General features: G+C 37.0%; 7 protein-coding genes across 7 annotated transcripts; 5 read left to right on the top strand and 2 right to left on the bottom strand.

The window, feature by feature from the left end:
* Positions 1-2,481: 2,481 nt before the first annotated feature.
* On the bottom strand, positions 2,482-2,794 carry KRTAP6-2 (keratin associated protein 6-2). Its single transcript, XM_001162366.4, has one exon. It carries the CDS (start codon positions 2,764-2,766, stop codon positions 2,578-2,580), a length of 189 nt encoding a protein of 62 aa, XP_001162366.1. The 5' UTR covers positions 2,767-2,794; the 3' UTR covers positions 2,482-2,577.
* A 2,204-nt stretch (positions 2,795-4,998) lies between these two features.
* On the top strand, positions 4,999-5,311 carry LOC112206633 (keratin-associated protein 22-1). Its single transcript, XM_024352349.2, has one exon. The coding sequence runs from the start codon at positions 5,033-5,035 to the stop codon at positions 5,177-5,179; it is 147 nt and encodes a 48-aa protein (XP_024208117.1). The 5' UTR covers positions 4,999-5,032; the 3' UTR covers positions 5,180-5,311.
* An 11,934-nt stretch (positions 5,312-17,245) lies between these two features.
* On the bottom strand, positions 17,246-17,830 carry LOC749829 (keratin-associated protein 6-1). Its single transcript, XM_001171781.5, has one exon. The coding sequence runs from the start codon at positions 17,802-17,804 to the stop codon at positions 17,589-17,591; it is 216 nt and encodes a 71-aa protein (XP_001171781.2). The 5' UTR covers positions 17,805-17,830; the 3' UTR covers positions 17,246-17,588.
* A 2,396-nt stretch (positions 17,831-20,226) lies between these two features.
* On the top strand, positions 20,227-20,598 carry KRTAP20-1 (keratin associated protein 20-1). The gene has a single exon (XM_024352471.2). It carries the CDS (start codon positions 20,354-20,356, stop codon positions 20,522-20,524), a length of 171 nt encoding a protein of 56 aa, XP_024208239.1. The 5' UTR covers positions 20,227-20,353; the 3' UTR covers positions 20,525-20,598.
* A 3,913-nt stretch (positions 20,599-24,511) lies between these two features.
* Positions 24,512-24,806, top strand: LOC112206634 (putative keratin-associated protein 20-4). The gene has a single exon (XM_024352350.2). The coding sequence runs from the start codon at positions 24,552-24,554 to the stop codon at positions 24,684-24,686; it is 135 nt and encodes a 44-aa protein (XP_024208118.1). The 5' UTR covers positions 24,512-24,551; the 3' UTR covers positions 24,687-24,806.
* A 14,241-nt stretch (positions 24,807-39,047) lies between these two features.
* On the top strand, positions 39,048-39,516 carry LOC107970210 (keratin-associated protein 20-2). Its single transcript, XM_016938723.3, has one exon. It carries the CDS (start codon positions 39,161-39,163, stop codon positions 39,356-39,358), a length of 198 nt encoding a protein of 65 aa, XP_016794212.2. The 5' UTR covers positions 39,048-39,160; the 3' UTR covers positions 39,359-39,516.
* A 7,246-nt stretch (positions 39,517-46,762) lies between these two features.
* Positions 46,763-47,035, top strand: LOC100614889 (keratin-associated protein 20-3). Its single transcript, XM_003319038.3, has one exon. It carries the CDS (start codon positions 46,788-46,790, stop codon positions 46,920-46,922), a length of 135 nt encoding a protein of 44 aa, XP_003319086.1. The 5' UTR covers positions 46,763-46,787; the 3' UTR covers positions 46,923-47,035.
* The last annotated feature ends 25,054 nt before the right edge of the window (positions 47,036-72,089 follow it).

Genomic DNA, 72,089 nt, shown 5'->3' on the forward strand with positions numbered 1-72,089 from the left:
TACTTCAATAAAGTGGTTTAAAGACTCTTAGTATAATACATCTAAAAACTATTGTAATATTTAAAAATAAATTATAGTATTTGCCATAAGTCTACATATAGTATAAAATGGATATTAATCCATTAAATAAAAATAATAATCTTGAGAGTATTTCTTCTTGACATATTGACAAGATTGGATGAGAAAAAATGCCAATAGATTAGAATTTTATATAAGAAAGATAAATACCTGGGGAGAAGATTGAAGGAATTTGAAGTAGAACATCACCAACGTGTAACCAGGATCCATCACAACAAACATGTACAGAAAGGCCTGTTACATGGTATTGGAAATGACTACCTTCACTTGCTCACACTATATGATCACCCTTGAAAGTGATGGGTATTGTGAAACAGGCAAAATAAAATTAGAAGTATTAACACTTTTTCTTTACAATTGTTTGTATGCAAAAGATTTAGCATATCTACACAAAAGTTCTGAGGGAACAAATCTTTATCCTAAGTAGTAGATCATTCTTTTTAAGGGTAAAACCATATGAAATAAGTAGCTATGAAAATCAAAGGATCAGTCTAGGCACTCACAATGAGCCTACTTTTCAAAAATAGTACTGTTGCAAAAGGAAGAAAACCTCTTCAACACATTTTTTTCAAATTCTAAAATGTATAATATTTGAGAGCCCTGAAATGCATAGAGCTACAGCAACTATATAAGCAATTATTAAAATCTAAAAAGAGGCAATAGGTATTTGTCATGATAAAGTTAATTTAAAGAAAAAAATGCTGAAGGGACAAAAGTTAATTAGAGACGAGATGGGGAAAAGGGATTGAGAAATTTTCCTAGAATTTGGAGAAAAGGCATAAAAAGATTGTGCCAAAAAGGAAGAGATGTGCATGAAAGATTATAAACGTCTAATGTGTGAGCTGAAATTTCATAAATAGAGTGGTAAGCATAAATTCAAAAAGCAGAGAAAAGTGGAATGAAAGATTTTCGTTGGGTAAAGAGGTAAAAAACAAAATTGTTCTTCAGATAATTTTAATTTAAGTCAATAACATTAAATGACAGTAATAACTAAGCTTAGCCCGGGAGATAACTTTGCATTTAGTGGTTAAACAATCCCTGCAATTATCTAGAGTCAAAGAAAATAAATACTTCAGATGAATCTACAAAGAGACAACAAACAGGTGGGTATGAAATATCTCTTTTGCCACACCTGCCAATGAGAAAGTTACTCCATTCTCTTTACTTCTATTCAGCTCTAAAATGGGGATAAGTTTTTTTCTCTTTTTTTTTTTTTTTTTTTTTTTTTTAGATGGAGTCTCACTCTGTCACCCAGGCTGGAGTGCAGTGGCGCGATCTCAGCTCACTGCAACCTCCCCCTCCCAGGTTCACGCCATTCTCCTGTAGCTAGGACTACAGGGGCCCGCCACCAAGCCCGGCTAATTTTTTTTTATATTTTTAGTAGAGATGGGGTTTCACTGTGTTAGCCAGGATGGTCTCGATCTCCTGACCTTGTGATCTGCCCGCCTCGGCCTCCCAAAGTGCTGGGATTACAGGCATGAGCCACCATGACCGGCCAATTTTTTTTTTCTTTTTCTTGAAAAAGATGTCACCCAGGCTGGAGTGCAGTGGCACAATCTCGGCTCACTGCAACCTCTGCCTCCCGGGTTTAAGCGATTCTCCCACCTCACCCTCCCAAGTAGCTGGGATTACAGGTGTGCACCACCATGGCCCCTGGCTGGTTTTTTGTATTTTTAATAGAGACGGGGTTTCACCATATTGGCCAGGCTGGTCTTGAACTCCTGACCTCAAATGATCCACCTGTCTCAGCTTTCCAAAGTGGTGGGATTACAGGAAAATGGGGAAAATTTTAACGCATCATACATTCATTCTGAGGCTCATTTGAGATGATGTACGTTAAAAACTTGGCACAGTGATTGCTCTATGCTAAACGGCTAATAAATGCTACTTAATTATGGTTATTTAGATTATAAATATAAATTATTTATGTAGAGTTGTGATATGAACTACATAGAACAAGTTTGACAGTAAATGATTTTCATATGCAAATAACCCATAAATGATGCACGGTTTTCTGCTCTGTTCATGCTCGCTTTTCTATTCTATTGAAGCAGTGATAACATGGGTTACGTTGAGACATTGTTAGGATAACATAAATAGGGAAAAAAGCTAAAAAGATAAATACTGGATACTAATGAAAAGAAAATCAGGATGGTAATTCCAGATTGAAAAAGTGTATTAGGAAATCAGAAAATAAGTTCCTGCGTGAAAATCAAAAAGCAAGATCTATAACAGCATCATCTTGATGAGAGACCACAGGAGTTCATAGGATGAATTTTACATTATTTTAATTTTCATGCATTAAATGCAGAAAAGGAAGTTGAAAATACTAGATCCAGAGCGTACTGGGGGTGGGGGGGGGGTCAGTCTTCAGATAAATCACATCAGAAACTTTTAATATAAGATAATCTTCATCCAGCCCCGAGCTCAGAGCATACGGGGTTCGGAATTGGGGAATCCCGATGTCACAGGATGGAGGATGAGTCTCCCACGGTGTCCTCAGTAGTAGTAGCCAGAGCCGCATCCATAGCCACAGCCACAGAAGAAGCGGGAGCCGTAGCCATAACCATAGCCACAGCAGGAGCCATAGCCACAGCCCAGGCTTCCATAGCCATAGCCTAGGCCTTCGTAGCCGCAGCACCCATAGCCATGGTCGCCATAGTAGTTTCCGTAGTAGCTGCCACACATCGTGATGGTTGTGGAGGTTGTCCTTGGGTAGGAAGGAGTGTAGGTGACTTCAGTATGGATACTTCCTGTAGAAGGCCTTTTATATGCCTCAGGATGGGAATGATCCAGCAGAGGTAGCATACCATTGGCTAATTTTTTGACTAATATAATTAGTTTGTTTTTTCTCAATTGTAAGATAATGCTGCAGAGGTATTAAGGAGGCTTGTTTTGTTTGGCCTTGCAATTTGGGCTCCCCTTATCTGATTGAGGGCTCTGATGAAAGGAGACCTCACACACTCACACTCATATAATCCTGCCTCAAACTAGACTTTCTATAGCCATCCTTTACATCAAGAAAGACTTTTGTTAGTTACACTCTTATTTGCTCTAGGCCCCAATTAATTTTACTCTTTTGCACAACATTCAACAAAGAATAACTTTGCCTTTTTTAGTATTTCTTCTCTCTTTATCCAAATAATACTTTTTTCAGGGATTTAGTGTCTTTTCTATACTGAAGCCATGATGTTGATAATAATTCAACTAATTAAAAATTCTAGAAAACCAGATCTGAGAAAAATTTGTTGTATTTTTCTACTTATACCAGTGAGCCTAATTTTCCTTTATGTTCAACCTCTACGGAAGAACAAGAAAATGTAAGTTATTCTCTTGATTTATAAAAGAATTAATAAATGACCAAGTCAATGAAATGGAACAATAGTTTTATATTCTCTTTTAACTTCTTATCTTAAAATAATCTCAGGCATAGAGACAGTTGTCAAAATAGTATAGAAAATTTCCATATATCCATCATTCAACATCCCCTAATAGTAATATCTTTCATAACCATAATCCACTTATCAAACCAAAGAAATTAACTGGGTACAGTATTCTTAACTAAACTGCAGACTTTATTTTACCATTTTTCTGTTATTATTAACTTATTTTATTTTAAGTTCTAGGACCATGGTTCATTGTAGCACTATTCACATGTTTATTTTAATGTTCTTTTTTTCTGTTCTTGGATCCAATTCACATGGCATTTGGTTTTTGTACTTCTTAGTCACCTCCAATTGCTCATGGTTCATTCGTCTTTTCTTGGCTTTTATGACCTTACAATTTTAGAGAGCCAGATATTTTGTGGAATATTCCCCAGTTGAATCTGTCTGAGGTTTCCTCGTATGTAGATTGAGGTTATACATTTGGGAAGAGATGTAACTCTTGTCTTGTGCCATCTCAGGGAGTCATGATGCCAATAAATCTTTGAGTAATTCTGGAATTGTTTTAAAATTCAGATTTTTAATAGAAGTCCTTTTCTTACTATACACCCAGAATCAATGAAGTCAAAAATCAAAGTCTTTGCCATGGTTTAGAATCATATATAAAATGATAGCTACATGTGAAGTATAAACCAAAGAGAATGATATTGCTCCACAAAGAGTGATGAAACACCTTATCACTCAACATTTTACAAGTGAATGCTGCCACCATGACTTCTCTTACACGCTTATCATCCTTCCTTATCACTTTGGAGCTACACTCTTATTCCCAAGTCTGCATATATGTATTTAGGCTGAAGGATATTATTGGGTGAAAGTAGGATTTTTAAAAAATGGAAGCCATCACGTCCATAACCTCAGGCTTTGGGAGGCCGAGGTGGGCGGATCATGAGGTCAGGAGATCAAGACCATCCTGGCCAACATGGTGAAACCCCATCTCTGCTAAAAATACAAAAATTAGCTGGGCGTGGTGGCACGCACAAGCTACTCAGAAGGCTGAGGCAGAGAATCCAGGAGAATCACTTGAAACCAGGAGGTGGAGGTTGCAGTGAGATTGTGCCACTGCACTCCAGTCAGGCAACAGAGCTAGTCTCTGTCTAACAACAACAACAACAACAACAACAACAACAACAACAACAACAAAAAGTGGAAGCCATGTGGGTTACTCTTGGTTGCTGGTAATGTAGTTTAAATTTGACATCTGAAATAAACAAGTCATCAAAATAGGAGATGGATCTCTTATTAAAGGTACATTATTTCATTATATTCAACATTCCTGAGAAACAGCAAAGTTGTCTTGGATGTATTGATTACAAGGAATATTTTAGATGGTTTCAATGCTAATTAGTGTGGAATGTGAATCTAACAGTGCCTGTGATTTGTCCCACATACCATTCATGTGGTATTTAAAGCCCTTATTATAAGCTTAAAACTTTAAACTTAAAACTCTGTAAACTTAAAACTCTAGAATCTGATCCTGCTGTACAACTGAGCCTACCTTTCTTGAAACCATGAGCTTTGATAACAACTACCATGGTGGCCAGGGCTATGCCAAAGGAGGCCTGGGCTGCAGCTATGGCTGTGGTCATAGTGGCTATGGCTATGCCTGTTACTGCCCATGGTGTTATGAAAGATCTTGGTTTTCTGGCTGCTTCTGAGAAATTAGAGATTGCTGATCTGTTTAGGCCATTCTCTTATGAGCTATGTTTTCTTCCCGTGTTATTTATAATAACGATGTTTTTTTCTGTTCAAAGAGTGACCACTAAAATTTAGCCCACATTGCCATGTCATAATTTATTTGATCAATTAGCTGGAAGTTCCAAAAATTTAATCAAACGAAAAAAGAACCTTTGATGTTGTGTTACTAGTATATGATTAAGTACAAATAATCTTAAGCATTTTCATTTGGGAAAAAGTCTAAATTTATTTTTCATCAAAGGTAATTTATTTTGCAAACCTACAGCATTTTCCTACCTATATTTATTTATCTAGACTACCTATATTATTTGTGATTGTGTGTGTGTGTTCAGGAGCACATATGTAAGGTTGCTGACCCACTGGAAACTTACAGTTGATGATGTGGATGTGTTAGGTCTGACCAATAGTACTTTGATAAAATGTGTTTTCATGGGCAAAGCCAAGTGGTACTATAATTTACTTTGATCTGTCAAAGCCTCATCTTCAGTGTATCCAATGTTTGGCTAAAATCATTGGCAAAAATAGTACCTCCCTTCTCATCACTTTATTCTGTTGCACATACATTACATTTCTTGATACTTAGTTGCATTTTTGGCTCTAGATAGCTGTAACTTTTTCTCTAAATCCTATATTATGGCTGTTTCTTTTAACTCTGAAAAAATATACTCTTGAACTCATCCTATGCCTGGTGGCTGCATAGACAGCACTTCCAAGTGTCATTCCCATGTGGCCACAGAGAGTCCATCAAATTTAAGTATGTTTCTGTGACCCTTTTATCAAGGTCAATATCTGCTACCTCAGGTGATACTTTCTTCTTGAAGACACAAGTCTGACCCAAAATACAAGCTGAAAAATATAGACTTCAGTTTGCCAGCCGTGCTCAAGTTAAGCAAAGCTGTTCTTTATTCACTCTACTTATTATTTATCAGTCGACATTGATAAAAATATAAAGCAAAAATATCTTCTAATCTGTTAGTGACTAATGTTAGAATTTGGAGTTTCTACAACTAATAAAATATTCATACAAAATTACTTTGTTAATGGCTATTATAGTATGAAGTTGGCTAAACTCTTAACTAGCTTCCAAATACATGATTTTTTAAAACATCTAGACGAAACAATAATAAAGAATTTTTAAAAATTGTTCATCAATTAAAGACAGACAACATATAGAGCCGTATCACTCTGACATCTCCAAGTATTGACAGGCAGTGAAACTGAAGGGAGACTGAAGAAAGCATCTTTGTCACAGCCTTGGCTTTTGTCCTGCCATAGTGGGCAGGAATCTTAGGAGTCAGATTCCCAGAATGTCCTATTTTAGCATGGTCAAAAAAGCCAGAGTAAGAACTCTGTAAAACCTGACTTTGGACTCAATAACCCATCATACTCAGAAAACTGCTCATCAAATATCAAGCCCTCATCAGACTTAGTATATACTTTAGAAAAATTAAAGTCTTTGGTAATTATCCTAAGGCCACACAGCAAATAAAGACACATTTATTCAAGAAAATCTACTAAATATAGGGTTAGCGAGAGTCTTCATTCACTTGTTCACAATCAGCTCTTTTCATACTTCCTCCTCCAGCTCACCATGACAGACCCACCACTCTGGGTAGTGAGACCAATTTATAGTGCTTCTTCTATCCCCATCTGAAGGGCTACAGTATCTCTCCTCTGTGTGCAGATGATTAGCATATCTCATGTCCAGTTCTGTGTGGCAGTGGCTAAAGTCCAAGTGAATCTGACCAAGAGGTATGTGTCTCCATTCCTCTACCTTTTTCCCACTTGTAGTGCCAGGGATCTACCAAAGGCATGACAGGCCAGTTATCTTAAGCTCCTATCACTCTCTCCACCACCCTGATCATTCATAAGAGAGATTTTTCATGACAGATATTGCAAGCTTAAAAAACTAGAAGCTACTGCCCAAACCCAGAGAGTGCTAGTAATGATGTTATGTCTCTATGAGAAAATAAGCAAGTAGTTGTTCCTATTCCCAGTTCTGGAGTAGTTGCTTCAATATTTTGCACAGACAAAAGGCAAGCCATAAGAACATAGAGATCTGAATCTTTTCTCAAGTGAACTAGCTGATTTAGAAGAGTGTGTAGAAGATTTAACTTAAGTTTAGACTTTGAAACAATGGCGATTTTGGTGATAAGTAATTAAGAGAAAACTGGTTTCACCATGTGATATGGTTTGGCTGTGTTCCCACCCAAATATTACCTTGAATTGTAGCTCTCATAATTTCCATGTGTTTTGGGAGGGACCCATAGGGAGATAATTGAATCATGCGGGTGTTTTCCCCTATACTGTTCTCGTGGTAGTGAATAAGTCTCACAAGATCTGATGATTTTATAAGAGGTTTTCCTTTTCACTTAGCTTTCATTCTCTCTTGCCTGCTGCCATGTAAGACATGCCTTTTGCCTCCTGCCATGATTGTGAGGTCTCCCCAGCCATGTGAAACTGTGAGTTCATTAAACCTCTTTTTCTTTATAAATTACCCAGTCTCGGGTATGTCTTTATCAGCAGTGTGAGAACGGACTAATATACCCTGAAAGCAACCAACTAAACCATAGGCCAGCAAGTGTATCAGAGAGAACCAGAAAAGATAGCCAGGAGAAGCCCTTCTGGGTTCAGAGCAGATTTCAGACTGGCCTCAAAAACTTTGACAAAGAATTCAAATTTATTCATTTTTTCCAGCTTTATTGAGGTGTCATTGACAAATAAAAATGTGTGTATTTAATATATACAATGTGATTTTATACACACACATATTAAAATAATTACCACAAACAACCTAATTAATATATCCATAACCTTACATGATTACCTTTTCCACCCCTGTGGTGAGTACCCTTAATATCTACTCTGTTAGTAAACTGATAAGACACAGAGTAGTATGGTAGTTGCCAGGACTGGAAGTTGGGGGAATGGAAAATGTTATTCAAAGAGTATGAACCTTCAGTTATAAGATGAATAAGTTCAAGATATCTAATATACAGCATAGCTACTATAAACAATAACTGTATTTTATACGAAAATTGTGTTATGAGTCTAAATTTAATTGAATCAGATTGTGAAGCAGTTTACATCCAAGAGCATTGTCAAAAATAATGACACAATCCCCTAAAAATTATTGTGTCTAACAGCTGAGTGTAATACCAACAAAGTCCAACTGCTTATCGGAGAGTGGAAGGAAAGAGAAAATCTAAGAGGGTTCAGACAAAACCTCAGAAATACAGTACACATGCTGTAGCTGTGCCTTTTAAGGAATAACATCAAAAGTTTCATGCTGAACTCAATAACATAGCCCAGCCTAGTCTCTAAGCAAATAAGGAAACAATAAGCTCTGGAGCAGAGGGGAGAGAATATCTACAGTTTATACAATATAAAATCTAAAATGTCCAGTTGAGAAAGAAAGGAGAGAAGATGCAAGAAACAGGAATATGTGACCCATATGCCAGTGAAAAATCAAGCAACAGAAACTGTCTCTGAGAGCATCCGGATGTTAGACATACCAGAAAAATATTTTAGCCATTTACATATGTTCAAAGTACAAAAGGAAACCATGCTTCAAGAAACAAATGAGAGGCAGAGGCAGAGCAAGATGGCAAGATAGAAAGCTCCACCAATTGCCTCCCTTCCCCCAACAAGGACAGCAAGTTAACAACTATCTACACCAAAAAAAAAAACACCTTCATAAGAACCAAAAATAAGGTAAACACTCATAGTACCTGGTTTTACTTCATACTGCTGAAGGAGGTACTGAACAGATAGAAGAGACAGTCCTGGATTGCTGATGCCAACCTCCCCACATCCCCAACAAGGGCAGCCTGGTGCAGAGAGCATCTCTGGGTGCTGGAGGACAGAGAACACAGCAATTGTGAGGCATTAAACTCAGTGTTGTTCTGTTAGAGCAGAAAGGAAAGCCAAGGCAAACTCAGCTGACACTCACGGACACAAGGGAGCATTTACACCAGGCCTGACCAGACAGGAATCACCGATCCCTGTGGTCCAAACTTGAGTGCCTGCAAACCTCTCCATCAAGGGCCAAAGTGTTCTCTCTCTCTAAGTAAGCTTGAAAGGCAATCAAGGCCATAAGGACTGCAACTTCTAGGAAAGTCCTAGGGCTGAACCAGGCCAACAGCCAGTGGACTGGAGGGGAGGGGAGAATGCAACATACTGAGACACCGTTTGGACAGCGAAGGGAATGTTGGCTTCATCTCTTCCATAACCTTAGGGGCTACACAGCTCACAGCTCCAAAAGAGTCCTCTTCCTTCTCTTTGAGGGGAGGACTTTGTCTTGTATCTTGGATGCCAGCTCAACCACAGCAGAATAGGGCAGCAGAGTTGTGAGGCCCCCTTTCCAGGGCCTAGCTTGCAGACAACATTTCTAGACACACCCTGGGTCAGAAGGGAAACTACCGCCTTGAAGGAAAGGACCCAGCATTTATCACCTGTTAACTAAAGAGCCCTAGAGTCCTGGATAACTAGCAGTGATACCCAGGTACTACATTGAGGGCCTTGGTGAGCCTCTGAGATTTGCTGGCTTCAGGTGAGACTCAGTACATTCCCAGCTGTGGTGGTTACAGGGCAAAACTCCTTCAGCTTCAGAAAAGCAGAAGACAAAGTAAAGGGGACTTTATCTCACACCTTAGGTACCAACACTGCCACAAGGGGATAGAGCACCAAGCAGGCTCTTGCGGGTCCCTGAATCTAAGACTTGACACTTGGATGGCATTGCTGGGCCTGCCCCGGGCCAGAGAGGAATCCATTGCCCTAAAGGGTGAGTCCTAGGCAAGGCAGCATTCACCACAGCTGACCTAAGGAAACTTGGGCCTAAGGGGAATACAGGAGGTACTCTGTCAATACTCCTCATGGCCAGGGGTGGCAGTGGCTACAAGATGAGGCTCCTCATCTTTGGAAAGGAAGGGAAGAGTGGGAAGGACTGTGTCTTGTGGTTTGAGTGCCAGCTCAGCCACAATACAATAGAATACCAGGAAAACTTCCAAAGTTGTTGACTCTAGTCCTTGACACTCAGATGGCATTTCTAGACCCACCTGAGGCCTGGGGAACTTCACTGTCCTGAAGGGAAGGACACAGGCCTGGCTGGCTTTGCCACCTGCTGATTGAAGAGCACCAGGGCCTGAGCAAACATAGGCAGTAGCCAGGGAGTGGTTACAGCAGGCCTTGGGTGAGACTCTTAGCACCGTACTAGCTTCAGGATTGACCCAGTGCAGTCATAGTGGTGTTGGCCATAGTGGTGCCTGTGTCACTCCACCCCCAGCTTTTAGTGACTCAGAACAGAAACAAAAACTCTGTATATTTGGGAGAAAAAAATAGAAGAAAACAAGAGTTTCTGCCTGGTAGTCCAGAGAATTCTCCCAGATCTTGTCTGGGAGACATCAAGAAAGTACTTCTATGAGTCTGCAAGAACCACAGCATTACTGGGCTTGAGGTGCCCCCAAAAGTAGAAACAGCTTAGATCACAGCACCCAGGTCCTTTCAAATATCTGGAAAGCCTTCTCAAGAAGGACAGCTACAAATAAGCCCAGGCAGTGAGGACTACAATAAATACCTAACTCTCTAATGCCCAGACACTGAAGAATACCTACTAGCGACAACACCATCCAGGAAAACATGACACCACCAAATGAACTAAATAAGCCACTGGCAACCAAGCCTGGAGAAACAGAGATATGTGACCTTTCAGAGAGAGAATTCAAAATAGATGGGTTGAGGAAACTCAAAGAAATTGAAGATAACACAAAGAATTAATTCAGAATTCTATCAGATAAACTTAACAGAGGTTAAAATAATTAAAAAGTGTCAAGCATAAATTCTGGAGCTGAAAAATGCAATTGGCATACTGAAGAATGATGCCTTGTTTAGAAAACCTCATCGTTTTAGCCCAAAAGCTTCTTAAGCTGATAAGCAACTTTGGCAAAGTCTCAGGATACAAAATCAACGTGCAAAATTCATTAGCATTTCTATATATCAACAACAGACAAGCAGATAGTCATATCATGAATGAACTCCCATTCACAATTGCTACAAAGAGAATAAAATATCTAGGAATGCAGCTAACAAGGGAAGTGAAGGACTTCTTCAAGGAGAACTACAAACCACTGCTCAAAGAAATCAGAGAGGACACAAACTAATGAAAAAACATTCGATGCTCATGGATAAGAAGAATCAATAATGTGAAAATGGCCATACTGCACAAAGTAATTTATAGATTCAATGCTATTTCCGTGAAACTACTGTTGACATTCTTCACACAATTAGAAAAAACTATTTTAAAATGTATATGAAACAATAAAAGAGCCCAAATAACCAAGATAATCCTAAACAAAAAGAACAAAGATGGAGGCATCATGCTACCCAACTTCAAAACTACAAAACTATAGTAATCAAAACAGCATAGTACTTGTACAAGAACAGACACAAAGATCAATGGGACAGAACGCAGAACTCAGAAATAAGACCACACACCTAAAACCAACTGACTTTCAGCAAACCTGGCAAAAGCAAGCAACGGGAAAATGATTCCCTATTTAAAAAACAGTGCTGGGAGAACTAGCTAACCATATGCAGAAAATTGAAACTGGACCCCTTCCTTGCACCTTATGCAAAAATTAACTCAAGATGGATTAAGGACTTAAAAGTAAAACTCAAAACTCATGTGGCTTTGGGTTGTTTGTTTGTTTGTTTGTTTTTTGAGACAGGTTTCATTCTGTCACCCAGGCTGGAATTCAGTGGCATGATCTCTTCTCACTGCAACCTCTGCCTCCCAGGTTCAAGAAATTCTCCTGCCCCAACCTCCCGAGTAGCTGAGGCTACAGACTTGCACCACCACACCTGGCTAATTTTTGTAATTTTACTAGAGACAGGGTCTCACTATCTTATAAAGGCTGGTCTCAAACTCGAGGCCTCAAGTGATTCTCCCACCTCCACTTCCCAAAGTGCTGGGATTACAGGTGTTAGCCACCACAGCTGGCCTTTCTTGCTGCTTTCAAGATCTTTTCCTTTGTCTTTACTGGTCATGGTTTAGCTATGATATTTGGGGTGTTAATTTTGTTTTGTTTTGTTTTCTTCTTTCACTTGAATTACTTATTGACATGTCCTAAATAGGGACAGTGAATATTAATCTAGAATTACCAATTATAATATAAAGACTATTAAAATATTAGATTTCAATGATAAACAAACACTGAAAGCTCTCAGGAAAACCATTACATAATTTACAATAGGAAAATAATTAGGCTATTAATCGGAATTTTCAAAAGTGACATTCAAAGAAAGACAAAAAGAAAAGCATTTTAAAGAACCTAATAAAAGAAAGCGTGATCCAAGATCTTTATATTTAACAAAGCTGCCCTCCATGTATCAATGGATTAGAACAACAGTTTCCTACATACAAAAAGTAGACATTTTTGCATCCACAAGCCCATATAGAGTAACACCCTAGAGGGTGAGCATCATCCAATCAAGGGATGAATGGGAAGTGTTAAGCAAAGTATTGAATACATATGTGTGTATGTGTGTGTCTGTGAGTGTGTGGGGATACAAACACATGTGTTTTGGTATGAATGTATGTGTGTGATGATATGAATTTGGTGGGCTACCAAATACAGGGATTAGATGGGAGGATTAATAATACATAATATATTTTGTGATGGAAAAGTAGTTATAATCCAACTAAATGACAAAGGGATAATAAAAGAAGAATGGAAGAGGAAAAGAGAACAAGCTAATTGTTGTTTTATAGACAAGAGAGGAAGTTAAATAATATTAATATAAGCTATTGTGTCAGATAATAAAATGCTAAATTTAAAAAGAGGGAACAGAGAACATTAAAATTAGTATATATACAAAGGTAACCAGATAGCCACTAATATAACTACCAACCATCAAAATACCATTTAAAAATTTTTTTTATTTTTGTGGGTATTCATTAAAGCATAAAGAATAGGACCAAACATACCAGTCATGGCAATACATGTGAATTTAATTAATTAAAATAAACATTTTAAATTTGGCTGTTGAACTAAGCCTAACTATATGTTTTATATAAACACCTGAAACAAAATGATTTCAAAATGCAAAATTAAAGCCATGCACAAAGGTGTCTGGGGAAAAAAGTCCCAATAGAAAACATAACAACTCCACTGTCAGATAGATAGAAATGAGGGAAAAGGCATTAAAAGTGATAAAGAAGAAAACTTACCAAGCAACAGACACGCAAATCACAAGATATCTATTATATATATATGTATATTTATGCACCAAATAATGCTAAGACCCCCTTTATGAAGACACAGATACCAGATACATGCCACTGAGAGACATAAGTAGAAACACACTGATAAGCAGCACTCTTGGAACAAGACAGATCAAGTGGAAAAAATAAACAAGCAGAGATAAGATCTAAACAATATATTCAAAAGGTAGCTCTCATTTATATAGACTGACCTTTATGCCTTGATAATAATGACCTTTATGCCCTGATAATAAATAATATACCTTTTTTCTCCAGTTCTCATGGGACATCCACACAAAGGTCATACATAATGTCCAGCAGAAAAGATTCGTTTTATAAAACAGAAATAATGGGAAAGGTACTCTGATGTCACACAACAATATTAATAACTACTAACAAGAACAAAGAACAGAAAAATCCTTTAACCTGGAAAGTAACAAGCCTTGTATTTAAAAAAATGTTCTTGGTTGAAAGAAGACATACAAATATAATTACCGGTTTTCAATAATTAATGATAGTTTAGATAATCTGTAACAGGGCCTATGAGAAATATTTTTAAAGTGGTTAGGAACAATTCACAGCACTGACATGTTATCAGTAAAAATAGAAGAAAGTAAATTAATATTATGAAATATTAATTATATTTCATTAATTATGTAATATGAATTATGTTTTAGCTCAAATATTTCCCAAGGGACAATTAAGTAAATGAAAAATACAGAAAGATTAAAATAATAAATACAGAAGGAGATATTAATGAGGTACAAAAAGAAAAAATACATGTAATGACATGAAATGCTATTATTTGAAAGATTAACAAAACTTGTAAACTACCTGCTAACTTGATCAAAGAAAAAAATCGAGAAACCATATGCACAATTAATAGTAAGAGGGAAATAAACATTGAAACAGAAGACATTTGAAATACCATATAAGACTGGGTTTCAGAGCTCTATGTACGTAAATTGATAATGTCCTGGAGAAGTGCAGATGACCAAAATGGACACCTTTCAACTTAGAAATCATAAACAGATTCATTTCCTTAAAGTTAATGAAAAGAATTAACAGACCCTCCTCAAAAAAGACATATATGCGGCCTACAATCATATGAAAAAATGTTCAACGTTACTGTTCATTAGAGAAATGCAAATCAAAACCACAATGAGATACCATCTCACACCAGTCAGAATGGCTATTATTAATATTAAGAAGTCAAAAAATAAAAGATGCTGGCGAGGTTGTGGAGAAAAAAGAATGCTTTTATACACTTGGTGGGAATGTAAATTAGTTCAGTCCTTGTGGAAGACTTTGGTGATTCCTAGAAGACCTAAATACAGAACTACTATTTGACCCAGCAATCCCATTACTGGGTATATACTCAAATGACTATAAATCATTCTATTATAAAGACACATGCATGGATATGTTCATTACAGCACTATGCACAATAGCAAAGACTTGGAATCAACATGAATGTCCATCAATGATAGACTAGATAAAGAAAATGTGGTACACATATACCATGGAATACTATGCAGCCATAAAAATGGAGGAGATCATGCCCTTTGCAGGGACACGAATAGAGGTGGAGGCCATTATCCTCAGCAAACTAACTCAGGAACAGAAAACCAAACACGGCATGTTCTCACTTATAAGTGGGAGCTAAACGATGAGAACACATGGACACATAGAGGGCACACAGTGGGGACTAGCAGAGGGTGGAAGGTGGAAGGAGAGAGAGAAGCAGGAAAAACAACTAATGGGTACTAGCTTATTACCTGGGTGATGAAATAATCTGTACAACAAACCCCTATGACACTGTGACACAAATTACCTAAGTAGCAAACCTGCATGTGTACCCCGAACCTAAAATAAAAGTGTTTTTGTTTGTTTCTGTTTTTTTGTTTGTTTGTTTTGGTTTTTTTTTTTTTTTTTGAGACTGAGCCTCACTCTCTCCCCAGGCTGGAGTGCAGTGACGCAATCTCGGCTCACTGCAAGCTCCAACTTCCATGTTCAAGCGATTCTCCTGCCTCAGCCTCCCGAGTAGCTGGGATTACAGGCACGCACCACCACATCCAGCTAATTTTTGTATTTTTTGTAGAGACAGGGTTTCACCATCTTGGCCAGGATTATCTCAATCTCCTGACCTCATGATCTGAGCGCCTAGGCCTCCCAAAGTGCTGGGATTACAGGCATGAGCCACAGCACCCGGCCAAAGTTTTTTAAAAAAGGACTTTAAGGGACAGTTTTTAAATAAAGAAGAAAAATAAAAATTAACAACAGAAAAGCCCAAACCCAGATGATTTCTCAGGAGACTTCTACCAAATATTTAAAGACAAAGCAATCCCAATATTGTACACATTGTCGAAGAGCACTGAAAATGAAGGACAACTTCCTAATTCCTATTATGAAGGGTGTATAGTCATCCCCACTTATCCCAAAGGATAAGTTCCAAGATGCCCAGTGAATACTTGAAACCAAGATAGTAACAAAGCCTATATATAGTATGTTTTTTCTGTATACATACATACCTGTGATAAAGTTTAATTTACAAAATAGTCACAGTAAGAGATTAACAACAATATCTAATAATAGAAGGAATGTATAACAATTACTGTAAAAACAAGTTATGTAAATACGGTCTTTCTCTCTCCCCACCCATCTCTCTCTCTCTCTCTGAAAATAGTTTAATATTTTCTCACAGTGGCTGATCTTGGGTAACTGAAACTACAGAAACTGAAATTATGGTTAAGGGAAAACTACTGTATGCACTGAATTTGCAGTGAGAAGAATCAACATACCCAGTGATTGCTGCCTCCACATGTCCATACTCTTGTGTAAGCCCCTCTCTGTGAGTGAGGGTGAGACCTGTTGCTTTTAGCCAATAGAATATGGTGAATGTTTATGATTATGTGTGCTTATGTGATTATGTTACATAAGACTGTAGTACCCATCTTGCTGGAGTCTCTTGCCCCCCCCTTGCTGGTTTTGAAAAACAAGCAATTATGTTTCAAAACCTCTTTGACAAGGAACTGTGAGCATCCTTTTGGAGCTGAGGGTTGCCTCCAAAAGATAGCTTGCAAGGCACTGCAACAAATGGCCAACAAGAAAATGAGCCCTTTAGTCCTACAACTGCAAGGAACTGAATTCTGCTAACAAAGGCATGACCTTGGAAATGGATCCTTCCCCAGCTAAGCCCTGGGTACAATCACAGCCCCATTTAAGATCTTGAATTGCAGCCTTGTGAGACTTTGAAGCTTCTCGGTTTATACCTGAAATAGTGTTTTTATTTAATTATTATGGCCCACCATGCAGGTCAAATAGCTTTATAACCTATTACTAGCTTAGAGTATACTAGATTATAAAACTATTCCTTTGGTTATGTCTCATTAAAAAATAGTTTCTTTAAAATGGAAGATTCAAAATGAAGGATATAGTAACAAGCATTCATTTATTTTAGGAGATATGCACAAGAAGCCTTGGGAAAATTAAATTTTTTCTTTGTTATGTGACAGACAGCAGGCAATGCATAACCCAACATATAAATGATAGGTACTTAATTTAGTATTGAGAATTACTCAGCACAACATAAATTCTTCCCCTAGAAGCAAAGGAGGAAACTGAAATTTATTAAAAAGCTTACTTTTCTAAAACAATTGAGCTTTGAATTGGCAAAGAAACCTCTCTAGAAATTGTAAGAAAAATATCTCCCAAAGAATTTAATTGTTAGCTTTCATGCAAACTGAAACAAAAACTATTGGTAAGAAATTTTAAATATTAAATGATTGACATAAACACCAGGTTTCTCTTCTGGATTAAATGTGTTTATTAGGTGAACAGAGAAAAAAGCTCCATCATAAAGTCATCAAGGCAGATGCTGTGACACCATCATTCTGATGAAAGGAGAACTGACAGGTGAATTTTACCTTATCCCGTTTCATGATAGAAATTCAAGATATTTGTAGGTTAGATGGTAGCTCAACAACAGACCATATTAGACTTCCATTGCAGGATATCATCACTCAAGGGAAAATCTCAGAACATGTGGGCTTCAGAATTAGTGAATCTCAGTATCACAGGATAGAGGGTGAGAGTCTCCCACGGCATCCTCAATAATAGTAGCCAGAGCCAGAGCCACATCCATAGCCATAGCCACAGAGGGAGCGGGAGCCATAGCCATAGCCACAGCCCAGTCTGCGGAAGCCACAGCCACAGCAGGAGCCATCTCCACAGCCCAGGCCTCCATAGCCATAGCCCAGGCCTCCATAGCCACAGAACCCATAGCCAGGGGTGCCATAGTAGTTTCCATAGTAGCTGCCACACATGGTGTTGGTTGTGGGGGTTGTCCTTGGGTAGGAGGAAGTGTAGGTGACTTCAGTATGAACACTTCCCCTGCAGAGGGCCTTTTATATGCCTCAGTGTGGGTGGGAACCATACACAAGTCATGCCATTGGCTAATTTGAAGGACCAGCATGAGTAATTTGTTGACTCTTGGTTTTCAATCGTGGCCTTGTGGCATTTAGAACATTTTCTATTGTTTAGCCACATCTGAAACATTTGTGCATCTTTAATGAGCATCAACTGTCTGATCTTTAAAACTCTACTCACACCAGACATTCAAATTACCATTTTCCAACCAGCCTTTATGGCAAGAAATAGCATTTTAGTAAACAAACTGACCTGTTCTAAACAACCAATAATTTTACCTTATTTTTGCTGACATTCAACAAGTCATGGTAATCTCCCTTGAGCTTGAGTTTCTCCATCTCTTTCCTGCTGCTCCAAACCCATTGTTTTCCTTTAGGAATTCTTCTCATTTTCACATGAGAGATGGTTTTCTTTTAAAAGCCAGAAAGTGTCACTCAGCTTCCAGAGACTGTTGACACAAAGCCAACAGTTTGAAATTCTAAAATACCAGGCATGAGAAAACTATACTTTTCTTTCTCACATCAATATTTCCTTTTGTGACTGTTTTAAAACAATAGTTCTTTCCCATAGTTTCAAATTCGTAATCAATGAGGTTTCATTTTATTTATAAAATTGTATTTTTATAAAAATTTTCCTGAAATTTCAAGGCATTTGTTATATTTGTGTTCTGGCTCAAAAGTAAGTATAGGTATTTTCATATTTAAAACAATAATACTGGCAGAAGTATCTTTTCATGCAACCTAGTATATTTCCACCATCAAACAAGAAGTCTTTGGCAAAATATGAGACTATGAGGAACATGTTACTATAACCTAATCTTTTTTCAAAGCAGTGAAGATCAGAGCTAAATTGAATGATTAAGTCAAGTAGCCCTCTGGATTTATATTCTTAGTAAGATGACTTTATAAGAGTGAGTTGAATATAGTAAATAAGAGTAAAATATCTGTAATGTGCTTTCTAGGCTCAAATTTTACCTCTACTATCCATAGCTGTCTGACCACTGTTAACTACATGCTTCAGCTGCCCTATCTGCAAATGGGATTGTAATAATGATACCTACCCCACAAGGAAATTTAGAAAATCAAATCTTTTGATACATACCAGACACTTTGAATAGTGTTTGGTTCATAGTAGGAACCAGAATACTAGAAAAAATTTTGCTGTCTTTACTTATTTCATCCCATCCCTGTTTTTCTGGATAGAAGCTTCAGTAGAGAGTTGATCAATTGAATAAGAGAACTCAGGCATGCTTAAGTTCTCATTTAGGGGCATTATGTCCTTGAAGCTGAAGGGAAGAGAAACTCTGCATTGAGGATGTACATCTAAAAACAGAGAAAGTCACATCCTGGTTTTACTGAGAAGGGGCAAGTCCTACCGAGTTCCCCAACACACATAGCACAAGCAGGGGGAGATACAATGATTGGTTCTCACCCAGGTGGATCTGAGTGGAGACTCATTGATTTCCTTACTACAACCAAAGACTGTTCTGGCTGTAGAGACCCAAGGATGTAACACTTCATGCTAGGTAATGGATTGAACAGAGTTTTATTTTTATGGCAATGGAAAATGGCAATATGTGTTATGCCATCTACAGGTGTCAGTGCAGAACAGGTATGGTCCTCCTCAAAACCAACAGCATATCACTGCACATCGAAGCACACCTCAGGCAGAGAATGAGGAGTGGTAATGTCTTTATTGCAATTGTATTTTAATACTGACAACCAGAAAGTGATTGAATTTTGTTGAGTTTACCTGAAAGGGACAAGAATAAATGTTTTGCCATTTAGTGGAAATAATGAATCAAGATAGAATTTGGTATAACAGTAAAATAAAGTGCATTTGTACGTTTGTAAAGTTGTATCCTGTAAAAATGTTACCTGACTTATGTATTTAAAGTGAAATAAACTGTTCTATCTCTGAAGAAATATTGGGCAATATTACAGATCTCATACTCGAAAGACTTGCTCCTTAGGCACATCTGTCTCCCCAAAGCCATGCAGACAGACTTCTTCAACTGCAACTGGTAGATGAATGTAAAGGAATTAACAAGCCAAAACCAATTTGAATCAGATGAGATTTGCATAGTTTCTGTTATTTCATAGAACCTCACCATGAAATTTTAGTATGTGCTCTCAGGAAAAAAGGATGTTAAAACCAGGTTAAAAAAAAATCTGTCATTCAAATCACATTCTTTGATTGTGAAAATCTTGACACAACACTAGAGGAATCCTAGCTATGAAGGCTTCACTATGCCTAATGAAAAGAGATTTATGGGAGTGTTGCCTTGGCGGTGTTAGCGGTCAACCCAAAATAATTCATAATAAGAGCAACATTGCCTGTGATTTGCCACACCTACTACTGAGGAAGTATAAAAGACCTGTGAAGATGGAGATGTTCAAATTCAAGAACATCCTCTTCTACACCTGAACCATCCATTTCTGACACCATGATTTACTACAGCAACTATTATGGTGGCTATGGGTATGGTGGGCTTGGCTGTGGCTATGGCTGTGGTTATCGTGGCTATGGATGTGGTTATGGTGGCTATGGAGGCTATGGAAATGGCTACTGCTGTCCATCTTGCTATGGAAGATATTGGTCATATGGTTTCTACTGAACAATTCTAGAGCTCACCAGATTTGTCTGCTTGTGAAACTTGGATTCTCATGCTGCTCTTGTTCATCAGATCCTGTGTCTTCAAAATAGCAGAAACCTAAACTAGGCTATTATCAAAGAACTACAGATGCTGTCTTTCTCTGGTTCTGTTGTGCAAGATGATAAAGAATATGTTTTAAAATGCAATTCTTTGATTCTTAAGTCCTTTAAATAAATTTAGTCTGTTTGCAAATATAGTGTGTTTTCATGTTTATTATTTTCATTGTCAACTTTGCATGTGGATGATGGTAAGATGGAAACCTGTGCATAATTACTATCCCAAGGGGTTGACACTACATCTTATTTCATTTTCCTATTTTTTGTCCTTCTATATATTTCTCACACTATTTAAAACTGAGCTTCGGTAGGGACACAGTTGATTGCTTTCTCTTCAAATAATTTCTACTTGTAGCTTGACAAGCTACACACCTAAGGCTGGTGGCTGCATGCTGCTGACTGTCCTTGTTTCTCCAGAGCACATAAAAACATATACACATTTTAAGTTGTGGCTTCCATGAGTTTTCCAAGTTGTCTGCCTTCTGGTAGCTTCATCACTATGAAGCCTCTCAGTTGCCTGATGTTGTTGATATAGATCCTGTATACAGGAAGTGCTGTGCCATGTCTGGGAACCTGGATGTCTTTATAGGAAATCTCTTTATGATAGGCGATTTTGATAATGAAGTTCATTTCATATTTCATTGCATTCATGCAACAGCTCCTAAAGTATTCTAGGCATGCTGCTATGTTGGGAGAGAGCATCTTTTCATGAATATTCAAGATTGTTTCTGTTGTAATATTACTAAATTTTATCTAGTTGTATACTTTATAAAACTGGTATTTGTGTACTATTAGAATATTCTAATTGGGTTTTACATTTTTTCCAAACAAAAGAGTTTTAGTGAGTTTTTACCACATGGTATGAAAATCAAACTTCTCAATTAATCTGTAAAAATAAACTATTGACATTAAGGAACCTATATTAGGGAAATTTAAAAAACAAGTTATACAACTAGATAATGGGATTAAAAGTTTGTATCATGATTTAATGAATACAGCAAACAATATATCTTTTCCAGTAATTAGAATAAAATGAATCTAGAAACAGAACTCCAAATGTATGCATTGCCAGTTCTTAAACAAAATTTTCAAAAATATCAAAACATACCTAAAATAATATATTTACTATTATACATATTGTATATGTGTTATTGCTAATGATTATTAGCAATAACACATGTATAAAATTTATAAATAAATGGTTGAATTGAAATTGGGAATGCAGGTTCAAAATATTTACAGTGTGGTTTTCTCATCTCACAAGTTTGAAGATCACTGCTCTCGACCAAATTTTCTCAAGGTGTGGTCTAGGGACACGTGTGGGAACCAAAGACCCTTTTGAGGTCTCGATAAGGGCAAAATTATTTTCATAATATATTTTTCATTTTTACTGCCATACATTCATGAATGAACAGTGGAATTTTCCAGATATATGCATGTTATCACAACAGACTAAAAGCTAAATCAGATATGAGAAACTGTCTTCCATTAAGCCAGACATTAAAGAGATTGACCAAACATGTAAAACATTCCACTATTCCTAAGAAGTTTTTGCTCTAAAAAAATTATGTTTCTAAAAATATGAAATTATGACTTATTTTGAAATTGATTAACTCATATTTTTAAATCATCAATTTTAATTTTAAAAAGATGAATATCAGTAAATATAACACATAAACAATGGCTTTTCAAGATCCTCAGTAAGTTCTTTTATGATCGAAGAGTTTTAAAATCATTACTCCAAACTAATCCTATCCACCATTATTTCTTGGTGGTAGGTTACTTGAGACAGAAGCATGCCTGAAATATTTTGGTTTAAATCCTCAAATATGGGAGTTATTTAATTAGGAAATAACACTATGCTCTTTGACTCTCTGTGTGTTGGTTTTAAAAAGTACGGTTCAAATAATAGATACATATTCCAACAAGAATTTTAAAAGAAAAGTGACAAAGTCTTCAATATCTCAAATATAAGAACTCAAGTGACTAACCCCACTTAAAATTCACTTTCTAGGGGCAATTAATCTGTATAGAATAAACGAGGTTCTTTTCAAAGAGAATAATATAGCCCATGGCTTTTCTTTTCTTATATTTGCTGCCATCGTTCCCAGGGATATATTTAATTTTTAAGTGGAAACACTGTCTAAAATTTGGTTCCTAGCAGAATTTTCTCATTCCTTTTTCTATATTGTTGTATTAGATAGGAGTAGAATTTATTGCAAGTGATAGAAATAGTATACATTTTAAGAATGTATTTCTCTTTCACATAATCAAAGTCTGGATTTAAGTCATCTCTAGCTGGTTTCTAGTCCTCAGTGACCCAGACTCATTCTAAATCATTGCTTCATCATTTATAAGATGTGACCTTCATCTTCATAGTCAAAGATGGTGGCATTTGTGTCCTAGGGAAGAGGACCAAGAAATATACAAAGAAGATGGTAGACTCCATGCAACTTGAATCTTAAGGAAGGATCCAGAAAGCCGTCATATTATACCTTAAATTTTATGCATTGTTCAGAACTTCATCACATGACTAGAGTGGGTTTCAAAGAAGCTTGGGAAATTTAGAGGATTTTTTTCCTAAGTTGATCATGCCCAGCATAAAAAAAGAACTATTATATTCAAAGAAGGGGAGAATAGTGATAACAAAGCAACTATTCATCTTTATTACCACTAGAGTCCATCAAGTTTGGCAAACAATATTGGTAACCAGCATAGTACTATAATGAACATCTCAGGTCAGTTATATCAAAACATCATAATAAAATTCTTTTTAATATATAAGCACCTTTTAAAATGTACATATATATTTATGTATGTCCACTTGCTTGTTACTGCAGATTAGTGTGTGATCTTGTTTAGGCAATAAGAGATCCACTGTATGTTTTATTTTTTTTAAATAACAACATCTATTGGTTTTAAGTTTGTCAGAAAAAGCACCAAATTATTAAATGTAAATATTTAAGCTAAAAGTTGGAACAGGAAGTCCTCTAGGTCAAGCTTAGCACTTAGATGTGTGTTTACTTAGATGTATGTACTAAGTACTTATCTTAGTCCTCAGATGTGTGTCCTTACTTGTTTACAACAAATACTCCTTATTCCCCCAGGTGACTGCTATATGGATCCACTACCCTATTTCATATATTTATTTTCCACTGTCTCAAAAACACTTTCCTGGAGAAGTCCAAAGAGAACATCAAAACAAATGTGAAAATACGGGAACCTGAGAGGTGAGATGTGAGAGATCTCACACCAATACTTCGATTTCTAAATAAATGTTTACAGTGATCTGACATAGAAGCAAAATCATGCTAACAAATAGACTCTCAAGATAAAAAAAATAAATATGTGACTTTATATTAGCATTTTATTGTAAATGTGGTCAGTTCACTGTTAATAATCAATATAAAATATTATTTGGGATGAAAAGTTGTTTACCCCAAGGAAAGAAATTGTGTAATTTACAAGATATTTTACTTCAGATAACTTTCCACTTGTATCACTTCCTCACTCAAATAAATATACTTCCAGTTTCTGTTTGCATATTTGACTCACCAGTAGAAATCCTTACAAGTAAAGAAAAAAATTTGGATCAGAGGGCTTGCATATTGTTAACATTTTAAGGAACCTGAGTCTAGACTTTAATAACAAACAAGAGTGAGAAGATCACCAAGACACAGGAAGCATCTTCTAATTAAGGGCGTGTAACATTATTACTGAGTTTCAGACAAAATAGTTACATTTTTATTAGGATATCTGTACTTACTGAAATAAATTTTGTCAAGTTTTATTATTCAGCTTTCTCTGAAATATGAAACCGAACTGCCTCATACACTATTGAAGCTGTATAAAATTGCATTTGCAGATGGTGACATTCAAACTGAGAAAAATATTTCCCTGATCCACAACTGAAACATCCACTTCTGAACACCATGTCCTACTACAGCCATCTTTCTGGTGGCCTGGGCTGCGGCTTGGCTGTGGCTGTGACTATGGGAAGGACTGTGGCTGTGGCTGAGTATGGCAGGTGCAGACATGGCTGCCACTCATCTTACTCTGCCAGGTAATGACACCATGGATTCCACTGAGGAACACCTAGAGCAGTTCAGTCTACTGCACTCCTCCAGCTTGATTTCCTGATTCTGTTTCTATAATTTTTCACGTGAGTAATTATATTTGCTATACAAACTCTGATAGCTCATCCTGGTGAACTTGAAGAACACAAAGTTCAGACCTGTCATGCTTCTGAATTCATGAAGAGAGCCAAAAATGCGTCAAAAATTATAGGTAAGTTTTATCTTTAATATTGTGCTACCAATAAATTTATTTTATATTTTTAATCAGTATCTTTCATATGAAAAAAATTTAAGTTCTATTTTAATGGGTTGTTTTCTCATATTCAGGATGGTTCTACTTTATTCACATTAATTTGTATAGAACTGTGAGGAACTGCTTTTGGGTGCTGCCTTTCATGCTATTCTGAGATGACACTGTTTCAAAAAAGATAAGCATAAAATCATCAGTCCATTATAATAACATGGGTATAAAAGCTACTTTCAAATGTACCTACAGGCAGCATTATTACCTATACGTAAGCAAGCAAAATGTCATTTCACACAATAATAGTCCCATTTCCTGTTAACATATGCTAGGGCTATCTTTCTAAAACCCCACAGCTAGGTTGTCTCATTCAGATCTGTGCCTTCAGGTGGATAGAAATTGTCTTTTCTGCTTTCCACACTTCTTGCTGCTCCTCTCAGTTCTATAGCAAAAGAGGACAACACGTATCTCAGGTCCGCCTTTCACTTGCATTGGGATATATTAACCTTGTTCATCCAATTTCTAATTTAAAGAAAACAAAACTGCTTTTTTGAATTATTCTAGCTTTTTTCTTTTTTTTTGAGACAGAGTTTCACTCTTGTTGCCCAGGCTGGAGTGCAGTTGTGCGATCTCAGCTCACTGTATTCTCCATCTCCTGGCTTCAAGTGATCCTCCTGCCTCAGCCTCCCAAGTAGCTGGAATTACAGGCAAATGCCACCAGGCCCTGCTAATTTTTTGTATTTTTAGTAGAGACTGGGTTTCACCATGTTGGCCAGGCTAATTTCGAACTCCTGACCTCAGGTGATCCACCTACCTTGGCCTCCCAAAGTGCTGGGATTACAGGCGTGAGCCACCGCACCTGGCCTTAATTATTCTAGTTTTCTTCTCCAAGCCAACCTAATAAGGAATAGGAATCTCCAATTCATAAAACATCAGTGAGGAGCAATGTTTCTCAACATCCTATGTATGATTCACACAATATTCTTAAATATCAATACACGTGATGCAAGCACTCCAGAGAGTTCAAAGAAAAGTATTCATTATTTTTAAAACTTTTAATGGCATGATGTGGGAAGTGTATTTTTTCCCACATTTTAAGAAGCCCTATTTTATTACATCAACAACTGATTTAAAATATCCTCCTCCAGTGTTTTATCTGATACAGTGGATTTTTCTCAAAGTCTCTTGCCTAACTGACACATTCTCAAGTGATGAATAATAAAAAAACACATTATTCCACACACTATCATTGATAAAGGATCGCAGCCCTGCAGCTAGAATAGTTGCCGCCTAATAAATATTTTGAATAAATAAATGAATGACAATGAATCATGTTGAAAATTTCATGTCTTTCTAGAATTTCTTATTTTTTATAGCAGAATGTGGAAGTAGGAATGAACTATCACAAAAGTCTTGATATACAAGTAAAGTTATTTTGCCCAGAGTATTGGCTGTCTGTCTGTATGCTCTGTGTGGAGTACTCGGGATAGAGCATAGCTTTTGCATAAGAGGAAATATGGACATTCCCAGTGTCTCACTCGTCTATATTATGACTGTGAATAGACTGAGAAACAAATTATATGCATCGCTGTTTGATCATTCTGTTAAACAGATCAAAACCATTTCTTCAAAATGGAATACAATAACTGCTTAATACATGATGTATATATGCATTACTTCAGCCATATTTAGCTATGCTATCCTTCAAGCAATTCCATGTGAATATCATTGTGTAGCTATGTCTCAGTCAACTAGACACATCACTGTGTCTTCTCTATTCGTTTTTTTCAAATCCACCTCTTTTGCTTCTTACATCTGCTATCCAGCCTGTCAGTGAGAAGTACTTCAAATGCTGTTCATCTTAAAGCCTAATCTGATTGATAGCTTCTTCTTGGAGAGAATCTAAGCTCTTTCACTAGAGAGAGGTGTTCTGTGGGCTGGGAGCAGTGGCTGATGCCTGTAATCCCAGCACTTTGGGAGGCCGAGTCAGGCAGATCACCTGAGGTCAGGAGTTGGAGACCAGCCTGGCCAATATGGTGCAACCCCATCTCTACTAAAAATACAAAAGTTAGCTGGGCGTGGTGGTCCACGCCTGTAATCCCAGGTACTCCAGGAGGCTAAGGCAGGAGAATCACTTGAATCTGGGAGGCGGAGGTTGCAGTGAGCCGAGATCATGTCACTACACTCCAACCTGGGCAAGAGAGTGAGACCGTGTCTGAAAAAAAAGGAAAAAAGAGAGAGGGGTTCGCTCTCTGCATTAGGCACCTGCTTCATCCAGTTGCCTTCTGAACAGAATTCGAAACTCACATATGTAATTATGTGTTCCTCGTGTCCATTTTCAGTTGCTTTATGCAAATACCTCACTCCATGGTGTGTACAACACTGTGCCAGGTTCTCAATACCAGAGGAGGACTCCCACTTCCTGAAGGATAACAAAGCTCATCACAATGCCAGCATTAGGAATAAAAGTCCAAACACTTCTGCCCACCGCGTCTTGGTAACAGAGTTGCCAAGGGAAACACAACAGCATCAAGCACAGGATGGAGCAATGCTTTTACTCACATCAGAAAAGATAAGGTGAGATCAGCTCCAACAGCGTGTGCCCATCCCTCATAGCTAGCGGGTCCCCAGGTTGCCACACAAGGCAATGAGACTATGCACACTCTTCTGGAGCCACAGTAAAAGGACCCCTCCCCATCACCCATGGAGTCTGAGACACTGAAAGCTAGGAGCACGTCTTGCCAAGAGCCATTGACTTACAATCTTAGGCACACACTGAGCGTCAAACAGGGAATGTATCCCTACACAAGATGATAAACCTGGCACTGATTATATAGGCTTTTTTTTTTTTTTTGGACGGAGTCTCTCTCTGTTTCCCAGGCTGGAACGCAGTGGTGCAATCTTGGCTTACTGCAGACTCCACCTCCCAGGTTCAAGGGATTCCCCTGCCTCAGCCTCCCGAGTAGCTGGGATTGCAGGCATCTGCCATCACGCCCAGCTAATTTTTTTTTTTTTTTTTTTTTGTATTTTTGTAGAGACAGGGTTTCACCATGTTGGCCAGGCTGATCTTGAACTTCTGACCTCAGGTGATCCACCTGCCTCGGCCTCCCAAAGTGCGGGATTACAGGCATGAGACACCATGCTCAGCCCTGTAGGCTTTTTGTCTTTTGGCAAGGAAGTGTTCCAGGAACGAGACCCATTTTTACAGCGTTAAGTGGGAATCAAAAGACTGCATGCAAGTGACCAGCTTTCCCAACACACCAGAGCACGAGGACAACTGTAGACACTAGGAACTGTGTTAGGCCATTCTTGCATTGCTGTAAAGAAATATCTAAGACTGCGTTACTTGTAAGAATAGGGGTTTCATCGTCTCATGGTTCTGCAGGCTGCACAAGAAGCACAGTGGCATCTGTTTCTGGGGGGTGCCTCAGGAAGCTTCCAATCATGGCAAAAGGTGAAGAGGGAGCAGGCATATCATGTGTCAAAAGCAGGAGCAAATGCAGAGCAGGGAGGTGCCAGATACTTTCAAATGACCAGCTCTCATGAGCACTCACTATCATACTATCACAAAGACAGCACCAAGCCATAAGGAATCTGCCTCCGTGATCCAAACACCTCTCACCAAGGCCCACCTCCAGCAATGGGTATTACAATTCAATATGAGATTTGGGTGGGACCACATAGCCAAACTATATCATTCCATCCCTGGCCTCCCCCAAATCTCATATCCTTCTCACATTGCAAAATATAATTATGTCTTCCCAACAGACCCTCTAAGTCTTAACTCATTCCAGTATTCACTCAAAACTCCAAAGTCTCGTCTGAGACAAGGCAAATCCCTTGCACCTATGAACCTGTAAAATTTTTTTTTTAAAAGTTATCTGCTTCCAAGATGCAATGGGGGTATAGGCATTGAGTAAACATTCCCATTTCAAAAGGGAGAAATTCATCAAAAGAAATGGGTTACAGGCCTCATGCAAGTATGAAACCCAACAGGGTAGTCATTAAATCTTAAAAATCCAAAATAATCTCCTTTGACTCCATATCCTACATCCAGGGCACACTGGTCCAAGGGGTGGGCTACCAAGGCCTTGGACAACTCCACCCCTGTGGCTTTGCATGGTGCAGTCCTGGTAGCTGCTCTCATAGGTTGTTGCAGAGTTCTTGTAACTTTTCTAGGCATAGAGTACCATCTGGAGGGAGATGGCCTTTTCACAGCTCTACTAGGCAGTGCCCCAGTGGGGACTCTGTGTGAAGCCTCCAACCCCATATTTCCCCTCCACACTGCCCTACTAGAGTTTCTCTGTGGGGGCTCCATGCTGTAGCAGGAATCTGCCTGGACACCCAGGCTTTTTCATACATCCTTTGAAATCTAGGCAGAGGTTACCAAGAATCCACCACTCTTGCACTCTATGAACCAGCAGGCTTAACGCCATTGGAAGCCACCAAGGCTTATGGCTTGCACCATCCAGAGCAGCAGCCTGAGCTATACCTGAGCCCCTTTGAGCCAAGGCTGCAGTTGGAATAGCACGTATGTGGACAGTGTTGTCCTAAGGCTGCACAGGGGCAGCAGGGCCCTGGGCGTGGTCCAGGAAACTATTGTTTCCTGCTAGGCTTCTGGGCCTGTGATGGGAGGGGCTGCCGTGAAGGTCTCTGAAATATTCTTGAGGCCTTTTCCTCATTGTCTTGGCTATTAGCACTTGGCTCCTTTGTAATTATGCAAATATCTCTAGCAAGTGGTAGCACTACAGCCTGCTTGAATTCCTCTCCAGAAAAACACTTTTCTTTCTTTGGCACATAAGCAGGCTGCAACTTTTCCAAACTTTTGTGCTCTGCTTCCTGTTTAAATATAAATTCCAACTTTAAGTCATTTATTTGTTCCTGCATCTGAATTTAGGCTGTTAGGAGCAGCCAAGACAACAGCTTGTATGCCTTGTTGCTTAGAAATTTCTTGCCAGATACCCTAGGTCACTACTCTCAAATGAAAACTTCCACAGATCCCTAGGTCATGAATAGAATGCAGCCAAGTTCTTTGCTAAGGCATAACACGTGTGACCTTTGCTCCAGTTGCCAATAATTTCCTCATTTCCATCTGAGATCTCATCAGCCTGGCCTTCACTGTCCATATCACTAACAGAATTTTGGTCACAGCCATTTAATGATTCTCTAAGAAGTTCCAAACCTTGCCTTATCTTCGTGTCTTCTTCTGAGCTCTCCAAATTCTTCCAACCCCTACCTCTTATCCAGTTTCAAAGATGCGTCCACATTTTCAGATATCTTTATAGCAATGCCCCACTCCTCAGTACCAATTTTCTGTGTTAGGGCATTTTTGCGTTGTTATAAATAAATACCTGAGGCTGAGTAATTTACAAGAAAAGAAGCTTAATTGGCTTATGATAAAAGGCCCTGGGCAAATAGTGACATTCAGACTGAGCATCTGGGTTCCCTGATCCTTGACTGAACCTCCCACTCCTAACATCATATGCTACTATAGTAACTACCATGGTGCCCTGGGCTGTGGCTGTGGCTGCTATCTCCCATCTTGCTGTGGCAGATATTAGGCTATGGGGCTATGGATTTTTTTTTTTTTTTTTTTCCAGAGATGGAGTCTTACTCTGTAGCCCAGGCTGGAGTGCAGTGGCACAATCTCAGCTCACTATAACCTCCGCCTCCCAGGTCCCAGTTCAAGCAATTCTCCTGCCTTAGCCTCCCGAGTAGCTGGGCCATGCCCAGCTAATTTTTTGTATTTTTAGTAGAGATGGGGTTTCACCATGTTGGCCAGGCTAGTCTTGAACTTCTGACCTCGTAATCTGCCTGCCTCAGCCTCCAAAAGTGCTGGCATGAGCCACCGTGCCCAGCCAGGCTATGGATTCTACTAAGAAACTTCTAGAGAAACCCCAGGACTCCTTTCCCTATGTTACCCGACTCCATATTCTGTGTTCTTCTCTTTTTAAAATACTGATTATCTCATCTTAGGCTACTTTGGGAAGAGATAGTAGTTTAAATTCTACATCCATCATCTAAATTGAATATAATCATCTGGAATAACTTACTTTATAAAAGAAATGTTTTCTCTTCATACCGTATTACAATTATTGCTCCACACACATTTTAGTTCAACATCCTTCATGCGAGAAAAAATTTTGTGTCAGTTTTCAAAAAAAATCCTATATTTACAATATTACTTATTTAACATTACTTTGTTAGACCTGTTACATGCACATGTGTGTGTGACAGAGTATTATTGTGACAAAAATATTGCTTACATGCTGTGAAACTAAAAGTTCAAAGGCTTAAAATTAGTTATTTCTAAATGAAACTTGCTTTTGATGAACCTGCAATTACTGCAGCCTTGCATATCTGATCATAAAATATTAGCCTATATGCTAAGTTTTTACCTAATGAATAAAACCCCACAACAGCATCCCTATTTCTAATCACCATATTCTAGGTACATTGGTCTTTGGCTGCTTTCTTGTACACTACATTTGAATATTTTGGACTGTGGTTGTGTTTGGAATTTTCATTTCACATTATTCTAAATGATCCCCTTCTATTTCCTAGCAGATATATTTAAGTCACATCCCATATCTAATCGTCACACACAAAGTGGGTCTGAACATCATTTTTGTCTTTGAGAATCTCTGGAAAGTATCACCCCCTTACCATATCAGCACATTAACCATACAAAATTAGATCACTGCTTTCTGGGAACAGTGGTTTTGAGTTTTGTGTTTCCAATTTCTGTTTTAAAGATACAAACACACTTACTTTTATATTGAATACAACTTTCCTTCAGACTCTGTTTAAAGAAAAAATGTCAGAGTTATATTATTTCTACATCATTCCCTTTAGGATTCCTTTTGATTTAACATTACATATTATTTTGACCTTTATTTGAAATTATAAGCTTTTGCTCAAATGATTGATAGAGCAACTTTGAAATATCAATACGTCTCATGTTGCAGACATTATTCTTTAAAAGCAATATGTGTGTCCAGGCAACTGTTTCAAAATTGCAAATTTATATTAATTTCTTAAAATAGGTTATGGTATTAAGGACATTTGTGATTTGCCATAAAGTTTTAGAATTCATGCCCCTTTTTCTCAGCTTATAAAGCATTTTAATCTATCTTTCCTTCTGGGATAAAGCAATTTTCTCAAATGGCCTTCTGCACATATCCTAGGCTATCTTATAAGAGAGAAATTAAACACTAGTCAGGGCACAATACCATTGACAGAATTCACATGGTTCAGTACCGAGGACAGCCCCCGGCAACAGTAAGGATTGTAGTTTTTTTTATATATAAATGAATGGAAAACAAATTAATTAATGGATAAAGTTTATAAACTTTTGTTAAGGTTTTATATGATTTCCATACTTCTAAAATTAAAAACACGTGCAAAAACATGACTATTAAGATGTTCACACATTTATCTCGTTCCAGAGCCCCAATGCCCAAATTATTTTATTCTGTCCAAATGGTACTATTCAAATCTTTCCCAGGGTAAGCTCAGAGAGGAAGACAAATTCACTAGAAGTGGAAAGTGAGGAGGAGTTTGTAAGCCATCATCCTTCACCCTATATTACTAGGGCCATGAATACATGGAAAACAAATACTTTATACCAAACCCTCTGATGTTTCTGATGAAAAAATTGGATTGCACACTTAGGACTGTCTAACAAAATAAAACAAATTACTTTTAATATGTGGTTTTTCATCCAATTGCTCACATGTTTCTGTACGATTTGCCTTTAAATAATTGCCTCAGTAGCTTTCATGAAAATGCAATTTTGTAAATAAAATGAAATATCATCATTTCCATTTTCTGGTTATAGTTTCAGAAGATAAATTTGAAACCATCAAGAAAATATTTGATGTTTTAAAAGTAGTCAGAAAAAGGAACACTAAAAATATTGGAAGGAAAAGTCCAGTGAATCTGGTAGCATCAAATTTTAAGTATTGGCTTTCTGTTGATAGTCTCATGAAGCCAAGTGATATCTTTTGCCTTTTAGTAGTAAATAATTAATCATGTAAAAATGAGGATACTCTCAAGGAAAAAAAAGGTGGGGGGGTTGATGTAGCAGGGAAGAGATGGAGAAAGTCAAGCTCAAAGAAGATTATCACGACTTGCTGAATATCAGCAAAAACAATAAACTTATGTCAACTCTATTGCTTGTTATGAGTCTACTCGTGAGCTGGGAAGTTTTCTGTTCATGGATGACTCCATTCATATCTCTCTTGTTGGCCACAGATTAAGTAGCCAGTGCTCTAAGATAGGAGGATCTCTCATATGTTTGAGGTTTTCCTGGCTGGAGGCTTAGGTGTCTGTTTCCTATCATGTGGTCTGTTATTCTCTAGGAGGTTTAGCAAGAGTTGTTCTTGTGAAAGCTGTGGAAGGATTCCAAAATAGTGAGTAGAAAAGCTTAATATCTCCTGAGGTCTATTCTAGAAGCTGGCACTTCCAATGTATTTTATTGGCCAAAACAAATCTCAAGACAAGCAAGGAACAAGCAGTGGAAATGGGCTGCAGTCCTTGTTAGGAGAAGCTGCAAAATCATATTGAAAGGTGCCTAGATACAAGAAAGAATGAAGAATTTACATTATTTTAGTAAGCAACTTACAACATCACAGAATATCATTAATCTCTTTATATAATTTGTTGGGTGGGCAGGGAAGCTTGAGAGACATATGGTTCATCAGCATGGTAAAATAATGTGCTCTGAGAAACCTCCTATGACTAAGAATACGGACAAAACAAAAAATAACAAATTTATTTTGATGTCTACTTTGATTTAAAAATCATTAGATAGAACAAACTTTGTATAACTAACTCTAAATAAAAAAGCATTTATTTACACATTACTTATAAACATACCTATGTTGAAAAATATGATATATATATACATTACTGCAACAAATAACAGTTTAATCAGAAAAACTAAACGAATTCTACATATTGCAAGCAGAAAATAATACTTCATAGTCATTGGAAGTGTAGAAGAAGCAAAGATGAGAGAAGACCCCTATTATCTCATGCATTCTTTGCTAGGCTTCAAATCAAGAAATTGCAGGAACCAGGGGAAAGCACAATTTTTTTTTTCCTTTTGAGATGGAGTCTCGTTCTGTCACCCAGGCTGGAATGTAGTGGCGTGATATCGGCTCATTGCCACCTCCCCCTCCTGGGCTGAAGCAATTCTCCTCCCTCAGCCTCCCGAGTAACTGGGATTACAGGTACATGCCACCATGTCTGGCTAATTTTTTTGTATTTTTAGTAGAGACGGGATTTCACAATGTTGGCTAGGCTGGTGTGAAACTCCTGACTTCAGGTGATCTGCCAGCCTCAGCCTCCCAAAGTGTTGGAATTACAGGTGTGAGCCGCGTGCGGCCAGAAAGCATAATTTTCAATAGGTGGACTTCTCTCTTTCCAAGGCTAGTGATTCATAAGGAAATGTTCAGAGGATGCTGCAAAACCTTACATCCATGAAAAGCCATGAATATCATCTGCTTTGGCCACAGCAATGATATAGTTTTGGTCTCTTTTATCTTTCAAATCTCTTAAAGCTACTCTCATTGACTGAGAGTAAACACAATTCTTGTTCTGAGCAATCAAGTTCCTGAGAGAGTATGGAATGGTGCTAAGCTGCCTAAATATGATCCCACTAGGATTTATAAAATTTGTATTTTTTACGGATAGATAATAGTTGTACCTGTTTATGGGATACATGTGTTATTTTGATTCAGGCATACAATGTGTAATGATCACATCAGGGTAATTGGGGTATCTCTTATATTAAACATTTTAATTTATGTTAGTAATATTTCAATTTCACTCTTCTCATTACTTTGAAGTATACAATAAGTTGTTGTTTCCTGTGATCACCCTATTGTGCTATCAAATACTACACATTATTCCTTCTATCTAACTACATTTTTGTACCCATTAACCAACCCCTTGTTTATCCTCCCCACCGCCTCCCACTATCCTTCCCAGCCTATGGTAACTATCAAACTATCACTCTGTTCTCTTTCTCCATATACACCATTGTATTAATCACTTTCTCCATGAATATCCCTTGCTTCCAACACCTGCGTTTCGATGGTGCTAGTAAAGAACATCTCAAATGTTAAATTTATTCATCTGAAATACACCATGCATTATAGTTGCCTAATACAGACTAGAGTTTACATGAGTGGGACATTTTTTCTGTCTTCGTAAGGTACTTCTGACTCCCACAGGCAGGTGACTGCCGAGTAGGACTAAGACACATCGCATGGCACTTTTGGCTCCTTTGCCTTGGATCAAGACCATGTGGGAAACACCTTCCTTCAGAACTGGTAGAACAACGGTGAGGCCAAAGGTGGGTCCTCGATTCCAGTCAAGGTAGGGGTAGAAAGTCATTCCACACATATACCACCTCAAGTGGAGGACCCAAGGAGCAGATCTGAGAATACCAGCCAAAACAGGTCATAGGCTAGTGCAAGGAGATGAAGGGAGTTCTGAAGGAACTATGGGAGCCAAGGCTCTCTGGATCTTAAAAAGACACAATGAACAGGAGGTGGAGGCAGGAGAATTGCTTGAACCAGGGAGGCAGAGGTTGCAGTGAGACGAGATCACACCACTGCACTCCAGCCTGGGCGACAGAGTGACACTCCGTCTCAAAAAAAAAAAAAAAAAACAAAAAAGCAAAAACACAATGAAAAGATGGAGACTTATAAGGAAAAATTCTGAGTACAGAAAGTACACAAATTAATCATGGCAGGTGCAAGAAGAGAGAGGTTACAGATCTTTTGGAAGGGAATTCAAACAGACAGAAAACAGTGAGTACTGGCAAAATAGTATTTGGGTTTATTTTTCCTGTTAGATTGAGGATTAATGCAAGGGTAATTTATCAAACATGTGATTCTGTGAGCAGTGAGGGACACCTTCTCACCATTTTAGATATTTCTCACTCTCAACAAGCACTGCAGTTGTAATGTTTCTTTGCTGCTATGTAGCCCACACCTTCCTCCTGGATGGTGAGATCCTGTTTCCCTAGCCATTTCAGGCCATGGTTGCTGCAATTTCTCATTAACAATTATCTCTGGGCATGGAAGAACACAGAACCCTTCAGTGAGACCCCTGAATTTCAAGTTTATTTCCTTGCACATAATCATTTATGATGTCATCTATTGTCTAAATACAAAGGAAATAATTCTGCATAAGATATATTATACTTACACAGTGAAGTTGTGATAGTATGTTCAAAGAGGCCTAGTTTCCATAAGTATCCACTTTGCCATCAATATATATTATTAATAAATTATATATTATATTGGTATATTACATAATTTATAATGTTAATAAATATTTATACCACAGTGATGTTGCACATACATACACTGTTAAATTGATGGCCCCATTCTCAGTCCTCCCAACTTAGGTGGGACAGCTAATTTATTCCTCTGCTATGGACTCAGTGATATATGTGACTTGTTTTGATCAATGGGAGGTTAGCAAACTTGATATAAATAGAAGCTTTAAAAAAAGTTTGTCCATTTCAAAAATTGAAAAGCTTAAATCAATGCTCTATAATTTTTAATCTGAATTGAAATGTTTAGTTTGAACTCATTACTTTTAATCTTTTTAAAAAAAAAAAACAGAGGGTTTTTTGGCTCTCTCCATTGAAACAGCATATAAGCAATCACAATGTAGCAACAGTGAACATCACTAATGTCCAGAGAGTCTTCTCCAAATATCAGTGTTTCTTTAAAGAAAAATAAAAGACCTCTTCCTAATCAAGGGCAGGAAAGATAAAAGATGAGTCTGGAAGATCTTCTTATATAAGAATTAAATAATTTACCGAAGATACTACTAAAGTCTTGTCAAAAAATACTTAAACCAAATTAAAAAGGTTTCTACCAGCCCATGATAGGACAACTTGACATCAAAAAGAGAAATAACTATAATTGATGGATACATGTCAATTAATTAAAACACTATGCTATTGTCATAAAGACAGACATATCGACCAATGACCAATGAAGCAGTATGGAGAGCCCAGAAATAAACCCATATATATGCAGTTATTTGATCCTGGCAAAGATAATTATTATACACACTAGAGAAAGTGTAGTTTCTTCAACAAATGATGCTGGGGTAACTGGATATTCACATGCAAAAGAATGAAATTGGACCCTTATCAAACATCCAACAAAAAACTCAACCTGACATAAATTAAAGACTTAAATATAAAGCCTCAAACTGTAAAACTATTAGAAGAAAACATAGAAGATTGTTGATATTGGACTGGACAATGATTTCTTAGATACGATGTAGTGACTACAGTTTACAGTAGTGCATTGTGCACTTAAATATTTAGGGTGATGTTATTAAAACATCTATGAGGCTGGGAGTGGTGGCTCATGCCTGTAACCCCAGCACTTTGGGAGGCCAAGGCAGGCAGATCACCTTAAGTCAGGAGTTCAAGACCAGCCTAGCCAACATGGTGAAACCCCGTCTCTACTAAAATTAAAAAATTAGCTGGGTGTGGTGGTGCACATCTGTAATCCCAGCTACTCAGGAGGCTGAGGCACGAGGATCGCTTGAACGTGGGAGGTGGAGGTTGCAGTGAGCCCAGATCGCATCACTGCACTCCATGCACTCCAGCCTGGGCAAGACAGAGACTCCGTCTAAAAAAGCAACAACAAAAAAAGTCTATGAGTGCATAAGAATGTTTAAGCATATTATTTTCGCAACTCTAAATTATATACTCATTCTGGAAATTGATAAATGAAAAAATCAACTATTTTCCTCTCCTGAATAAACTCATAGATGAGAATTTTTTTTCTCTTTATAGGTTTCTATCTTCTACAGGTAGAAGTAATGATAGAATTGTAAAATCAGCATTTTGAACTTCTGGCAATAATGGGTCTAGGTAACTATTACTGAATGTAAAAAACTGTAGCTAAAAAGTTTATGGGGGAGATGGTAAAATGAACCCAATCCACAATCCCAGCCTTACTAAATGTGAAGCCATGGGCCACCCAGACACCATGTACATCCTAATATTATGTAATAAAATGTACACAGAGCAACTATAAAATATCACTCTTGTCAACAAATAGTAAAATAACCAGAATCACATCAACCTTTGTCATCTACCTGTAGATGGTATGAGGGATAGAGGAAGATATGAAAAGGGAAAACAAGAAAGATATCAGCCACGTCTAAAATGTAAGAATTCTATAGGACAATAACAAAGTTTCCTCGAAACAATAAAATACATTAAAAAGGAAAAAAAAGAACCATCACATCTCTAAAAAGAGTTAAAGACATGCCTAAATGTAATGAATGTGTGTCTTAATGTAAAAAAAAAAGACTATGAAAATATATTTGGGAAGCAATCAAGGAAAACTGATCACGAATTAACTATTAGGGGATGCCAAATAATTTTGTAATGTCATTGGTGTGATAACGGTATTGGGGCTCTCTCTATACATATTTTTTTAGACTTCTGTTGTGATAGAGATATACACTGAAGTACTTATAAGAAAAATATTGTCTTGCCTGGGATTTGTTTTAAAATATTCAGCAGAACTAACTAACTAACTACAAAAAATGTACAGGGAGAGAAGGAACTGAAGACAGAATATTGATGATTATTAAATTCCAGGGATGTGTTTATAAAGCTTCAAAATACAATTCTATATACTTTTATGTCTGAATAAAATTTACTTATTAAAGTAAATAATGAACAAGAAAAAAACTTAGCTGAATCTGCTAAATAAACTCTATTGTTAATGAAAATTATTTTTCTTTGTAGAAGATTCCCACATAATGTATGCACAAGTAATCATAGAATTTTAAAAATCAACCTTTTACAACCCATTCAATGATTAAATTAGACACAAAGTTGTCAAATATTTTAAGCTAAACAAAGTATGAGTAAGGGCTTTAAAATAAGAATAAGAAAAACACATTAAAGGCATTTGATCATGAGAAGGCTGACACAATAACAAAGTCATCTTGTTTATAAAGGCTTCACATTGTTTAATAAAACAAATATTCAGGAAGTATACTAATACAAATTAATAGAAAATATGCAATCAACAGGTCCTGTGGTGGGTCCCACCCACCACTGAGGGTGTATATAAAAGGACTGCCTGGGCATATAGGGATATTCAAACTGAAGAAACTGATTCCTTGCTCCTCAACCAAATCCTCCACTCTTGAAACCATGTGCTACTACAGCAACTACTATGGTGGTCTGCGTTGTGGCTATGGAGGCCTGGGCGGTGGCTATGGCTGTGGCTGTGGTTATGGCCATGGCTATGGAGGCCTGGGCTGTGGCTATGGCCGTGGCTATGGTGGCTATGGATATGGCTGCTGCCGCCCATCTTGCTATGGAAGATACTGGTCCTGTGGCTTCTACTGAGAAATATCTGGCAACTCAACCTCGTGGTCTCTTCCACATGGACTTCCTAAATTTGCCTTCATAATTCTTCATATGAGTAATTCATTTTTCTGTTGTAAAATGTCAACATCATCCTTAAGTATCTGGAAGAAAAAATAGGTCAGATGCTGCAAGCCTCATCTAGAGTCACTGAAATCATTTGACATGTTTCACAGATTTTTAAAAAGCTTTGTTTTGATATTGTACTATCATTAAATTGTTGATTTTTGATCAACTTATGTGAGAAGATGTAAAATTTCTTTTAATAAACATCTCATTGAAAGTATATTTATTTGTTGCATTTTAATTATGTTTATTGTGCATGTGCGTGTTTGCATTTTGGTGTATTGGCAAATGGAATGGGAAAGAAGAAAATATGAGAAAAAGAAAGAACAATTCTTTGGAGTATCCCAAGATGACAATGATGTTTAGGCTAGCCCAACTTCATGCATATTTCTGTTTTTCTATGAAATTATATTTTGTTTTATTCCTACTCTTCTTAGTTTTAGTGTCAGTGTTTGAATAAGTCTGAGTGAATTTACTATATTGTGTGCAATTTATCTTTTATTTATGAACCTATTATCTTAGCATTTGTTGACTCAAATACCTCAGATGAAATAACTACTTTATTGGCAGATTCCAATCATGTGTTATACTTTTGTTTGTTATGGGGATTTAGAATCCCATTGTCCTGATGTAAATATTTCAGAGGTATCTGTTCATCATTCCAACTTTGGATATATTCAATTAAAATAATTCAATTGAATACAGTTCTTTTGGGATACTTTAATATTTTCAAATGAAAATTTGCAACATTGCTACATCTTATAGCACATGATGCTATCAATGAGAAAACATCCTATAGGGACACATTATCACAATAATAGAAGTAATATAATCCATTGTCTTAAAAGTGACTGGCACATAGTAGGCCCTCAATAAATATCACTTAAATGATGAAATGTCATTTGCTTAGATGATGGAACATTAAAAAATCTATGTTATTTTAATGAATTACATTAATTCATTTGGGAGCATAATATAAATTGAAGCTGTGCACACATAAACCTATATCCATGTCCAGAGTCTTATTGTCCAAATGATGACGTTGTGTATAAAGGCACTATTTTAGGGAACCTGCTTGCAGGAGACATGGAGAATTCAGGCTTGGGCAGCTCTTTTCCGTCAACCAACTCTTAAAACTTTTCCATCAACAACTCCTATGTTATGTAGATAATGGTCACTGTTTTTGGCTAATACAATAACAATAAGATTGGGCTAAACTAAAATACCCTTAAAAAGAATAAATTATAATTACTTGTTAACACAAGTGAAAAATACATTAATACATTACCTACATGGATACTTAAATTCAACTGTAAGTTAGCTGCTAACATTTTATTTGAGTGATTAGTCTGAATTATAAGGTCAGTAATATTCATGGGTTGTGCAACCAACAACAGAAGATTGAAAAGTCCCTGAACTGCGCCATTGGTGACATTCAATCTGAAGAAACAGAGTCCCTTCTCTTTACTGAACTTTCCATTTCTGACACCATGAGCTGAAATGGCAACTCTCTGATGCCTTGTCTCTGGTTCTGGGCTGCTCATCTAACAGTGTAATATTCTGGTCATACAGACTCTATCAGGGTTTCTCTTGAGCAACTCAACCTGCTGGACTCTTCCTGTTGGGCTTCCTGACTCCACTTCCATACCCACATCGGAAATACTAATTTCATCTCTAACTACTAAAGAAAAATGTAACTCAAATTCAGCATGCTGTATTTTGATTAACTGAAATCAACGGGATGTCTTATAATTTACAGAAAAGTTATACTCTTTGTTTTGTATTGACATTATTCCTCTTCATATATGTTCTTTTCTTTTTCTTTTTTCTTTCTTTTTTTTTTTTTTTTTAGACAGGGTGTCACTCTTGTCGCCCAGGCTGGAGTGCAGTGGCACGATCTAGGCTCACTGCAACCTCTGCCTCCTGGATTCAAACAATTCTCCTACCTCATCCTCCTGAGTAGCTGAGATTACAGACACCCGCCGCCACCACACCTGGCCAATTTCCTTGTATTTTCGGTAGAAACGGGGTTTTACTATGTTGGTCAGGCTGGTCTCAAACTCCTGACCTCAGGTGATCTGCCCGCCTCGGCCTCCCAAAGGCCTATATGTAGGGGTGGCTCTCCCCTACAGGCGTGAGCCACCATGCCTGGCCTATATGTTCTTTTCATATATTTCATATGAGAAAATAAAGTTTATGTTAAAATGTACACTTGATATGATTTGGCTCTTTGTCTCCACCCAAATCTCATCTTGAACTGTAATCCCCATAATCCCCACATATCAAGGGAAGGACCGGGTGGGAGGTGATTGGATTATGGGAACAGTTTTTTCCCCATGTTATATTCATGTTAGTGAGTGAGTTCTCACGAGATCTGATGGTTTTATAAGTTTTTGATAGTTCCTCCTTCATACTGTCTCGATTTCTTTCTGGCCATCTTGTGAAGAAGCAATTTGCTTCTCCTCTGCCTTCTGCCATGATTTTAAGTTTCCTGAGGCTTCCCCAGCCATGCTGAGCTGTGAGTCAATTAAACTTCCTTTATAAATTACCCAGTCTCTGGTAGTATCTTCATAGCAGTATGAAAGTAAACTTACAATGCTCCTGTAAATTTTGTTGATTATACTTATATTAATTTCTCTCTATTATTTTTGCTTTTTCTGTTTGTGTGCATCTGTGTATGCGTCTTTCAGAGTGAAGCAGCGAGAGAGAGGCAGAGAGAGAGAGAAAGAGAGAAAAAGAGAGAGAGGAATAGAGAGATTCTGATATCTCCTGCAGTTTTGATGGCCCTGAAAATTTGATCTGAACATCAGTTACTTTTACCTAAGGTCATATGCAATCCAGTTTTTATGTGATTCAGCAGCCAGTGTTACATTTGGTCAGACTTCCAATTTACATTCATATAAGAACATTTTAAATGACATTTTTGCTCAGCAAAATAGTCTTTTTTCCTATCACTATATATAACAACCCCTGGGTTTGTCTATTTCTCAACACCCTGAGATTTGGCTGAATTACTTAGCACTATGCTTCAGAAGAGAGGTAATTCGCTCTTCACACCTCACGTCATCTGGATGACATGGAGAGTATAGATAGAATCCCCTGTCGAGTGGCTGCTGACTGCTTGATATTTGATGTTAAAATTCTCGGGAAAGGATCTGTTGTTCACCAGCTCACCAGGACAGTGTCGAATGCACTGAGTCACTGCCTCCCTCTTATTCCACTGTTCTTCACATCTGACAGCTCCTTTATTTTTCTTTTGAAATCCCCAAACAGCAAATGTGTCCATTTATTCCACTTGTCCTTAAGAATCCCCATACATTGGGAAATGGCAATGAGACAACAGAATCTTACGCAATAAGATATCACTTGGGCAAAAGATGCTTTGTAATTATGTGGACTTTCTATTTGATTTTCAATAAATTACAATATTTTTTCCCAAAAGTGGTTTAGCCATCATTGGATTTAAAAACTCAACACTATTAGTGAAATTCTGAGTGATCAACATAGGTACCAAGCATTTATTTTTATTTTTATTTTTATTTTTATCATACTTTAAGTTTTAGGGTACATGTGCACAACGTGCAGGTTTGGTACATATGTATACATGTGCCATGTTGGTGTGCTGCACCCATTAACTCGTCATTTAACATTAGGTATATCTCCTAATGCTATCCCTCCCCCTCCCCCCACCCCACCACAGGCCCCGGTGTGTGATGTTCCCCTTCCTGTGTCCATGTGTTCTCATTGTTCAATTCCCACCTGTGAGTGAGAATATGTGGTGTTTGGTTTTTTGTCCTTACGATAGTTTGCTGAGAATGATGGTTTCCAGCTTCATCCATGTCCCTACAAAGGACATGAACTCATCCTTTTTTATGGCTGCATAGTATGTCATGGTATATATGTGCCACATTTTCTTAATCCAGTCTATCATTGTTGGACATTTGGGTTGGTTTCAAGTCTTTGCTATTGTGAATAGTGCCACAGTAAACATATGTGTGTATGTGTCTTTCTAGCAGCATGATTTATAATACTTTGGGTATATACCCAGTACTGGGATGGCTGGGTCAAATGGTATTTCTAGTTCTAGATCCCTGAGGAATCGCCACACTGACTTCCACAATGGTTGAACTAGTTTACAGTCCCACCAACAGTGTAAAAATGTTCCTGTTTCTCCACATCCTCTCCAGCACCTGTTGTTTCCTGACTTTTTAATGATCGCCATTCCAATTGATGTGAGATGCTATCTCATTGTGGTTTTGATTTGCATTTCTGTGATGGCCAGTGATGATGAGCATTTTTTCATGTGTCTGTTGGCTGCATAAATGTCTTCTTTTGAGAAGTGTCTGTTCATATCCTTTGCCCACTTGTTGATGGGGTTGTTTGTTTTTTCTTGTAAATTTGTTTGAGCTCTTTGTAGATTCTGGATATTAGCCCTTTGTCAGATGAGTAGATTGCAAAAATTTTCTCCCATTCTGTAAGTTGCCTGTTCACTCTGATGGTAGTTTCTTTTGCTGTGCAGAAGCTCTTTAGTTTAATTAGATCCTATTTGTCAATTTTGGCTTTTGTTGCCATTGCTTTTGGTGTTTTAGACATGAAGTCCTTGCCCATGCCTATGTCCTGAATGGTATTGCCTAGGTTTCCTTCTAGGGTTTTTATGGTTTTAGGTCTAACATTTAAGTCTTTAATCCATCTTGAATTAATTTTTGTATAAGGTGTAAGGAAGGGATCCAGTTTCAGCTTTCTACATATGGCTAGCCAGTTTTCCTAGCACCATTTATTAAATAGGGAATCCTTTCCCCATTTCTTGTTTTTGTCAGGTTTGTCAAAGATCAGATAGTTATAGATATGCGGCATCATTTCTGAGGGCTCTGTTCTGTTCCATTGGTCTATATCTCTGTTTTGGTACCAGTACCATGCTGTTTTGGTTACTGTAGCCTTGTAGTATAGTTTGAAGTCAGGTAGCATGATGCCTCCAGCTTTGTTCTTTTGGCTTAGGATTGACTTGGCAATGTGGGCTCTTTTTTGGTTCCATATGAACTTTAAAGTAGCTTTTTCCAATTCTGTGAAGAAAGTCATTGGTAGCTTGATGGGGATGGCATTGAATCTATAAATTACCTTGGGCAGTATGGCCATTTTCACAATATTGATTCTTCCTACCCATGAGCATGGAATGTCCTTCCATTTGTTTGTATCCTCTTTTTTCACTGAGCAGTGGTTTGTAGTTCTCCTTGAAGACGTCCTTCACATCCCTTGTCAGTTGGATTCCTAGGTATTTTATTCTCTTTGAAGCAATTGTGAATGGGAGTTCACTCATGATTTGGCTCTCTGTCTATTATTGGTGTATAAGAATGCTTGTGATTTTTGCACATTGATTTTGTATCCTGAGATTTTGCTGAAGTTGCCTATCAGCTTAAAGTATCTCAAAATAATAAGAGCTAGCTATGACAAACCCACAGCCAATATCATACTGAATGGGCAAAAACTGGAAGCATTCCCTTTGAAAACTGGCACAAGAGAGGGATGCCCTCTCTCACCACTCCTATTTAACATAGTGTTGGAAGTTCTGGCCAAGGCAATCAGGCAGGAAAAGGAAATAAAGGGTATTCAATTAGGAAAAGAGGAAGTCAAATTTTCCCTGTTTGCAGATGACGTGATTGTATATCTAGAAAACCCCATCATCTCAGCCCAAATTTTCTAGCCCTCTTATTCAGAAAGTTGAGCATACACACCAGCTCTCTGTCATCAAGTGAAGGTGGGGAACATAAGGTTGGGCTTAAGGGAGTTGTGAAAGCACAAACAACTTACAGAAGCAATTGGCTTGGATTCTCATGGTTTCCTCTCTGCTGAGTTGTCTCTTCTTTCTCAACATACACCTATGAATTTATGCTGATTTTCCAGTTGGAGAAGGAAAAATTAGTCCTGGATTATAGATGGTTCTGCCAATATGGTAGCACTGCCTAAAAGTGGATGACTGAAGTACAACAGATCAAATCAGGGATTACCCTAAAGGTCAGTGGTGAAGGAAAATTTTCAATTATTTTTAATCATCTTAAGAAATGATAGTATCTAGATTCAGCCTGCCTTTGAGAACTTAAGTCTACATATAAGTACATGATACAGACAGAGTCAATATCCCTACAGAAAAATTAATAGTCATGTCTTCTGTTATATTTGGGTCTCAAAAATGTCTACTTTACGTTCCTGTGACTTTGGAATCAGATAAGATTCTCAATGCTTTTCTTTTCTCCGAAGAAACATATCTACATTGCAGTGCAGGTACAAGATAATCAACCAAACAACTTTTTAAAGAATGCTTAAGGTGTGGAGAAGAAGGAACTAAACAGGCAAGAAAATGGCACTACTTTTAAAGAGAGCGTAGCAATAGGAAAACTACAGAATAATATGTGATTGGTGGGAGTTTGTACAGAATAAATCACAGTTGATCCTTGAACAATGCAGGGATTAGGAGTGCCAACCTCCACGCAGTTGAAAATCTGAGTATAATTTTTGACTCCCCAAAAACTTAACTACTAATAGCCTACTGTTGACCAGAAGCCTTACCAATAACATAAACAGTTGATTAATACATGCTTATGTTACCTGTAATGAGAGATTATATTCCTATAATAAAGTAGGCTAAAGAAAAGAAAATTTTATTAAGAAAATAAAGAAAAAGAGAAAATGGATTTACTATTCACTAAGTGGAAGTGGATCATCATAAAGGTCTTCATCCTTATTGTCTTCATGTTGAGTAGGTTGAGGAGGAGAAGGAGGAGGAGGGGTTGGTCTTGCTGCCGGGGTGGCAGAGGTGAAGAAAATCTGCTTAATATAAGCGTATCTGTGCAGTTCAAACTCATGGTATTCAAGAGTCCACTGTATTTGCTACTAAGTTTTATAGCGATAACATCACAGCTGTGTTGATTAAGATTTAAATATGCATATAAGAAGAAGGGTATTATTAGCAAAGTGATCGGAAGAGGATGGCATTTGCCTCCTCCACGTGATGTCATCCAACATAGCTACAAAGGTTAAATTCGGCATCAGTGTGAGCAAGGTCATGGAACTCAGTATTTTTTTTTCCTTTAAAGTCTATCAGCTGTTTGGCAGTATCGTAACATACTGAGAAGAAAATCTCAATTTTATCAGGATAGGGAGTCTTTTTTTAAAATCTAAAGATACAAGATTAATGAGATTTTTAAATACAGGTTGGTCTATATGACAATGTCAGGAGTGCCTGTGGTTTGTCACACCTCCACTGAGACTGATAAAAGACCCAGTATTTTAGTGTTTTTATGCACTAAAACTTACGCTGGCCTCTCAGGCTAGAGACTTAAATCCTGACACAATGAGCTACTATGGCAACTACTACGGAGGACTGGGCTATGGCTATGACTGTAAATATAGTTATACCTCTGGCTTTGGTGCCTTTAGAATCCTGGACTGTGGCTACAGATGTGGCTGTGGTGGGGTATGGATTTGACTGCTGCCACCAATATGATTATGCTACATGCTTATTATCAGGCACTGACTGAATAATATCTACAATTGGGTCCATTTTCTTATGAGACAGGGGTGCTGTTCTACTACACTTTTTTTTTTTTTTTTTTTTTGAGACGGAGTCTCGCTCTGTCGCCCAGGCTGGAGTGCAGTGGCGCGATCTCGGCTCACTGCAAGCTCCGCCTCCCGGGTTCACGCCATTCTCCTGCCTCAGCCTCCCGAGTAGCTGGGACTACAGGCGCCCGCCACCATGCCCGGCTAATTTTTTGTATTTTTAGTAGAGACGGGGTTTCACCGTGTTAGCCAGGATGGTCTCGATCTCCTGACCTCGTGATCCACCCGCCTCGGCCTCCCAAAGTGCTGGGATTACAGGCGTGAGCCACCGCGCCCGGCCTACACTTTTTTTTTTATTTGTTTAACCCAATTAGAATTCTTAATGATTCCCTATAATCCCAGCACTTTAGGAGGCCGAGGCGGGTGGATCACCTGGGGTTAGGAGTTCGAGACCAGCCTGGCCAACATGGCAAAATCCCATCTCTACTAAAAGTTAAAAAAATAGCCAGGTGTGGTGGTGGGTGCCTGTAGCCCCAGCTACTGGGGAGGCTGAGGCAGGAGGATCACTTGAACCCAAAGGCAGAGGTTGCAGTGAGCCGAGATGGCACCACTGCACTCCAGCCTGAGCGACAAAATGAGATTTCATCTCAAAAAAACAAAAAGAATGCTTAATTATTCAATCTAATTCTAGGCAAAGAACACACATCATTAAATTCACACTAAATCCACATCAGTGTCCCAGATTAACTACATTTTTCTCTTCCAAACTGATGTGTTTTCATAATTTACCAAGCAAATTACTTTTTGATACGTTTCAGGAGTAGGGAGCTCTAGGTTTATTTTTAATTAAACTTACTTTGGCCCGGCCAATGTCATTCATTTTTTAAATTTATTAATTACTCACTTGTTTAATAAGTCCTCATTAAGTAATTTCTATATAGGACTTCCTGTTAAGTCTTAGTGTTACTTATGGGAGAAGAGTTTTTAAGCAGAAAAACAAATGTTTAAATAAACATGTATGCTACAACATGATAGGTGATGTAATAGCCAAGTAGGAACACAGAGGAGAAGCTCATGTTTGGATGCAAAAGAGCGAGATTGTAGAGCAAACAGATCAAAAATATTCTCATTGAAGGTTACATTTGAATAAATTTTTAACCAAGGAAAAATACATTGGAGGTAAAGTGTATGCCAGGCAGGGGAAACAAATATGCAAAGCCATGAAAAAAGTATTGCACTGCAAAGTCATAAATTGATGTTATTTCTTGAGAGAACAGTGGGCAAAGTCACTGGCAGGAAATGAAGCCCTGGGCAGTGAAGAGAAACTAGAACATCAAGGCCATATATATTTTGCAATGGGTATACTGGATAATGTTTTATAAAGTTGTAATATTTTCCTTTACCTGGATGAGATTGGAAACTATTATTCTAAGTGAAGTAACTCAGGAATGGAAAACCAAACATCGTATGTTCTCACTGATATGTGGGAGCTAAACTATGAGGATGCAAAAGTATAAGAATGATACAATGGACTTTGGGAATGTGGGGGGAAGAGTGGGAAGGAGGTGAGGGATAAAAGACTACAAATATGGTGCAGTGTATACTGCTTGGGCGATAGGTGCACCAAAATCTCACAAATCACCACTAAACAACCTACTCATGTAATCAAATACCACCTGTACCCCAATAACTCATGGAAAAATAAAATAAAAATAAGAAGCGCATGTTTTATGCAAATAATTGTGGCATCCAGTTGAAGGAAAGGTGGCCAAGGAGTATGACCACAGACCAAACGACCATTCTGGAGGCTGTGTAAGCAGCCAATGCAAGGTCTTAATGTAAAAGCGGCAACTAAGATTCCTATGAAGGCCTAGATCAAATAGATTATTATGGGATAGAAGTTAAAGAACATGCCCATGTGGTATGAGAATGGAGGGGGCTGAGGAATAAAACAGAGCACAAAATAAACAAGGACTTGAACAGTCAACGACTGATTGTGGAACTAATGGCACATGTGATACGGGAATCGGGACATTTGGGGGACAATCAAAGTGGAGCCGCAGAAGTTTACTTGAGTACACGTAAATGTCATCGTGGGAGGGCCAAATAAAGATTTTTCCTGGCAGGTTGTTACAAAAATCTACAACTCAGGAGAAAACTGAGTTTTAAATATAGAAAATAATTGGATGAAGTTCGTCGTAACTTCAGAAATACAGTGTATTAGTCCGTTCTCACTCTGATCTGAAGAAATATCCAAGACTGGGCAATTTATAAAGGAAAGAGGTTTAATTAACCGACAGTTCTACATACCTGGGGAGGCCTCAGGAAACTTACAATCATGGCAGAAGGGGAAGAAGTCACGTCCTTCTTCACAAGGCAGCAAGAAGGATAAGAATGAGCACAAGGGGGAAAATCCCCTTATAAAACCATCAGAAGTCCTGAGAACTTACTCGCTCTCAGGAGAACAGCAGCATGAGGGTAACCACCCCATGATTCAATTACCTCTCTCTGGGTCCCTCCCATGCCACCTGAGGATTATGGGAACTGCAATTAAAGATGAGATTTGGGGAGGGGGAACAAGGCCAAACCATATCATAGAGTATTCCAATAATTATAGGTGAATTTAAAAAAAAAGGTGTTTGCAAATCAGGGAAGGAGCAGATAAAAGTTAAAAAGGAAATGAAAAGGGAGTCATGGGAGGAAAATCAAGGGCCCACCAACTTTCTGGGAAGAGAAACTTCTTAATCTTCCTCTCTTCAAACATGGATTTTTTCAGAAAGGATTTCTAGAGTAATAACATAAATTCTGACGCTGAGCTAGATGCTGACAATGACACGGTCAGTAATATTGGCATGTTCCCTGCCTTCACAAAGGTTAACATCAAGAGGGGTTGACAAAATATCATAAATGCAATCACAATAAAGCAACAGAGGCCTTAGTGGTTAGGTATGGGAGAGTCTCTCCAGTCCTCCGTGTGTTGGTATGGACCCTAAACTCCATCCACATGATTGCCATGGGAGCAGCAATTTTGAGTATGATCTTCATGCCCTGACAGGAGTTGATGGGTCCAGATATGGCCATTTGAACAAAATGAAGCAGAAAATTCCCAGAATTTGCAAACAAAAGCCAATATGTTTTCTACCTGATGAAGCTTTAAGGTCTAACCCTTGTGATCTATTAGAATAGTAGCTATGTGCTTCTCCTTGTAGAATGCCCATTTGAAATTTATTATAAGGTACCTGCTTATGTTTTCTGCTGAAGAATTCTATGTATGTGCTACTCAGAGTTGGATCACAGAAAATCTTTTTTAACTTTTGTACACTGGCCATGTCAGAGATATTCCATCAAGTCTAAGCTGTAAGATGTTCAGCATCCTAAAATAAACAGATGAGTAAGCTTGAAAACCATCACTGCTCTCCAGACCTACACAATGATCACAAATGCTGTGCTCTGTTCATTCATTATACACTTGTTTACCTCAGAGTTACCAACTCTCAAGCTGGTTTGCTTTGTATGGAAGTGGATACAACATCGTTATAATTGAGTTATTATGCAGTATCCAGAAACCATACTTAGTAAATTGTGGCAGGAAGCTTAAAAATTTTCTGATAGTTTAGAAATATAGCACCATGAGATATCAGAGGGGTCATTTTCTCTAAAGTTGTGATAGTGGTAACAGGTTAAGAAAAGACCGTGAAGAAATTACTCTAATACATGACAGTCTGGAGCGAAATTTCTGGTTTGGTAGCAAAAGGCAATTGCAAAAATTACACCTTAACAAGGTTGAAAGGAAAAATATTGACGAGGAAAACCCAGAACACTGAGTTCTTCCAGTCTCTTTTAAGAGCCTTAAAACCCTTAACACCTGTGGGATTGAATCATGTTTGGCTCCTAAACAGAGAGATTTTACTCCAATTCCCTGTATGGACCAAAGAGGTCAGTAGATCTATAGCTCTAAAAGGAACAACAGCTCAAAACTTAAAACATTAAATAAAACATTTACTTATATCTATATGTCTGTATCTGTTTATGAAATATATACATTATATATATAATATATATATATATATATGGAGAGAGAAATATGGTAGATAATTAAGTATCCAGTCATCTGGATGGGATGGGGTAGGAAGATGATGTGTAGTGTTGGATTGGTAGGTGGAGATGAGAGAGGGTAAATTGGTAAGCAAAAGGTAAGCAATTTAAGAAGACAGAAACTTAACTGAAAAAAATTCCAGAACAATGAATATATCGTGTATATGTTTACATTTATTATGTCATATATACTACACATAGAGACTGCATCTATTTACTTACAGCATATCCAAAATACATACCAAGATAAAAAGGGCAAGGGCCTCATATGTGTAATGCAATTCTTTTTTGTCTGAAACAACAAACTCCAAACCCCCATATGTGTGTATGCATGGGTGGAGATAAAATTGCATATGTATGTATGAGGAAGTAGAAAGTAATGGAAGGTCATTTGAAGGGAATGCCTGTGGGCAGCAGCATGAGACATAACTAACACCATCTTTATGCATATTTGTATTGCTTTACTTATTATTACAGATGTGCATTATTTTCTGAATAAAGAAAACATCAAATGAATGAAAAATTTGAAAATAAAGGGATGCTTTAAATTTGAAAACTAAAGGGATGCTTTAGATAATGGAAAACTTAATCATGAACCTATGGAATTGGAGAAAGCTCTAGGGAACATAACTTTATTAACTTTTGCTTGATCTACAATGTATTTGTTAATTTTTACTGTAAAAATTGTTAGTATTTGTTTAGAAACAGTTGACACTTTTTAATATTTATTTACATTTGGTATACCTTTTTGACATATCCTGAAGAGAAGGGCTACTTGCTCATAGCACTCCAAACAACAGCAGATGATAGTCATAAAATCCAAACAAATGAGGTAATGTAAAATGTAATGACAATGTAAGCATAATTTTTCCACAAGCATACCAGATCTTATTCTCAAGAGAGATTTCCTGCCTTTGTTAGCACCTACTTCCACCATGCCACATTGGTATATAATTAGGACCAGGATTATTTCAGGAAACATAACACAATAATTTGCATTTATATACAGCTACCCAGAAACAAAGTGTAACGCTGTTTAAAACCCTCAAGAGTTGAGCAATGTTATTAGTCAGGCAGAATGGCAGTTTTATTTACTAGCTAAACCAATTCCATATTATGAAGAACTAATGACTAGAGTTGATACATACTTTATTAGTTTGTTTCTGAAAACTCTGCTAGAGCCAAAAGAAGGAATATAGGAAGAGCTCTGGGCATCAAATAGGAGAAATAAACCTCCAGAGATGATCAGCTAACTTAATTCAGTGAAGACTCCCTTAACAGTTGCAGAAAACTGCACATGCATTTAATTGCATGCTAGGTGCTTTGTTGCAGAGATCTTTACAGATTATCCTTGGTAGAATGTCTTTACTATAGAAAATTGTTAGGGAGAACTACTTAAATAGGTTTCTGGTTGCCATAATAATCAGTAGTCGGTTTACTCCTTTTAAAAAATAGTCCTGATATAAGACAGCACAATAGTTTTCACAGTATAAACAAATCAAGCAAGCATCATTCATTTGTTCAGACAAATATTTATTGAGTGTGGTCTCTGTGCATAGTCTCAGTACCTACATGGTTTAAGCATAATGGTCTTAGTACCTACAATTATTCTTGTTATTGTGAGTTATGTTTGCTCTCGCCAGGTTTGGTTCCTCTATAAAATATAAGTAACATGAACAAAGAATATATCTATATTTAATTTTTTATTTTAAAAATAAAAATGATATGAATAGGCTTCTGTGGAATTAACCATGATATCAAAAAAGAAGTTATATAGTGAAAACCTACAACATTCTTATTGCTATAGGAAAAACATATTTGGGGACTGAATTCTAGCGACCTACAACCCATTTGGACAATTTTAGCACAAAATAGAAAATATACTTCAAAATGGCATATAGTATAACATAAAGATAAGTGTGAAATGCTGTAATATATTACAGAACATAACTATCACAGAAGTTCGGAGGAAGGAAAAAATCAATGAAAGCTAGAAAGGAGTATGATGCTTCATAGACGGGATGGAGAAACCTGAAGCATAATTAGAGAAATGAGAATGGTTTAGATTAAAAGAGGGCTGAAACAACCAATGTGTGCAGCGAAATACACTGCACCACCTCTGCATACTTGCCAAAGTATCAAGCTTGCCTTAAACCAAGACTTACAATCTAACCTACAATTTGCAGAAAATAAAGGAGTTACAAGAGGAACAAGTTAAACATCATGAGTAAACAACTAAACAAATAAAGAATATGCCTTATTCTAGAAGGCAACTGGTCTAATTTTTTCAGCAAGCCAATGGCATATCAAGGCAGAGCTGTTCTGAATTTGAAGAGACTTAAAATGTATAACAACTAAATGCAATGTGTGGAACTTATTTGAATCCTGAGTTTAAAAACAGAGGGGAACTTCCTCAAGTTGATAAAGAAAAAATAGCTACAAGAAACCTACAGCTAACATCATACTTAATGTTACATTGTCATTACATTTTACATTACCTCATTTGTTTCTTTGGATTTTATGACTATCATCTGCTATTGTTTGGAATGCTGTGAGCAAGTAGCCCTTCTCTTCAGGATATGTCACAAAGGTATACCAAATGTAAATGTAGTGAGAAACTCAAAGATTTCACACTAAAATCAGGAATAAGTCAAAGCTGTTCCCTCTTATCACAACTTTTCAAATGTATGTCCTAGCAAATGCCATTAAACAAGAAAAAGAAATAAAGACATACTGATTGGAAAGGAAAAAATAAAACTGCCTTTCTTCACAAGATCATTTATGTAGGAAATCCAAAAGAATCAACAAGAAAACCTCAGGAATTAATAAACAGTTATAGCAAGATTGTAAAATACAACACTAATATGCAAAAGTAAATTGCTTTCCTATATGCCAGCAACAAACAAGTAGAATTTGAAATTTTAAAAGAGAAGGACCCTACTATTTACATTAGCACCCCCAAAAATGAAATGCTTAATTGTAACTCTAAAAAAAATACATACCAATCTAAGTGAGTAAAAGTCCAAAACTCTGCTGAAAAAAAAACAAACAAAAACTAAACAAATGGAGAGATGAGATATTCCATGTTCATATATGAGAAGACTCGATGTTGTCAAGCTGTCAGTTCTTCCCAACTTTATAGATTCAGTGTAATCACAATCAAATTCCAACAATTATTTTCTGGATATCAACGAATTGATTATTAAGTTATATGGAGAAGCAAAAGACCCTGAGTAACCAACTCAATATTGAAAATAAAGAACAAAGTCAGAGAACTGACACTACATGACTTTAAGACTTACTACAAAGCTGCAGTAATCAAGACAGTGAAGAAACAAACAGGTCAATGAAACAGAACAGAGAGCCCAGAAGTAGATGAACATAAATATAGTCAACTTTTCTTTAACAAAGAAGCAAAAGTAATACAATGGTGCAATGATAATCTTTTTTTTTCTTTTTTTTTCTTTTTTTTTTTGAGATGGAGTCTCGCTCTGTTGCCCAAGCTGGAGTGCAGTGGTGCAATCTCGGCTCACTGCAACCTCTGCCTCCCAGGTTCACGCCATTCTCCTGCCTCAGCCTCCTGAGTAACTGGGACTGCAGGCACCCGCCACCATGCCCACTAATTTTTTGTATTTTTAGTAGACATGGGGTTTCACCGTGTTAGCCAGGATGGTCTCGATCTCCTGACCTCATGATCCGCCTGCCTCAGCCTCCCAAAGTGCTGGGATTACAGGCATGAGCCTCCACACCTAGCCAGTGATAGATCATCTTTTTAACAAATGGTGCTGGAAGAACTGGACATTTGTATGCAAAAACATAAGTTTAGACACAGATCTTATACACTTCACAAAAATTAACTCAAAATGGGTCATGGGACAAAATAACATGCAAAACTATAAAACTGCTAGAATATAACATAGGAGAAAATCTAGATGGCCTGGAGTTTGACAATGCCTTTTTAGTTATGAAACCAAAGGCATAATCTAAGAAAGTAAAATTTGATAAGCTAGACTTACTTAAAATTAAAAAAAAGTTTGCTCTGCAAAAGACACTATAAAGAGAATGAAAAGACAAGCCACAGACTGGGAAAGAAGTCTTTGCAAAAGACTTATGTGATAACATACTATTATCCAAAATATACAGGAAATTATTAGGACTCAACAATAAGAGACTAAACAACCTGATTTTAAAAGTGAGCCAAGACTTTAACAAACACCTCACTAAAGAAGATTTACAAATGGCAAAGAAGCAGATGAAAAAAATGCTCCATATCATATGTCATAAGGATAATGCCAATTAAAGCAGCAAAAAAGATACTGCTACACACCTATTGGAAAGGTTGAAACACAGAATGCCAACAAAACTAAACCCTGACGGAAATGAGGAGCAACAGGAAGGTTCATTCATTGCTGGTGAGAATTCAAACTGGTATAGCAACTTCGTAAGACACTCTGGCAGTTTCTTATATAACTAAATATACCCTTATTTTATGATCCAGCAATTGCACTCCTTGTTATTTACCCAAATGAGTTGAAAACATGTCCACACCAAAACCTACACATAGATGTTTATGGTAGCTTTATTCATAGTTGCCAAAACTTGGAAGCAACCAAAATGTCTTTTAGTGGGCGAATTGATAAATAAAACAGCGGAACATTCAGACAGTGGAGTATTATTCAACACACAAATGAAATGAGAGCCATGAAGAGACATGGAGGAAACTTACATTCATATTACTAAGTAAAAGAAGCCAATATAAAAAAGTTATAAACTGTATGTTTCCAACTATATGGCATTCTCATAAAGGAAGAACATAAAGGAAGAACAGAGAAGAAAGAGAGATAAATAGGTGGAGGACAAAGGATTTTTTAGAGCACTGAAAATACTCAGTATATTAATATAATGGTTGATACATTTGTCAAAGTTTATAGAATGTGCAAGAGCACAGGTGAACCCTTATGTTAAATATGGACATTGGATGATAATGATGTATCCATGTAGGTTCATGGAGTGCCACAAATGTACATCTGGTTGAAGGCATGAGGGAGGCTTTGCATGTATTAGGGCAAGAGATATTTAGGAAATTGTGTATTTCCTTCTCAATTTTATAGTGAATTAAATCTGCTTTAAAAAATGGACTTGTAAACACAACTAAAACAACTTTTTAAAATAATTAGGAATTTTTAACTACTTCATTAGGGATGTAAAGAAAATATTAATGTTACCAGGAAACTGTCAGAAGGACAAAAATCAAACACCGCATGTTCTCACTCAGAGGTGGGAATTGAACAATGGGAACACTTGGACAGAGGAAGGGGAACATCACACACCAGGGCGTGTCATGGGGTGGGGGGAGGGAGGAGGGATGGCATTAAGAGATACACCTAATGTAAATGATGAGTTAATGGGTGCAGCACAGCAACATGGCACATGCATACATTTGTAACAAACCTGCACATTGTGCACAGGTACCCTAGAACTTAAAGTATAATGAAAAAAGAAAATATTAATATTGCTATTATAATAAGAAAATGCCCTTAGTTTTAGAGATGCATAATGAACTATCTCAAAATATGAAATATCACAATATTTGTGATTTATTTTTAATATTTCAGAAAAATGATGGTCAAGCATTTCAAAATGCTAATGAGTGTTAAAACAAGGTAGTAAATAAAAAGGAGCATGGTATTCTATTTTTCTGCTGATTAAAAGTTTTATAATAAAAAGTTTATAAAGCATAGCAAAAGGAGAGGGCATTCATGAACGAGATAAAATGAGCAACAAGTCATGAGTGGGACTATTCACGTCCTAGCCACAGATTCATAAAACCTTTACTGAAGCTGAGGATTTGAGAAAAAGATTCACGAGAGCTAAATTGGAATAGGTAGACATGGGCTATCATTACTGAAGACCTACATCTGTGAGGATTACATTTCCAAAAAAGACAATGGGGGAAGGTGAATCATCATGGAATTTTGAGCAGTGAGATTTTTCATTTGTTGGGTTGGCTTGGTTTAATTTTCTTAGAAAGATTAAATAGCTTATGGGTTAGTGAAACGAATCATGAAGAAAAAATACAAAGTAGGAGAAGAATTAAGAGATTGCTCAAAGGACCTATATGTATTTATTGAAGCAGAGGCTAGGGAAATATGAATCAAGAGAAGAATGGAAAGACATCAAAGATAAATTAACAGGGTTCAGGCATGAGAAGGCATGGGGATAACAAATAAAATGTGGCCATAAATTATTTTGAGATTTCAAGCCATTAACCATTGGAGAAAGAAGGGAGAAGGGTGAGGTCAATTGTCTGCAGCAAGATCTGGTGCCCATAAATAATGAATCTGATTGTAGACAAATGTGAATGTCCTACTGAACAGGGATTCACTATCAGCCACTTGGCTTTGAAAATTCTGAAAAAGCCTTCAGTTTTGAAACTCTAAAAAGCATTTTACTCTACTTCCTTTTAATCAAACTTTATGTCAACAAGTAGTATTCAATTCCCTTATTGTCTGTCATTGTCCTGTAACTTAGATAAAACTGAGAAATATGTGATAAACCATAAAAAGTAATTTTAATTTGAATATGATTGACCAAACATAAAAATCCCTTACTGAGCAATCATAACTTATTGTTTCTGGAATTTCAAGTGATTTGAATATCCTCTACAATTGTCCTTTTGAATTTTTTAATATTGTACTTATTTGATTAATATACTTACTTCTCTTTATATATTTACTAGCTATACCATGCTACAATCTGGACCAAAAAGATAAATAGGGCATAACCAAGTCTTCTGCATTTCAGAGGCAGACATATAAAGAAATAATTGCACATGTGTGTGTTAGTTTTCAAAGAGTGGTGTACGTAGTGAAAAACAATTAAAAATTGCTTTATGGGATGTTACGGTAGGCATTATAGGGGCCTGGCTTTTAAAATATTAGAGGATCTTCTGGCATATAAAGCCTTTAAGAACACTCTAGTCTAATGGTATTCCCTATTTTTGTGTTTTTAGCATACTTGTCAACTCGGTAGTCCCTCTAATAGACATGACGAGGATCAAGAGATAGCCTCCATTAAGATCATTATAAACATGTCATATAAATTAAACTTTATCGACTTATATGTGAAGGTTATGTGGTACACATACTTATTGAGAACTCATCCTATCCAGAACGGCAAATTAGTTATCAGAACATTAGGAGAGATCAATATTAAAACTTTGTAAAAAGGAGAGTTATCCAATTAAACTATGAAGTTAGAAATGTCTTCCCAGTGGAAGTAACCAGTCAAATTATAGATGCATATGGCTCCAGGTATTTGGACAAAGATAGAGAAGGCACTTTGGCCAAAGAGAAAAGCCCATTGTAGGTAGGAAATAGTATAATGCTAGAAAAATTTAAAGTAATTCACTGTGGTTACAACAGATGAATGGAATGGGATAGGAGCAGCAGCAGTGGTAGCTGAGCTGGCACAGATTTTTTTTAAAAAGCAGCAATATAATCATAAAAAATGGTGCACAGGACAAGCATCATGAAAAGAACACTGAAATCAATGGAGATTCCTAGTCTGGTTTGTGGGAAAAGAAGAAAGAAAAACAGGGGTGGCTACCACACATACTCACCACATCAGTATGTTTCTATTTCCACTCTTTCACAGCTTCTGAATTTTAGAATCCAAGTACAGACATCGGTTAACTTATTATTTAATAGTTTTCTGTGTTAACAAAAGGATTTTTTATTTTATACTAAAAGTTATAGTCTTTCCTTGAAGAATTTTAATTATAAGTGTGGCATATTCAGTTTTGCATTTTAAAAGAACACTATAACTGCTTGTATGTGTTTCTGTGGTGTTATGGTAGGCAATACCATAGCTCACAATCTATTTCAATAATCTACCATAAGGTGACAATAAAAACTAAGCTAATGTCTTTGAGGACATAGAATTTATTGGACTTGAATGACAGTGCATTCTCTCATTTAGGTAATATAGGTGAAGAAAGTGCTAATTCGAGAGTATTTGGGAGACAGAAAAATGCTGAGATGGAAAGTTAACTTTTGAATACATTGAGTTTGAAGTACTTATATATCTAAATAGATTTATCAAGAAAGCATTTCCAAGTGATGTCAGCAGGAATGGCAGAATATGGAACTCTGAAAATCTATCCTAAAAAAAATTAAGACATTTTTATATAATCATAAACTGAAAGAATCTATAGTTAGCATACCTTCTCTACCAAAACAAAAACAGAAAAAGACTAAAGAGAGTACTTTAGGCTGCAATAAAAGGACACTAGATAGTAACTCAAATTCATATGAAGAAATGAAGAGCACGAGTAAAGGTGACTACACAGGCAAATTAAAAGGCAGTAAAAATGTAAGAGAAATTAGAAATACTTTGATATGAATGAAAACTAAAACACAAAATACCAAAACTTTTGACATGCAGCTAAAACAGTACATAGAGGAAAAGTTATATGTATATAAATACCTATACTTTAAAAATAAAGATCTTAAATCAATAATCTAACATTCTAACTTAAGAAAGTAGAAAAGACAACAAGAACCAAATCCACAACTAGCATAAAAAAGGAAATCATTATTCGAGTGGAAATAAGTGGAGGACAGTAAATTAATAGAGAAAATCAGCAAAACCAAAGTTGATTGTTTCAAAAAAATCAACAAAATGGACAAACTTTCAGCTAGACAAACCAAGAAAAAAAAGATTCGAATTACTAAAATAAAAAGTTATTAAGACTGCACATGAAGGGAACATCACTGACTTACAGAAATAAAAGGGATTATAACGGAATATCATAAACAACTTTACATCAACAAATTATATAACTCGTATAAAATAGCTCAATCCCTTGATTGACACAAACTACTGAAATTAAGTCAAGGAGAAATAGAAATTTGTTTTGATGTATAATAGGTAAATAGATTTAATTAGAAATTTTAAAATTTCCCCCCAAAAAAGCCCAGACTCAGATGGCTTCACTGGTGAATTCTACCAAATATTTACAGAAGCATTAGCATCAATCTACACAAACTCTTCCAAAAGTTAGAAGACAGAACATTTCCCAGCTCATTCCATGAGTCTAGTATAACTCTAATACCAAGACTGGGCAAAAACAGTAGAAAAAAAAAGAAACCTAAGACTAATAAGTCTCATGAACTTAGACGAAAAACGGGTCAACAAATACTAGCAATCCAATTCCACCAATAATATATAAGTAACATTTTACACTGTGAACATTACACAAGTGGGATTTATCACATAAATCTGAGGTTGATTCAACAAATAAAATCAAAGAATGTAATACAGCATGTAAATAGGACAAAGGGCAAAAAAAAAAAAAAAAACCCGTATGATCATCTCAATAGATGCATAAAAAACTCTTGACAAAAATTCAACACATTTTCATAATAAATTACATTCAACCAAAAAGCAATGGACGAAAACTTTACAACTTGGCCGGGGGCGGTGGCTCACAGCTCTCAGTGGAGCTGAGATCGCGCCACTGCACTCCAGTATGGGCGACAGAGCGAGACTCAAAATCAAAAAAAAAAAAAAAGAAAAAAGAAAACTTTACAACTTGATAATGAGTAGCTATAAAATACCCCACAGCTAACATCAAAGTTAATGTTAAAGCTTTCCCTGTAAGGTCAGGAATAAGATAAAGATGTTTAATTTTGCCACTTCTATTCAACAAACTACTAGAGATCATAACAAGGGCAATTAGACATAAAACTAAATACAAAGGCACCCAAATTTGGAAAAAAGAGAACTATCTCTATTTGTATTAGACATTCTCTTTTATGCAGAAAATTCTAAGAAATATACATACACACACAATTAGAACTGATAAATGAATTCAGTAACATTGCAGGACACAAGACAAATATATAAAAATTAATTATTTCTACATACTTTCAGTCAATAATTTGAAAATGAAATTAAGTAAACTGCAATAGCACAAAAAAAGAGTAACATACAGATTTTCTTTTTTAAAAAAAGAGTGTAAGACTCACACACTGCGAACTACAAAATATTGCTGAAAGAAATTACAGATTTGTATCATTTATTTGGGTTGGTAATATTAAAAATCCTCTCTTCTAGGTGTCTGAAAAAAATACAATAAATTATTGTTTACTATAGTCTCCCGACAGTGCTATAAAACACTAGAACTTATTCTTCCTATTTAGCTGTAACTTCGTATTCACCAACCAATCTCTTCCTATCCCTCCTTCTCAGTCTCTAGTAACCACTATTCTACTCCTTACTTCTACTAGATCAAATTCTTCAACTCCCACGTATAAGTGAGAACATGCAGCATTTATCTTTCTGTTCCTTATTTCACATAACATGTCCTTCAGGCTCATTGATGTTGCTGTGAATGACCGAATTTTATTATTTTTATGGCTAAATAGTATTTTATTGGGTATATATGTACCAAATTGTCGTTATCCATACATCTGTTGATGGACTCTTAGGTTTATTCTATATCTTGGCTATTGTGAATAATGCTGCAATAAACATGGAAGTGCAGACATCTCTTCAACCTACCGGTTCCTTTTCTTTGGATATATACCCACTAGAGGAATTGCTGGATCATACAGTAGTTCTACTTTAAGCTTTTTGAAGAACCTCTGTACTGTTTTACATAATGACTCTAACAATTTACATTCCCATCAGCAGTATATGAGTTTCCTTTTCTTCACATCCTCTCCAGCATTTGTTTTTTTTTTTAATCATTTTAATAATAGGGAAAGATGACCATCAGGATTGAGGCCATGGATATGATAATTACCCAGATTTGATTATTACATGTTGCATGCGTTGATCAAAATATCACACTGTATACCATAAATATGTACAATTATTATATCTCAACTAAATATATACATTAAAAATATGGAAGATCTAAATAAATACAAAAATTCCATGTCATAAAGTGGAAGACAATATTGTTAAAATGGTAATACTCCTCAAATTGATCTGTAGATTTAACACAATCTCTATCAAAATTCCAGATGTGCATATTATAGAAATTCACAAATTGAATATAAAATTTACCTGGAATTGAAAGGTACCTGGCATAGCAAAAATAAAAATAAAACTTTAAAAGAAGTTGAAGTCTTTGCTATTGTGAATAGTGCTGCAATAAACATACGTGTGCATGTGTCTTTATAGCAGCATGATTTATAATCCTGCGGGTATATACCCAGTAATGGGATGGCTGGGTCAAATGGTATTTCTAGTTCTAGATCTTTGAGGAATCGCCACACTGTCTTCCACAATGGTTGAACTAGTTTACAGTCCCATCAACGGTGTAAAGGTGTTCCTATTTCTCCACATCCTCTCCAGCACCTGTTGTTTCCTGACTTTTTAATGATTGCCATTCTAACTGGTGTGAGATGGTATCTCATTGTGGTTTTTATTTGCATTTCTGTGATGGCCAGTGATGATGAGCATTTTTTCATGTGTCTGTTGGCTGCATAAATGTCTTCTTTTGAGAAGTGTCTGTTCATATCCTTTGCCCACTTGTTGATGGGGTTGTTTTTTCTTGTAAATTTGTTTGAGTTCTTTGTAGATTCTGGATATTAGCCCTTTGTCAGATGAGTAGATTGCAAAAATTTTCTCCCATTCTGTAGGTTGCCTGTTCGCTCTGATGATAGTTTCTTTTTCTGTGCAGAAGCTCTTTAGTTTAATTAGATCCCATTTGTCATTTTTGGCTTTTGTTGCCATTGCTTTTGGTGTTTTAGACATGAAGTCCTTGCCCATGCCTATGTGCTGAATGGTATTGCCTAGGTTTTCTTCTAGGGTTTTTATGATTTTAGGTCTAACATTTAAGTCTTTAATCCATCTTGAATTAATTTCCCAAATGTCCATCAATGATAGACTGGATTAAGAAAATGTAGCACATGTACACCTTGGAATACTATGCAGCCATAAAAAAGGATGAGTTCATGTCTTTTGTAGGGACATAGATGAAGCTGGAAACTTATCATTCTCAGCAAACTATCGCAAGGACAAAAAACCTAACACCACATGTTCTCACTCAGAGGTGGGAACAGAACAATGAGAACACTTGGACACAGGCAGGGGAACATCACACACCAGGGCCTGTTGAGGGGTTGGGGGAGGGGGGAGGGATAGCATGAGGAGATATACCTAATGTAAATGACAACTTTATGAGTGCAGCACATCAACATGGCACATGTATACATACGTAACAAACCTGCACATTGTGCACATGTACCCTAGAACTTAAAGTATAATAAAAAAATTAAAATTAAAAAATAAAAGAAGTTAAAGTACTCACACTTCCTTATTCAAAGACTTACCACAAAGCCACATTAACTATGTGATACTGACATAAGGATAGACATATCAATCCATGGAATAAAGGAAAGTGCCCAGAAACAAACCCTTACATTTATTATCAATTGATTTTTGACAAGAGCGTCAGGACCAATCAATGGGAAAGAATAGGCTTTTCAACAAATGGTGCTGAAACAACTGGGTAATCATATGCAAATAGATGGAGTTGGTGTCTATCTCACATCTCACGCCATATGCAAGAATTAACTCAAATTTTACCAAAAACCTAAATGTTAGAGCTAAAGTTATAAAATTCCTTATATTAGTCTGTTCTCACACTGCTAATAAAAGCATACTCAAGACTGGGTAATTTATAAAGCAAAGAGATTTAATGGACTCACAATTCCATATAGCTGGGGAAGCCTCACAATCATGGCCAAAGGCAAAGGAAGAGCAAAGTGAAGTCTTACATGGTGGCAGGCGAGAGACAGAGAGCATTTTCAGGGGAAGCCCACCTTTTAAAACCATCAGATCTCATGAGACTTATTCACTATCATGAGAACAGCATGGGAAAAACCTGCCCTCATGATTCAGTTACCTCCCACCACATCCCTCCCACAACATGTGGAGCTACAATTTGAAATTTGGGTGTGGACACAGCCAAACCATATCATTCTTTAAAGAAAACACAGGTGTAAATGTTCATGGCCTGGGAGTTGCCAATCATTCCTTAGATAGGACAGCAAAGGTACAAGCCACAAAATAAAAAGTAAATAAATTGCACTTTATTAAAATTAAAAGCTTTTCTGCTTTAAAGGACCCTATCAACAGAGGGAAAAAAAAACAATAGTAAGGTTCCAGAAAGTATCTGCCTTTCATATATTCTATAAGGAATTTGTAAATAATATATAAAGTACTCTTACAACTCAAAAATGAACAATATTAAATAGTAGACAAAGGATTTGAACAGACAGTTATTCAAAGAAGATCTTCACATGGTTAATAAACACATTTAAAAAGCTGCACAACATTATTAGTCCTTAACGAAATACAAATCAAAATCACAATGAGAAAACACTTCGCATCCAGTAGGACGTGTATAATCAAAATGACAAAGAATAACAAGTATTGGCAAGGATGTGGAGAAATTCAAGGCTTATACATTATTGGTGGGAATAAAGAATGGTAAAACCACTTTGAGAAACAGTTTGACCGTTCCTCAAAAAATTAACTAAAGAGTTTCCATATGACCCACGATTCCACTCTTAAAGACTTTCACCCAAAAGAATTGTAAACATATGTCCACACAAAATATTACGTATGAATGTTTGCAGCAGCTTTATTTATAATAGCCAAAAGTAGAAATCATCCAAATGTCCATCAATTCATAAATGGATAAACAAAAGTGACAAATTCATATAAGGGAATATTATTAAACCACAAAAAATAATGAAGTACCGATATGTGCTACCATGTGGATGAGCAGCAAAAACATGCTAAGTTAAGGAAGCAAGATATAAAATGCCACCTGTTACACAGTTCCATTGGTATGAAATGTCCAAATACTTAGAGACAGAAAATAAATTTGTAATGACTAAGGACTGGAGGAAAGTGGGAGTGCAGCATGACTGCTAACAAGTACAGGGTTTCTTTGGCAACTGATGAAAATATTTTAATATTAGATAGTGGTTATGTTTTAACACCCCTGCATGTATTAGTCCATTTTCACACAGCTATAAAGAACTACCTGAGACTGGGTAATTTATGAAGAAAAGAGGTTTAATGGACTCACAGTTCTGTAGGCTGTACAGGAAGCATACTTGGGAGGCCTCAGGAAACTTATAATCGTGGTGGAAGGAAAAGGGTAAGCAAGCACATCTTTACTATGGCAGATCAGGAGAGAGAAAGAGCAAAGGGGGAAGTGCCACACACTTTTAAACCAACAGATCGTGGGAGAACTCATTCACTATTGTGGGAAAAGCAAAGGGGGTGCTCGCCTCCATGATTCCATCACCTCCCACTAGGCCACTCCTCTGCCACGTGGGGATTACAATTTGACTTGAGATTTAAGTAGGGACACAGAGTCAAACCGTATCACTGGATATACTAAAATTCACATATAAAGCGCACTGAATTGTGCACTTTAAAAGGCTGAGTTTGATGGTGTGTGAATCATTTCAAGTTTTTAAAGCAATACCATGGGTAAGTTTGAAAAACAGGAAGAACACCGGACAGAAGATATAATTTTTTGGAGGAATCAGTGGATAATAAAAAGTTGATAAATATGTCACTTTTTTGTAATATCCCTATTTATTTGAGGGACGATTTTGCCCCCCCCGGGGGCATTTGACAATGTCTGAAGACATGCTCAGTTGTAGCAACTTGAGGGTGTTACTGGTATCTAATGGGAAAAGGCAAGAAATGCTGTCCTACATTTTACAATACACAGGACAGCCTCCCCAACAACAAAGAATTATCTAACTTGCCATGCTTATAGTGCTGAGGTTGAGAAACTGTGACCAAGATATAGTGATTTGTACATACTTAAAATTCACCTAAATTTCTGTATTGTAAAATAGAATTTACTTGATGATGTTAATATAAACAGCAGGGTCCAGAGAAAATTTAGAATAGTTTATTCACTAGCTAGTAAGTCTCATGGAGGAGAATGACAAGAACACTGCTTATACTAATTTAGCCAAATTATTTGTAGGCCATAGGAGTATATATTACACATATAGAAGTCACTTTCCTCCCTCTATGTGAGTTGTGCTAGACATGCTCCCTGTACCTCCAGAGATCCACCCTTTCCCCTTTCCTCCTTACATAATGTGTCTGGAAAGTCACCTTCACCCATCTTATCAAGGCCCCCTTGCTCTCTGGTTTCCCATTATGTTCAATTAATTGGAAAGACCAGCAGGAGAACTGGAGAGTCTGAGTACTTATGTCCCTGGTTCTCTCTCTGCAAGGACTCTGTTAGTTGGTGGTTGCATTTCTCTACCTAAGGAAACAGCATTTGGGGTGTCCACTCATCTTCATTGACAGATCTCACTAGATTCTGGAAACCACTCCCTTCCCTTGGAACCTCAGACATAGGCATGGTGGAGACTTCCTACAGTTCCTAGCCCTGAGTGCTTAATCATAGTTTATGGGTTTCTGCTATGATCTGAATATGTGCCCTCCAAAATTCATATATTAAAATTTAATTGACAATGTGATCATCTTAAGAGGTGGGGCCTTTCAGAGGTGATTAGCTCATGAGGGCTTCATTTTTGTGAACCAGATTAATGCTCTTATTTTTAAAAAACAAGGGCAGGTCACACAGAGTTTGTCCATTTTTGCCCTTCCACCCTCCACCATATGTCAAGCCAAACACTGAATTTGCTGGTGCCTTGACCTTGGACTTTCCAGCCTCCAGAAACATGGAAGATAAATTGCTGTTGTTTATAAATTACCCAGTTTGTGGTATGTTGTTATAGCAGCAGGTTTAGACCAAGACAGTTTCCTTAGATAGCCACCCTCCACCCCCCGGAAAAAAATTTGTATACAGTTATCTTTATAAAACTCTCTTCAAATGTCCCCTTTGAGCACATCATCTCCTCCTGGCCAAGCTTTTGAGTGACACAGTAAAGCTTGTTTTTAATGATCCCACTATCTTTTTAAATTAATAATCCTATAGCCAGGACTGTGGCAGAATGTATTTTTCCAAAAGTGACTATGGCACTCTATACCCAATGAGTATTCAAGTACCATGCCACCCTGAAATTTATACCTAAGCTTTGGCTGACTTTTGTTTAAGTCTTATAATTTCAAATCTTTATTTACAAGGTTTGGTTCTTTGTATATTACTCTGCAAAGTCTGTGTAACATCAACACTACAGGATATGCCACTGTTAAAGGTACATAGTTAATACTAGATTAATGCTTACAAGTTGATTCTTTAAAATTATTTGAGCTTATTTTTCTGGTAAAAGATAAATCTCTTTAGAAAAATACATAATCCAATTAAATGGTATTAAAAATCAATGAAAACAAAGAAGATACAATTACCAATAATGTCTTAGATTCTAATGGCTATTATTTTCAAATTGTACCACATTTTCCTAAATATCTTCCCATGAATGCCTAATTAGGATTATTTTTGCTTACAAATTATTTTTAAATTATTTTTCTTTGTGTCATTTGTTTTATTGTTTTATTTATAATAAACTTTGTTATTTTTAGAATAACTTTAGGCTTATAGAAAACTTGCGAAGACAGTGTGGAGGTTCCTCAAATATCTCACACCCTATTTCTCTTATTACCAACATCATCTTAGTGGGTTGAATAGTGGCCCCAGAAAGATCCGTCCAAATCCTAATCTGTGGTACCTGTGTAAGCGATGTTATTTAGAAAGAAGATCTTTGCAGATGTAATTAAGTTAAGGATTTTAAGATGAGATCTTCCTGGATCTAGGGTGAGCCCTAAATCCACAGACACTTTTTCAACAGCCTCAACTAATAGAATGAGGCAAAACTGCCACTATAGGACTTCCAAGGCAAAGTCAGAAAAAGCAGTGTTGCTCATGCCTGCTGTCTCTCAGGATGCTCCTTTTTAGAATTCAGCCATCTCACACTGTGAGGAAGCCAGGCAGTAACTGAGACACCACGGGTCAGTGTTCCTGCTGACCACTGTAGTCTCAGCCCACAGCTTGCATCAACCACCATACATGCGGGTGAATGAATCCTCAGATAACTCCAAATCCAAGAGACTTTAAGCTACTCAAGCTGATTCCTACTGGAGTGAAGATGAGCTGTCACAGCTGAGCCAAATAAAGAATTGTTGTTCTTTATGCCAGTGAGTATGTGCTGGCTTGTCATGTAGCAAAACAAAATTGGAAAGAGCACGTAATGTGTCTCTGTGCAAAGTACAAAAAGACCCCTTTCTCCAGGCTGATATAGTTTCATAGCTTGGCAAATGAAGTAGGGTCATTTCAAGCCCCACTCACACCCTTGAATGGGTACCTTGATGAAGACACAACCTGCCCACCATACTAAGAGGTGACGCATGTAACACACCAAATGTAAACAGGTCTTGTTCAAAAAAGCCCGTTCGGTTTGCTCCTTGACTTATATTTTCTACCCAGTCACAGGGATCTCACCAGTAACTGGGTCTACCTGATTACATTTCTCATATGGATCTCTTTCCAGAGAGCATTATACAAAGAGATAAAACAATTAATAGAAGTTTAAAAACACAATATAATCAGTTATATTCAATTCACTGATTTGTTATTTTAAATACAAACATTATATAAATATAACAAAATCTTGATCTATGGCGGTATGGATCTGTTGTTAGCTTCTGGCGCCATATTCCGAAAATGCAGTGGATATTTAGACCAGTTAAAATTAGTAAAAGGGCTACTGTCCTGGTTCTTTATGGATTTATTTCTTGTTTTGAGTGTCTGCTCTTAATCATTCTTCTTGCCTCTTCAAAAACTCCATGTTCTGTGTTTTAAATCTATTCACATCAGTTCTCATTAAACTGGTCAATTCCTGGTATCATTTCTGACACACTAATGATAGAAATGCTCAGTTTTGAGCATTTTCTCAGTTTCCAGATGTCATTGATTCACAGGATTTCTATAGCTCTTTACATGGTGATTATTATTATCTTGGATTGCATGACTTTAAGCAACGCTGAAATGTAAAGGTGATGATTCTGCTCAGAAAAGTTTTTCAAAATTGCCTACTGCATCTGCCTAGGAAAAGCTTTCTCCCCACCCAGTGCTGTGACCACCAAGACTTTCCAAAGATCAGGATGGTGTTTTCCCCAGGGGGGAAGCTACTTCCACGTGGAATTCATTCTCAGAAATACTTCCCTATCACTCAATTTTTCTCGTAAGTTCCTTGCAACAACAGCCACCAGTCTTGTTATTACTTTCCTTGTCACGTACTTGAATATTCTCCACCCAGAGGAATTTTTTAATCCATGTATCTATGCACCATGTAAGCAATGATAAAATATCCACATAAACTCTGGCAGAGCCTGTCATCTTGTAGACTCATGGGTACTTATCATTTTCCACGGCCCAATGTTGTTGGCAAACTCAGTATTTTGATTGCAGAGGACTTAACAAAATAAATGCATATGAATCTGTCTTCAATGTGCCCTTATCTTAGAGTATTTCTAATGGGTCTCAGGCTAACTCACTTTTTTAAGTTTCCGCTTCTTACAGAGAATATTTATTCCCAACATCTCCACTTACAAATGCTGAATTTTATATCTCTTCATAGTTTTTCTGTACATTTTAAAAATGCAACATGGCTGCATTGTATTGTGTGAAGCTGGAATCGTTATTTTTAGGGAACAGTATCTCAACAAAAATAAAATCCAACACTCTCAACTGAAGAACATTATAATACATCTTAGGATGACTGTTTCAGCTTGATATCATGAGATGGTATTAAGAAGCAGTGTGAGCAGGACTGTATTTGAAATTTATCCTCATCTTTTGACTGATTTAAATAAGTTACCTCTGCTTTGAATATAAACGAGTCAGCAGGCATAATTCCTGTGGTTAGCTGAGTTACCCATCCCTAGGAAGGAACATATTCAGTTTGTACATGAATCTGTAGATTCATATGTAGGCTATGGATTTTTCATTTTGAATTATAGGTTACACAAAAATGTATAAAACTCAATCTTTTTGTTTTTATGTGGAATCCCAATTTTGCCATAAGGATTCCAGTACCATCTTAACCTTTTGTTACTCATATGTAGCAGAATTAACTATTGTTTTGACACAAATTAGTTTATGGAATTATACATTAGAGACCTGGAATTTTCCATAGCCACCCTTCGTAGTATAGAAAACCCCCACATTTGGTAACAAAATTTGCACATTGATCCTCGCTCAAAAATCATCTTCATATTCCAAGACTATGCTGAAGCTATTACAAAAACTGCTCTGGGGATCATGGTGGTGAGTACTCTGGCTTAGGATGTGGGAGCTTAGAGTATGGGACTTCAGAGGCCAGGCCAAGTCAGTGAGTATGGTTCCAATGAGTGTGGCTGTTGTCACCCATTCTTCTGTGAGAAAACAAGTCTTGTGGCTTCTACTGAAAACTTTGATAGCTCAAAGCAATTACCATGAGATTAATCAGCTCAATTTCAAATGATGAGAAATCCTCTTCTTTTCACCCACCGTTTATAGAACTGGTAATCACCTCTGCATCGCTGAGTAACTCTCCACTGCTGGCCACAATTAACATGGGAGTTAGCCTACATCAATCATACTGATCAGATTCTCTGACATCTGAAACATTTGAACATTTGAATTGCAAATCTCAACATTTTAATTGCAGCTCCTCTTGTCAACTTATTTTTAACTCTAACATCAACTATTTTTTCTGCATTCCATGTCTCAGAATGCTTACATTTTCACTTTTTCAATAGAAATGCTTAATCTGCCCTAGGAAATATTGTTCTTATTTGTGTTTATTCAGTTCAGTAGGCTTTTGATGTCACAGGTACATTATTTGGAACTCAAACATAAATTTCTCTTCACTTGCAGCTGCAGGTAATTTATCCCCTAAGAATGGCTGAGTATATGTATGAAAAAGTTGAGTCACCTAATATCTTGTAGCTTCTTATAAAAGAAGAGATGAAATTTGGCTTCTTGTTTACTTTTGCCTTTTTCATGAGAAAATGTATTTTCCTCTTATTCTTACATTCAAACACAGCAGATGCACAGGAGATTTTAAAAGCCAGAGATAGTAAACAGGAAGAACAGTCTTGCCTTAGTTTCCCATGGCTGCAGTAACAAAGTACCCAAACTGGATAGATTTAAACAACAGAGATCTATTTTCTCACAGCTTTAGAAGCCAGAAATCCAGAATCATGTTGTTCAAATGGCCATGTTCTTCTGAAGACCCTAAGGGAGAATCTACCCCATCCCTTTCTCCTAGTTTCTGCTGTTGCCAGCAGAATGCTTTGCATTCTTTGGCTTGTAGACTCATTACTCCAATCTTGCCACCATCATGATATGGCATTCTCCCTGTGTTTCTCTGCATCTCTTCTGTTCTTATAAGGACATCAGTCAGATTGATTTAGGGCCACCCAGAGTACGACCTCATCTTAACTTGATTGCATCTGCAAAGGCCCTATTTTTCTAAATAAGTCCTATGCACAGTACCAGGGGTTAGGAACCCAAAATATCTTTTTGGAGAACACAGTTACAACCCACAATAACTCCCATGGTTATTGAGAGTTTCTCAAAATATTCAACCTCAGAATGAGCGAAAAGGGCAGATCTCCCCTCTTATATTTCCTTCTGTGAGAATTAGGGACCACTTGTACTATTGACCAAGAATAAGTAAAAACCTTAAGACATCAGGAAAAAGAAGCACACACTGTATCTGTCTTGGAAAATAACAGTGCTAAGGCATCAAAGTCTACTGATAGGAAAAATTAATGACTATAAGCCTATGAAAAAAAAAAATACCAGTTTGGCCAACTGCCTGAGACCAGGGAATTAGGAATCAGGCTGACCTGGCTTCAAGTCCTAGCTCTGCTATTTAGTTATCTGTATAATTCCTAATAGCTGGTTTTACTAAATTTTCATTTATTTATTGGTAAAGTGGTGATAATATGCCATCTTCACTGAGTTTTTGTGAAAAATAAATAGGTTAGT

The sequence above is a fragment of the Pan troglodytes genome, chromosome 22 (genome assembly GCF_028858775.2).
Source record: "Pan troglodytes isolate AG18354 chromosome 22, NHGRI_mPanTro3-v2.0_pri, whole genome shotgun sequence".
Lineage (NCBI taxonomy): Eukaryota > Metazoa > Chordata > Mammalia > Primates > Hominidae > Pan > Pan troglodytes.

What these genes read in the sequence shown, in the direction of transcription:
- LOC100614889 (XM_003319038.3), top strand. Translation starts at nt 46,788, where the DNA reads ATGAGCTACTATGGCAACTACTACGGAGGACTGGGCTATGGCTATGAC.
- KRTAP6-2 (XM_001162366.4), bottom strand. Translation starts at nt 2,766, where the DNA reads ATGTGTGGCAGCTACTACGGAAACTACTATGGCGACCATGGCTATGGG.
- LOC107970210 (XM_016938723.3), top strand. Translation starts at nt 39,161, where the DNA reads ATGTGCTACTACAGCAACTACTATGGTGGTCTGCGTTGTGGCTATGGA.
- LOC112206634 (XM_024352350.2), top strand. Translation starts at nt 24,552, where the DNA reads ATGTCCTACTACAGCCATCTTTCTGGTGGCCTGGGCTGCGGCTTGGCT.
- LOC112206633 (XM_024352349.2), top strand. Translation starts at nt 5,033, where the DNA reads ATGAGCTTTGATAACAACTACCATGGTGGCCAGGGCTATGCCAAAGGA.
- KRTAP20-1 (XM_024352471.2), top strand. Translation starts at nt 20,354, where the DNA reads ATGATTTACTACAGCAACTATTATGGTGGCTATGGGTATGGTGGGCTT.
- LOC749829 (XM_001171781.5), bottom strand. Translation starts at nt 17,804, where the DNA reads ATGTGTGGCAGCTACTATGGAAACTACTATGGCACCCCTGGCTATGGG.